We start from the raw sequence: 72089 nt of genomic DNA on the forward strand, positions 1-72089 counted from the left end.
AGTTATTTTATTCAGTGATTTTTTTTTTTTGGTGCCTCTTTTACCATTAGGTAAATTTTGTTTTTTTAAGAGTGTTATTCAGCATTTTTTTTGTTCCTCCATTAAATTAAATTTTCATAATTTTCTTGCATCAATCTTATTTCTTTTCCCAATTTTTCCTCTACTACTCTTATCTCTTTCTTTAATTCTTCCAGAGATTTATTTTTGGCTTCTGTCCAATGAGCATTTTTTTTTTAGGCTTTGTTTGTACATCCTTTTGTATTATTGACTTCTTCTGAGTTTGTGCCTTGGTCTTCCCTGCCATTAGAGTAACTTTTTATGGTCACATTCTTTTCCTGTTGTTTGCTCATTTTTCTAACCTATTTCATGACTTAAAAGTTGGGCTCTGCTCACCTACGGGGAGGGAGGCATTGTGACAAACTTTTGGCTTTTCTATGCTGCTGTTTTCAGAGCTAGCTCTGGGTATCTGAAAGTTTTTGGTCCATTCAGGGTGGTGTGATCTGATGAAGGGTGTGGTCACTGCTCTCCTGGTCTGTGCTCTGGTTTTTACCCAGGAAGGTTCCCTTACCCACAAGTACTATCACTCCTCTTGGCTCTGGAACTGTGACCAGATCCCCTACTCCCTTGTGACTGACCACAAGCCCTCCTCTCTGCTCTGGAACTGTGATGCAGAACTGTTTATGGGCAATAGATTTGTTAATCAGTGCCAGCTGTACCCAGTGCCAGCAATGGGTCACTTTAGTCTCTTTCCAACCTCTTGTCCAACCCCCTTAATGTCTTTGGGCTGAGAGCTCCAGAAGATGCTGCTGCTGAAATGCTTTCACTGTTGAAACCACTGCATGTGTGAACTACAGATAGGCATCCACCCTGGAGTCACAAACCTCTCCTGTGGACCTCCTAAGTTTTCTTAGGCTGGAATAATGTTTTCCCCTGACTTTTTGTTGACTCTTCCACCTCAAAATTTCATTTAAGGTGTTATTTTTAAGGTTATTTCAAGGAGAATGTGGAGAGAATTCAGCTGTGTTGCTGCTCTCATCTGCCACATTGGCTCTGCCCCTCAATCTGGCCTACTGTTGATTGTTTAATTATGTGGTTGTCACTTCCTCTCCACTCTCAATATCCCTTTATTTCTCTTTCCATCTATTCATTTCATCCAGACCTGTGATTTCACTGATATAATGAACTCTCCGTGAGGAAATTCTCTCTACCACTGTAGAACAGAACTTACACTGTAATTTAGATCTTAGGGAATTGTCTTGGAGCATTGAATGGTTGGGTCACACAGCCAGTATGTGTGACAAGGGAGAATTTGGGTTGTCCCATCTGACAGGTTATTCCAATTATAAAAATGGTGTAGGTCAAAGCTCATATGCTGATCAAAATGAGATCAGTCTATGAGTACCCCTGAGGGTTCCAGTCTGGGCAAAACAGTGAGAACTTGTCCTAAGAAAACATATAAATTATGTTTTATTGGAATTATGCAATAAATTTAACTAATCTCCATGAGAAAGCATTGTCAGACCTAGGTTGTCCTGACTTCAAAACTTCTTCATGGTTTATAGTTTTAAAAATAATGAACTAATATTATTTTTTTTGATAATTTTTCAACAAACCAGAAGGTTACAGGTAATATTAGGAATTCAGAAACCTAGGATTGAGAATGATGGATTTTCTGAATTAGAAGAAACCTCAGTACCTTGTTTAAAATCTTTTCTCCCTTTCCTCAGGTCCACCTCCCTGACACTTTATAGATTATAAAAGGGAAACTCGGAGAGAAAGAGCTTTCCTGAGGTTATAAGAGATGAATTACAACAGATTTTAGATTCAGACCTAGGTCTTTACATTTCACCTCTAATTCTCTCAGCTGCTATTGACTATATATATATTTAGTATATATCACTATATATACATATATATGGATATATATAGTCTCTATATAAGAATAAATGTCAAAAGAGTTTAGAGGCAAGGGAAATCAGTGAGGTTAAGGAATAGTTCAAACTTCTTTAGAGGAGGTGGTACTTAGGTTGGATTTTGAAGGATGAATAAGATTGGAAGTAAAGTTGTGTGATACTGTGGGAAACACTCTCTACTTGGAATAAGACGGCCACCTCAAAGGGTTTATGCAAGAACCAAAGAAGACGATGTATATAAAATTCTTTGTAAACCTTAAACTAGATCAATGTGATGATAACACCCACTTATTTCAGCCTGTTTCTCTAGCTTGCACTCACAGGTTGGGTCTTCGGAAAACTTTTGCTACTCCCAGGTTCTCAAGGTACATGGTGGTTCTGCACTCCTAAAAATAAAATTCATGAACTCCCATTGGCTCTCTTCTCATTAATAGTCAGCAAGTGGACAAGTTAACTTAACAAAGGAAGTGTATTATCAACAAAACATTCCCCCAGTATTTTAGGTGCATTCCCCAATGCATCAAATATACAACATCCATGAGAAGAATGATCCCACATTTAAAGTACAAGGACGGTAAGGCACATATGTAGGGAATACATATCCCAAATGCAATTTATATGTCAGGAACTGAAAGGCCTCTATATCATTCCTTTCATCCTGGAGACTTCATGCCGCACCTCCTAGGATATAGGCTGTTGGGTGGACAGAGTTCCCTCGCTGTACCTCAAGTCTCAATTGCCAAGGCTTACTCTTTTGGGTCTACTGCTGATTCTCTTTGCCACCACAGGTTTCTCTCCTCAAAACAACATGAAATCTGCCTCTGTGTCTGTGTCTCTTTGCAGAATGCACATGTCTGTTCTCTTCTGTTCTTGAAAATCTCTTGAATTGACTCTCATTTCTATATGAGATATTTTCTACTAGTTGACTAGGTCTACTGTCAGATGCAATGATTGATGATGGGGAAGGAAAGAAAGTCCCCTTTTGTACCTTGATTCTCTACTTGCCCAAGAGTCCCTCTCAGCAAGGCATATAGGTGGTGAAGTGGATAGAGCACCCTGCCTGGAGTCCGGAAGACTCATCTTCCTGAGTCAAATATGTCCTCTGATAATTACTAGCTTTGTGACCCTTGGCAATTCACTTAACCCTGTTTGCCTTGGTTTCTTCATCTGTAAAATGATTTTAGAAGGAAATGGCAAACCAGTCCAATGTCTTTGCCAAGAATATCCCAAATGGGATCACAAAGAATCAGATGTGACTGAAAGGACTGAACAACACACTCAGAAAAGCCACTATGTGCTTGGATAGAATTAAACACTGAGTTTCATTGACAGTCTTTTAAAGGCTGCACAGGCATGCCCAGTCATTGCCTGGTCAATGGTATTGTTTCATTTCTAATTCAGTCAAGGGACTTTGTTCATGCTGGGTGAGGTCACATTTTATAATCATTTCAACACTTTATCAACTCCTTATCTTCTATCATTATTACTAATTATTATAATTATTAATTATATTATTAATAATTATTAACGGTGGTGGTGGTGTGGTAGTTATAGAATTCCTGGTTAATTGCTCATTAGTTTTATGACTTGTAATTGGTCCCTGAATCATGTTTTCTAAGCCATTCCCAGCCTGATTTTCATTTCCCCTGTGAGTATTGCTAAACAGAAATATTTACTTATTTCATAGATATTTATCCACTGGTCTTTCTATAATATAGTAGGAATTGATTGTCATGAAAGTCTTATTTAATCCTACATATTGCTTTGTGATGAACACTTAAGGAATAGGATAATAGTGGTTAGAGATAAAAGAGTCTAAGAGTCTCATTTGAGATATGAGGATCTGAAGCCTCAGTATCAGTATCTTGGGCTACTATACTGTGATTACTTTAATGTGTTGAGATAGGTGCAGCTGCCTTGTGAACTCATTAAAAGAAACATGAAAATAATTCTACATTAATATTAGACAATTTGTCTTCTCAGTGACCAACTCAGTGACCAAAGTCCCCATTGAATTCTCCTCTGACATTGATGGAAGCTCGTTTTAGTGATGGTTTCCCTTTGGATGTCTCCCACCTTGCTTTGGGGACTTTTTGCTATAGCATGTCAGAGATGACTTGGAGTCTACTATTAGCTGCTCTCACAGTCTTCAGATTTGATTCCACAGAATACTCTAGTATATTAGCTTATTTATGAATATTATATTAATAGATAAGAGTATAGTTTGGATTATAATATACCAACTGACCCAAAATAATCGTTCACAATGGATACTAAACTTACTAGATTGAGATTTCCTTTGCTGATTAACGTGAAGATTGCCAACTAGCTTAATCCTTTGATTTCCACTGATTCCAGCCAGGCTGTGATGGTTCGACTTGCTCAATATCACAAAACTAATTAATGACAGTCAGGACTAACGTCTGGGACTCTACCACAGTGAATGAGCTATCTCACTTAATTCTGGAGTGGTATCATAAGCCAAACCTGACTTTCACTGAGTATACAACATTGAGATAATAAATACTGAACAATTAAAGAGAAGCAAAAATAAGTCTGGAGACTCATGGCCAAAAGGATCCCCTTGGAAATATTTTAATTTAATAGGAAAAGAAAAATATTTATGGAAGGTAAATGTGAACAGAACAGGACTCTGACAAGAAAGGAAAAAACTGTACAGAGAGGAGATGGAAAAATTAAATTGAGCCAGATGTGACATTCCAGATAAAATAATTGGTTTCTTTGGTTGTTAAACATGAAAGTAGAATGTGTGATTTAAGCAGGAATAACAAAAAGCAAATAAAAGATTATAGACTTAGATGAGTTCTATTCTAAGGTCATCTCATCATTTTATAGAGGGAGAAACTAAGGTTCAGAGGAGTTGTTGTTGGTGATGGCCATTTTCAAAGACCAATGATGCCAGTTATGAGTGATATCTTGACTGGGGCATGAATTGAATTTAAGGGAAGTAGAGTCATCAGCCTCATTCTCTTTTCCAGAGTCATTGAAGTCCAGTGTCAGGACAAAAGTCAAGTTGCAGTAGATGACTTTGGTGTCTTCAATATCAGAGCAAGCTCTAAGTATTCCATGTGGCTTGCTTCAGTTGCCTTCATAGCCGTTGGAACAAATTATTCTCCACTGTCCTTTCTACTGCGGGAAGTCTTCACATACTATAACTTACCTACTGATGGTAATAGTCGAGGTCCTCCTACTCTTTATCTAGCATTCTTTCCATTGTTCTATGCTTCTGCACAGACAATAATCTTAGGCCATCATTCATAGTTGAATTCTCATATTAAATATTAAATAAATTCTATAAGTGGATTTCACTGATTGAATTCAGACCCTCCAAGTCAAATGTAAGTCTGTCTTGTAATTGCAAAAATTACCTAGGTAGTACAATAGAGCTCTGAACCAAGAGTCATTTCTTGGCCTCAGAAGGCTAAGAGACATAGTGTGACTCTGAACAACTATCTGACTCATTCTCCTCATCTGTAAATTGGGGATTATAATAGCACCCCCCTCCTTGTTCTGAAGATCAGATGAGATAATATTTGTAAGGTAATTTGCAAACATTAAGGCATTATATAAGTGATCATTGCTCAGGTTGATCACAGTAAAAGTAATCTTTTCCATAAAACTAGACAAGTCAATGATTAGAAGGTAGGATTCTGACATTTTATTTATTAAGCTAGCATTTATTAAATGCCCATTATATAAAACAGAATGGTGATGGGTGATTGGGGAGTTGAGAGGCTTAGAAAAAATATAGTCCTCACCCTCATTGTGTTTACAATCTAATAAGGGGATATCATAAACAAAGAGAAGTATAATTGCAAATATTACATGATTAATATATTGTATAGGTACAAACACTCTATGTGATGTCCAAGGTAATAAGAGAAGTCTTCATGAAAGAGGATGCATTTCAGTTAAATTTTAAAGGATGGGCTGGAATTCAATAGGTGGAAAGGCAAAGAATATTGATTTATTGGTTGGTTGTTCTTAAAGAGAACCAAAATGATATTGTTGTACTCAAGATATGCTGTTTCCAACTGTGGCTGATCAGGCCAATATGAGTTCAGAACACTCTACCACAGGTTGAGTATAGATAATATCTATGAAGATTTGGAGTGGAGATGTCTCTAAATTTGCAAATCTCATAATTCTTTTTGAACAACTACAATTTTGCTTTGCTTATAGAGCACAGCACTTCCTTTAATGTGGGCATGCCATGTTGGGCAGTCTTTTGCCAATGTCTCCCATGTCGCACAATTGATTCCAAAGTTCTTCAGGGAGACCCTAAGAGTATTCTTGTAACACTTCTTCTGACCACCATGTGAGTACCTGCCTTGCATGAGTTGTCATTAAAATAATCTTTTACTCAAATGTACGTTTTGTATTGAAACAATGTGGCCAGTCCAATAGATGTGTAGTTGAATTTGCCTATCTCCTTGCTTTTGACTGGTTGCCCCCATATTTGGAAAGCTCTTCTCCCTTTTATGCCCCTTAGTTTTCCCAGCATCCCTCAGGGCCCTTCTTTCCTGGTCCTGTCAGTTGCTAATTTTGTCCTCTTCCTGATTACCTTCATCTACTCTGTTTATATCTTATGTGTATAATCTTACTTATTTACATTAGATTGTTAGTTCCTTGATGGGAGGGCTTTGTTTTCCAAGCACTTATTGATTTGGTTTATCAATTTGACTATTTGGATTATCATGAGAACATCCTAACCAATCCTCCTGTCTCTAATCTTCCCTACTTTGTTACTATTGTTTTTGCTTTAATTTTCAATTTTTAAAAATTTTATACTAAGTAACCATCTATAAAATATTCATATAAGTGCAGGATAAAAAAAATCAATCCATAGATATTTAATAAATACTTACCATGGGGTAGGCACTATACTAATCACCAGGATACGGAGACAAAAATGGAACAGTCTCTGCCCTCAGGGAGCTAAAATGAAACTACAATATCGAAAATATTTAAAATTTATTATAGTATTTATATTAACTTCAACAGAATAATAACAGAAATAATATCCTATTATTTGTGGGCATTTTTTTCATGAGGTAGGCTGTTGTTCCAGCTAGTATTACTTCCCTTTACTTAGTCATCGCTTATATTGTTTCAATTCTGTCTCCCTCTGTATCACATCATATAAGTATTCCCATATTTTGCGGTGTTCTTCATGTTTGGCATTTCTTATGGAGCAATAATGTTCCGTTTCATTCACGTATCACAATTTGTTCAATTATTCCTCAAATGGATTTTGTTATTATAAGCAAAAGTGTTAGGAATATTTTTCTATAACTGCACCTGTTTTGTTCTTAAATTCTTAGGGTATAGTTCTCATCATGAGAACACTAGGTCAAAGGGTATGAACATTTTTATAGCTCTTATTTTATGCTGCTATTTGTGGATTGTACTAGTTGATAGTTCCAGCAAACATAATAGCGAGTCAATTACTTTGTAAATGAGTTAATATTGAATTCTATCACTTTCATCTACTTTTGCCATATTAGTGACACCTTTTGTATCACTGTCATATTAATATCCTTAATGAAATTGTTTGCTTAAAAGTCTTCAGTGATTATATACTGCCTACCAAATAAAATTGAATCTCAATCTGACATTCAAGGACTTCCACAGTATGGTGTCATCTTACCATTATAGCCTTGTCTTACACTATATACATGCAGTATCTGACATACCAGGCAAAGGGGTCCATCAGGGTGATTTTCTGCCTCTGGATCTTTGTTTACATTATTCAGAATGCTTTGAATGCCCTCTCCAAACTCATCCAATTGAATTCTGCCCCACTTTCAATACTCAGCTTAAATCCCACCTCCTCTATGAATCCTTCCCTGAGCCCACCTCAGAAATAATTTTTTCCTTTACTGGACTTGTTATGGAATTTCCTAAAATGAATTCTGGTGTTTATTTTGTATTAGAATTATTTGTGCACATGCCTTATTTCTTCTCCTACATTGTAAGTTCCTGGAGGCAAAGACTTTTTCTTGTTTATGCTTGAATCTTCCATAGCAACAACTATAGTCCCTGACAAGCCGTAGGTGCTTAAACAATATTTGCTGAACAAATAAATGTTGAAGGCCCCTGGTCTTGTATAGTTTTTTAAATACATGAGTTATTTCTGATAAAATAGGTGTCCAGCTAGCGCTTTTGTTGTTGTTCAAATGTATCTGACTCTTTGTGAATCCTTTTGGGGTTTTCTTTGCAAAGATACTGGAGTCGTTTGCCATTTCCTTCTCCAGTTCATTTTATAGATGAAGAAACTGAGGCAAAGAAGGCTGAATGATTTGCCAAGGGTCACCGAGTTAATGAGTGTCTGAGGTCAGATTTGAACTCAGGGAGATGAGTCTTCCTGACTCCTGGCCTAGTACTGCACCACCTAAATACCCCAACTAAGGCTGATCGGTGACAAAAGGAGTTCATCAAATCTGTCTCACTTTTGAGCAATTCTGTGTTCCACCCTTTCCAACTGGTTAAAATTCCCTGGCTCGTACATCAGTCGCTTAGTACCCCTGTTTCCTTTTTCATTGATCCTATTAAAATCTGTTCACAGAAAAAGGATCTTTTCAACTCATTTAAATGGAGGGATAAATTACTGATAATCTTTAATATCTTCAAGGTGCCAATATTTTATTTGTGTTTTGACAAAGGGATCCCTAAGTCATAGTAATATAATTCTTATTTTGGAATTCTAGTTATAAGTGATCAGAGGAGGGAGGTATTATATTTTTAGTGTCTTAAAATCCTTCTGCACATTAGTATGTCAAGGACTTACAATTTTGTCAGTGCAGAGACTTCCCAAGGCAGAACATAATTCTTTCCACCTTACATTCTCAGAGAGATTGTGCTTTGTCCATAGTCACACCAATAGCAAGTAGCATTGACAGAAGGGATCCTTGGTCTTTCTGACTCCAAGTCCAGTATGATATCGGCTCTTCTGTACTGCTTCAAAATCCTACCACCTACCCACCTAGTTATGGGCAAGTCAGACCTTTCCTCCTAGAAACTGCCATGATCACTCCCTTCCTCTTCCACTTCTAGATGCTTTTCCAGCAAAGTAGATTAAAAATAACCCTAAATGTATTTATAGAAATCATACAACTTGAATAAAACCTCCTTCAGAGGAAGTAGTGACATTCCTTAAGATAAGCATATATTTGCTCCAAGGATGTTACCTGTGAAGCCTCATGGGAGTGGGCTGTTAGCCAGCCAGCTGGTTGGGGATTAGTTGCTTCATCTCTGAGATCTGAGAGGTCATTTAGGTAAAATTAAGTGGTGGGGAGTGGAAGGAATATATTCCTCTCAACCTTGAGCAGGAGAGGGGAGAGAGATGCAACACATTCCAGAACTATTGGCCCCTTCTGAAAGCACTGACTGGATAGTAAAAGAATTTTGTGTTAATCTTGGAGAAATCTAGAGGTGAAACAGAGGTCATTCTGCAGCTGGAGAAAGAAGATAAAAAACTGATTAAAGCATTATAGCAAGCTGATCGCCATGTAGCAAAGAGCTCAGATGCAATGATCTTTGGTGGCAGTCCTGCCAATATGCACCTGAGTGCATGCCTGCCCATGCTTGTGTGGATGTGGGATGGAGGGTGCCAGATCTAGGGACCAAGCATTTAAATCTTGATCTAGTACTGTTAGTGTCTCCATAGGACATCCCTGCATTTAATCCTTCTCGTCTCAGTGCTTGAGAGCCTGGATAAGAGGAAAAAGGATATATATATTTATATAACTTAATAATTGGATCATAAACAACAGAGGAAACTATTAGACTTTGCTTGGTACTCTCTGGTAGGGTGATTCTTACACCAGATCAATGCCCATGGGGAAAATCACACAACTAATCAATCATAAGCACTTATTAAGTACATATTGCTTGCTAGGTACTGTTCTAGGAGCAGGGGAATAGAAAGGCATAAAAAAATGAAAGCAACACTCAGAGATTACAATTCAATTCAAGCTGGTATATACATATTAAACATTAACTAGGTGCCCAACTCCATTGTATGTAAGGTGGATTTTAGTGTGTGTAAAGTGAATTTTTCTTATTATTTCTTAGAGTTCCCAGGATCCATAGCCATAACAATATCCTGTTCCCAGGTATTAGATATGAGTCCCCACAGTTATGGTTCAGAGCATCTCCACCATGATTATTCAGCATTATATAATGATAAATAACATGAACATCCACTGCAGCTGTGCAGTGAGATACAGGGATGGGGTGATGGAAACTTGGGAGGCTATTGGTGGCAATATGCCTTCTTTGTCTGTTGGTCTATAAAGCAGGTGGTCACTGGTCAGTGAATTGGGAACCTTGCGGGGAACCTTAGGGTTGAATGCACAAATGCGTGTGCCTTGATTGGCCCCATCAAGGCTGGGGGGGGGAATCTGTGTTGGCCTCAACCAGTCCCCACTGAGGCTTGAGGGGATTTAGGGGATGCACAAGTTGTGTCTGTCTTGGCTGACCCCATCAACATGTAGGAGTAGTTACCCCCCCCCCCCCCTTCTCACCAGCCCCTGCCAGAAGGGTGATTAGGGAATGCTGGGGGAGTTTGTGTTCTCATTATCAGCAACCTCTCCTGAGAAAAGTAGCCTAGAATAAAGTAAGATTATTAACCCCTTCTCAGTGTCTTTCCTGTCTCATCAAATCAAGAGGGAACCTGTGCTAGCAGCCCTCCTGGGTGCTGTGTTTACCTGTCTTATACTCATATTCATAGGATCTCAGATTTGGAAGGAACATCATGGGAGGATTTCTTCAATCTGTACTCCAATAGGTATACAGTCTACGATGCGTTTAACAAGTGGTATAACTGAAGTGAGAGTGTGCTAAGTCTTTCCTGTTTTTCAGTCCTTTCAGTTGTGTCATACTTCATGACTCCATTAGGATTTTCTTGGCAAAGATACTGGAGTGGTCTGCTTTTCTAGCCTTTAAAAAGTCTTTTGTTTAATTTTCAGGGTGAGTGTCTACACTTCAGAAATTGACAACTAAGGGCTTGATGTGTGGTGTTGTTGATTGTTTAGATGTAAGAAAGTGATAGAGAAAATGGTAACAATGCAGATGAAATTTGAAAAGGTATCTAGCTTTCATATTTTTTCTGGAGATCTGGTTGTTTAACATTTATTAGCACACCCTTGCTTCGAAGACATTTGAAGATCTCTAGTGAACCAGGTCCATTCTATTTTTGTTAGGAGGGTATTTAGGTGGCATAATGGATAGAGTGCTGTGCCTGGAGTCAAGACCTGAATTCAAATTGTACCTTAGATACTAGTTGTGTGATCCTGGGAAAGTCATTTAACCTTTTTGCCTCAGTTTCCTCATCTGTAACATGAACTAGAAAAGAAAATGGCAAACTACTCCAAAAGCTCAAATGGTATCATGGAGAGTTGAACTGAAATGATTAAAAAACAACAGAAATTATTAGGAAGATCTTCCTTGAATCAAAGTGAAATCTGCTGTTTTGTAATCTCTACCCATTTCTTCTCAGGCTGAAAGAAACATTGGATTTGGAATTTAGATATGGATATTTTAAAAACTCTTTGTCAATTACATCCCACTCCCTAGAACACCAGGCCACCTCGAGTAGGCTGCAAGGCCCCAAGGTAGGCAACCACCCCACCTGCAGCTGCCTGAGTCATTATCACTCTCCTCCAGAGAGAACCTGCAGGTTCTGCTTGACTTAGATGAAATAGGTTGAAGCTGGGACTCTCTTGCCAGTCAATGCTCAGTACTATGTATCACCACCCTGCCATTGTGTCCCTGTTGCTCCCCATGCTGAGTATTGTTAACTAACACTTGCTTAACTTACTATCAGCTCCCCTATCTGTGTGTCTTTCTTCTTACCTCCACTGATATTCCAACCTAAAACATCAATCACTGTCTCAGGAATCCTTGTCTTCCTATCAGTTATACCCAGCAGCCACACTTCTCAAGTCTCAGAGAAAGTAGAGAGTAAGGATTGAGAAGGTGATACTTATGATCTAATAGCAGGGACATGTTGCCTCTCCACTCAGTATCACAGCTGGCACTAGAGGGCTTTTTCTGAACTTTGTCCATCTTGGGGTTCCTCCCCTCTGACAACATAAAGAACAAGGAAAGAACAGTTTGAATACTGTCTCTGATACTTATTAGCATAGGATTATGGGCAAATCTCTTGACTCTATGACTCCTATTCTCAATTTCCTCATTTGAAAAAAAGGGCAAAATAATTCTTGTACTTTCTACTTCATAGGATTGCTGTGGGGATTAAATGAACTTCATAATTAAAATATTTTGCAGACCAGCTGCCTCTGGAATCTACTCCTGCATATCCCATTTTCCCCCTGTGATTTAATTGGTATAGGGCATTGCCAATGAGGAATCCTTCTTTATCAATTCAGATCTGTAACTACTTTTCAACTTATGGTCTTTGAAAGTTGACTGGGAGGATTGAAAGTTCAAGGAACCTGAGGAAGACTACATAGCCAGAAGAGATGAAATTTGAAATAAGGTCATCCTGACTCTGAGGCTGACCCTTGAGCATCATACTGCTTTTAGGATGTCCCATTTGTTGTTCAGTTATTTTTGCTATGTCTAACTCATCATGAACCCAATTGGAATTTTCTTTGCAAAGATAATGGAATAGCTTGTCATGTCCTTCTCCAACTCATTTTACAGATGGGGAATTTGGGCAAACAAGATTAAGTGGCTTGCCCAGGATCACACAACTAGTAACTGTGTCTGAGGTTGGATTTGGAATCAGGAAGATGAGTCTTTCCTGACTCTAACTCCAGTGCTCTACCCCCTACATCGCTACTCAGGATGTTCCATAGACATTTCAAAAATCACATGTCAAAAACAGAACTCATCTCCCTCCTAATCTGCCCTTTGTCTTAACTTTATTATTTCTATAATGGCCACCACATTTCTCACACTCATCTCACTTTTCCCCAGCCCTCTTATCCAAACTGGGAAGCCTGTTATAACAAGGACAGTGCATGAAAGACTTACATTTTAGTTCTGCCTTAGACACTTATTAGCTGTGCGCTCTGGGCAAGTCACGTAACTTCTTTTGCCACAGTTTTCTCAACTGTAAACAGGGGAAAATAATATCAACTACCCCACTGGATTTTTTTGAGGACCAAATGAATTAAGATATGTAAAACACCTTGTCAACCTTATTATAGCTATATGACATTTTTTGAAATCATGCAAACCATTCCAAAAAAAGGCAAGAAAAATAAAGTAAGAAAATTATATTTCAATTTTACACCCAGAGTCCATCAGTTCTCTCTCTGGAGGTGGGTAGAACTTTTTCATCACGAGTGTTTTGGAATTGTCTTGGATCATTTTACTGATCTGAAAAGCCATGTCATTCATAGTTGATGATCATTGCAACATTGCTGTTACTGTGTAAAGTGATCTCCCAGTTCTTCTCACTTCACTTTGCATCAGTTCATATGATTCTTGTCATGTGTTTTTGAAACCACCACCCTCATCATTTCTTGTTACATATAGTATTCCATCATAATCATATGCCATGACTTGTTCAGTCATTCCTTAATTGATGAGCATCCTTTTGATTTTCAATTCTTTGCCACTACAAAAAAAGCTCATACAAATATTTTTATACATATAGGTCCTTTTCTTTTAATCTCTGTGACAGTGGTATTGCTGGGTCAAAGGATATGCATAGTTTTATAACCCTTTGGACATTGTTCCAAATTATTCTCCAGAATGGTTGGACCAGTTCACTATCTACCAGCAGTTCATTAGTGTACATATTTTCTCTCAATGTCTTCATCATTTGTCACTTATAATAGGTATGAGGTGGTATATAGCTATGCAATCAATAAATATAATAATGATAAAGATATTTGGTGAAATATTACAGAAAGAAGAATGTTGTGAATATATTATAATTTCCCTTAATTTCATTAACTGTGGATTAGGGAAGATTCCAGAATCACAGGTTAGTAGATTTAAAGCTTGAAGGAACCTTAGAAGTCCTCAAAGATCAGGAAGGAACTCATTTAATTCAAAAAGCACAGCATATAAAACAGACTAATAGGAAGGTAATGGGCCACAGTGAGAAAAAGAAAGGAGGTGTGTGAAGGAGGAAAAACATCAAGCACTTTGTGGACAAGGCAGTGAAGATATCAGAGAGGAAAAGTGGAGGTAAGTAGGAGTCATTCAGTGTTCCTTGGATCTTGTAGCAATCTCACAAAATGTCAAAGAGCTGGCAGAATCATCGAGACAATGGAGAAATGAAAGCTCAGAAATGTGATGTGGCTGCGATGCTATAGAGTACATCATAATTGGGTGGAAGTGGGCTAGAGAGAAATAGGTGGAGATGATAGAGGAAAGGTAGTCCAGGGAAGGATTAGTGACTTTTTCATGCGTCTGGGAAAAATGCTTAGGCTAAGACAAAGGATAGTTAGAAATGAGGAGCCTAGTAGAAAGAATACTGTATGAGGAAGTAGGTCCTACTTCTTGAATTAGCAACTATCTGTGGCCTTGAGTAAGTCCCTTAGTCTATTCCCTGGACTTCCAATGGTTCTTCTGTAAGATGGAAATAGCAGTAGCTTATTTGCCTGATGGCTGGTTGCTAGTCCAGAATGGGCAACGTGGGGTAGTGGGACAGGTGCTGGATTTTTTCTACCTGTGTGACTTTGGGCAGATTGCTTCACCTCTGAGTGTTACTTTTCTAGTCAATAAAATGAAGTTGTAGAATAATTAACAGCTTTAGCAAAGTTGTAGGATAGAAAATTAAACCCACATAAATCATAGGCATTTTTATATATTACTAAAAAAGCCCAACAGCAAGAGCTAGAAAGGGAAATTTCACTTAAAGTAACTATAGACAATATAAAATGTTTGGGAATCTCCCTGCCAAGAGAAACCCAGGAAATATATCAGTGCAATTACAAAATACTTTTCACAAAAGTAAAGTCAGATCTAAATAATTGGAAAAACATCAGTTGCTCATGGATAAGCTGAGCTAATATAATACAAATGACTCTTCTTCCTAAATTAATTTATTTAGTGCCATGCCAATCAAACTACCAAAAATCATTTTATAGAATTAAAAAAAGTAATACCAAAATTCATCTGGAAGAACAAAAGGTTTACAATATCAAGGGAATTAATGAAAAGAAAAGCCAGGGAAGGTGGTCTAGCTGCCAGTTCTAAAACTGATATTATAAAGCAGCTACTTTATATAGCTACTTGATACTGGTTAAGAAATAGAGTGTTACCCAAGACACAGTAGTCAATGACTATGGGAATCTAGTTTTTGATAAACCCAAAGACCCCAGCTTCCGGAATAAGAACTCACCATTTGACAAAAATTGCTGAAAAACTGGAAAGTAGTATGTCAGAAATTAGTCATAGACCGACATCTTACATCATATACCAAGATAAAGTAAAAAAGGATACATGATTTAGACATAAAGGGTGATATTTATAAACAAGTGAGGAGAACAAGGAATAGTTTACCTGTCAGATCTATGTAGAATGGAAGAATTTATGACCAAACAAGAGATAGAGACCATTATGAAATGCTAAATGGATAATTTTTATTACCTTAAATTAAAAAGGTTTTGCACAACAAAGCCAATGAAACCAAGATTAGAAGGGAAGCAAAAATCTAGGAAAGAATTTTAACAATCAGTGTTACTGATAAAGGTTTCATTTCCAAAATTATAGAGAACTGAGTTAAATTTATAAGAATAAAAGTCATTCTACAATTGATAGATGGTCAAAGGATATGAACAGGTAGTCTTCAGATGAAGAAATTCAAGCCCTCTATAGTTGTATGAAAAAATGCTCTAAATCATCATTGATTAGAGAAATGCAAATTAAAACAACTCTGAAACCTATCAGATTGGCTAACGTGACAAAACAGGAAAATGATAAATGTTGATGAAGATGTTGGAAAATTAGAAGAATATTGCATTGTTGGTAGAGTTGTGAATTGATCCAACCATTCTGGGGAGCAGTTTGGACTCATGCCCAAAGGGCTATGAAACTGTGCATACCCTTTAATCCAGCAAAACCACTGCTAGGTCTATATCCCAAAGACATCCAAAAAGAAAAGAGAAAAGGACCTACCTGTTCAAAAATATTTACAGCAGCTCTTTTTGTGGTGGCAAAGAATTGGAAATTGAAGAGATGCCCATCAATTTGGGAATGGTTAAACAACCTGTGGTGTGTGATTATAATGGCATATTATTTTACTATAAGAAATGATAAGCAGGATATTTTCAGAAAAAAAAACCCTGGAAAGACTTACATGAACTGATTCACAATCAAATGAAAGAGAACCAGGAGAACATTGTACAAAGTAACAGCATTATTGTTTGATGAAGAACTGTGAATGACAGCTGTTCTCAGCAATATAATGATTTAAGGCAATCTCAAAGGACAAACAATGAAGCATACTATCCATTTTCAGAGAGATAACTAATATTGTTTAAATACAGATTGAAACATGCTATTTTTCACTTTTTCATTTGTTCTTTTATTCAAGTCTTCTTGCGCAAAATGACCACTATGGAAATGTTACCCATAATTGCACATGTGTAACCTATATCTGATTGCTTACCCTCTCAGGGAGCAGGGAAAGAATTGGGAACTCAAATCTTTAAATTAAAAATGTTAAAAAAATAAAATACTAAAATACAAAAAGTTGCACTTAGAAATATAGGAATAAAGTAATCTTATTTTTGTGCTATATGACCATCTATTAAATCACAGAATTTCAGAGGTTGAAGGGACCTCAGTGGCTGTGTAGTCCAACCTCTAGACCAATCCCCCCAAAAGATCCCAACTAGAACAAACTCTGACAAAACAGTTATACAGCCTTTGCTAGAAGAGGAGGAACCTATTATCTCCTTGACAAGTGTTCACACAGCTTCTGAATATCTCTAGTGAAGAGGAACCAATTAACTGAGGCAGCCCATTTGACTTTTGGACAGCTCTAATACTTTCTAAGTTTTTCCTCATAGGGAACTCAATTCTGTCTCTGCTATTCATATCAATTGCTCCTAGCTGATCTCTGGGCCCATGCAGAATAAGTCTAATCCCTTTTTCACATGGCCATATTTCAGATAATTGAAAAAAAACCTCATTCTGTCCATACTAAGTCTTTTTATTTTTCCTCCAGCCTAAATACCTCCACTTCTTTATAGTCCTTGGCACATAGTAGATTCTTAATGAATGCTTGTTGGTTGATTGAGTGATTTATATGACTCATATATATCATGGTCTGGAGTCCCCTCAACATCCTGGAAAATTTCTTTTGGATATACTCTATCTTGTCAATACCCATCCTAAAAAAATGACATTGAAAGCTGATCACAATATTTCATGTAAATCTGACTATAATACAGTAAAAAATGCCATCTGCAGGGAAGAGTGATATAGTGGAAAAAGCACCAAACTTGGAGATGCAGGACCTGGGTTCAAATCCTAATTCAGCCATATTCTATGCATGACCTTAAATAAGTGACTTAACTTCTCTAGGCTCATGTCTAAAATGAGGGGAATCAGGGGGCGGAGCCAAGATGGCTGAATAGAAAGACTCACATACACTAGCTCCGAACCCACAGCCCATAAAATATCTGTAAAAAAGATTCTGGAGCAACAAATTCTGCAGCAGCAGAAGCCACAGAACAACGGAGCGCACGAGATTTCTGTTCCAGAGAGACCTGACATGAAAGGTCCATTGCGCCCCGGACCGGGAGCCGAGCCCAGCCCTGCTGTGGCCACGGCACCAAGAGGAGCAGATCCAAGCAGGCTTCAGGGACAGAATCTCCAGCGGTCATGCAGATCCCTCCACCCACAGGCGCCAGGGGTGAGTGAGAGAGTCTTTTTGGGTGGCCAACAGGGGAGTGGGGTGTCCCCATCGCTCGGGCCCTGTTGGGAGGCAGCAGCAGAGGCGGGAGCAGACCAGGGCTCCCCAAGCAGGCAGGAGCCAGGATCCATTGTTGAAGGTCTCTGCATAAACCCCCTGAGGGTGAGGTGGCCCTGCCCCCACCTGAGCACCTGAACTTAATCTCACACTGAATAGCAGCCCAGCTCCTGCCCAAAGCCCTGAGGCTAGGAAGCAGCATTTGAATCTCAGACCCCAAGCGCTGGCTGGGTGGATCTGGAGGCCAAGTGGATGTGAAGAGATTATTCAGAAGTCAAGTCACTGGCTGGGAAAATGCCCAGAAAAGGGAAAAAAAAATAAGACTATAGAAGGTCACTTTCTTAGTGAACAGGTATTTCCTCCCTTCCTTTCTGATGAGGAAGAACAATGCTTACCATCAGGGAAAGACACAGAAGTCAAGGCTTCTGTATCCCAGCCCACTCAATGGGCTCAGGCCATGGAAGAGCTCAAAAAGGATTTTGAAAATCAAGTTAGAGAGGTGGAGGAAAAACTGGGAAGAGAAATGAGAGACATGCAGGTAAAGCATGAACAGCAGGTCAGCACCCTGCTAAAGGAGACCCAAAAAAATGCTGAAGAAAATAACACCTTGAAAAATAGCTAACTCAATTGGCAAAAGAGGTTCAAAAAGCCAATGAGGAGAAGAATGCTTTCAAAAGTAAAATGAGGGAGATCCCTCATTAAAGCCCCTTTAAGTTCTAAATTTATGATCCTGTTCCTCTCATGTCCTTCACTCTGAATATAGTGCCTCTTGATGATGTCTCACACCACACTTTTGGGCTACCATACCACACTATTGATGCATTTTGAACTTTTGGTCCTCTGAAAAACCTAGCTCCTTTTCACATTGCCCCAGCTGTCCACTGCCCCCTCCATCCTATACTTGTAGAGTTAATTTCTGGATCCAGGTACAAAAAATTAAATTAATTTCTATGAAATATTTTTGTATTTGGTTTAATCTCACCTTTCTATCCTGTCATGATCTGTTTGGATCTTGATTCTTGTGTTAGCTGCTTTCCTAGTTCTGTGTCACCTGAAAAGACTCTATCTTCAATCTGTAACTTTAACTGTCATTTAAAATGTTTTATATATTTTTAAAAGTGAAGGTCTGCTTTTTCTCCTTCCCATCTTTTACCATGCCTTTACTGCTGTCTCATTTGGAAACTTCCCTTAAACCTGGCTTTTTTACCCTGGAGCATCTAACCATTCCTGCAGTTTTTCAACCTGGAATTTCACTTAACAAGATCCTTCCCCCATTGATGAGTTCCTTCAGGAGCCTCCATTTTGTGATGCTCAGACCAAACTTTATTCTCCTCCCAATAGTGCTTCTCACTTTCAGGACTTCAAAACCATGCCACTGTGCCAGTTACCTTCATGTTCCTCCCACCCTTTGCTCTTTGGCTACCTTCTTGTGTGTTCTTTCTCCCAATGAGAGTGCGAGCTCTTTGAGCACAGTGCTTGACACGTAGTAAGCACTTAATATATATTCATTTCCTTCTTTCTTTCCCTCCCCTTTCTCCCCGCACTTATCACTTTAGAAAGCAAGAATCATGTTGTTACAAACATATATAGTCAAGTAAAACAATCTGCATTCTGAGTCTAACTTCTCTATTATTGGGGTGGGCACTGCATTTCATCACTAGTCCTCTGCCTTCATGGTTGGTCATTGTGATGATCAGAGTTTTAAAATCTTTCATAGTTGTCTTGTTATTGTATAAATTGTTCTTCCAGTTCTGTCCACCTTATTCTGCTTCACTTCATACAAGTGTTCCCAGGTTTTTCTGAAACCATCCCCTTCGTCATTGCCTACAATACAGTAGTATTCCATCACATTTATAAACCATAACTTGGTCAACCCTTCCCCAGTTGAAGGACATCATCTTAGTTTCCAATTCTTTGCTGCCATAAAAAAGCTGCTATAAATATTTTTGTATATATAGGTTATTTTCCTTTTTAATCTCTTTGGGGTTTAGACCTATTAGTGGTATCACTGGGTCAATGGGTATTCATAGCTTAATAGCTTTTCTGGCATAGTTCCAAAATGTTTTCCAGAATGGCTGGACCAGTTTATAAACCCGCTAACAGTGCCTTAATGTAGCCCTTTTTCCAAAGCCTCTCCAGTATATAACAACTCTCCCCCCTCCCATTTTGTCAATTTTGCAAATTGATGGGTGAGGTAGAATCTGAGTTAACTTAATTAGGATTTTTCTAATTATTAGTGATTAAGAGAATTTTTTCATAATCTTATTGACAGCTTGAATTTTGTTTTCTGAAGACAGTTTGTTCGTATTCTTTGACCATCTGCCATTTGGGGAATGGCTTTTATTTCTATAAATTTGAATCAGTTCCCTATACAGCTTAGGAATGAGACATTTATCAGAGATATATACTGTAAAGATTTTTTCTACTTACCTGCTCATTTTCTACTGTTAGCTGCATTGATTTTGTTTGTACAAAACCTTTTTAATTTTATGCAATCAAAATTGTTCATTTTATCTTTTGTGCTCCTCTTTATTTCTGGTTTGGTCATGAACTCTCTCCCTATACACATATCTGACAGGTCATTTATTTCTAAACTTTGTACCCATTTGGAGGTTATCATAGTATATGGTGTGAGGCTTTCATGTAGACCTATTTTCTGCCAGACTGCTTTCCAGTTTTCTAAATTTTTTTTTTTTTTGTCAAATAAAGACCTTGTCTCAGGAGCTGGATCTTCAGGTTTATCAAACGGTGGTTTGCTGTACTTTTTGCTTCCCTATATTAGGTAGCTTATTTGTTCTCTTTGCCCAAACAACTGCCAAACAATTTTGATGATGATTGCTTTGTAGCATAGTTTGAGAACTGGTGCAGATAGCATCCCTTCCTGATTTTTTCATTAATTTCATTGGGATTCTTGACAATTTTGCTCTTCCAGATGAATTTTCTTATTGTTTTCTTTAGTTCTATAAAATAATACTTAGGCATTTCTATTGGTATGGCAATGAAAAAATAAATTAATTTTGGCAGTATTGTAATTTTCTTTATATTGGCTCAGCCTATCCATAAGCAATTAATACTTTCAGTTATTTAGATCAGCCATTATTTTTGTAAATAACATTTGTTATTGTATTTATTTAGTTCCTGTGTATGTCTTGGCAGGTAGCCTCCCAAGTTCTTTATATTTTCTGCAGTTATTTTAATAACAATTGATGTATTAGCTACTAATAGCTAATATTTATGTAGCACCTATTATTTACCCTAAACTATGCTAAGTGTTTTAACATTTTTATCTCATTTGGTCCTCATAGGAGATGGGTGCTATTATTACCCTCATTTTATACATGAGTAAATAGAGGTAAAGTCAATAGAGGTTAAGTGAAGTCACTGTGTAGGGTCACAGTTAATAAGAGTCTGAAGTTAATTTTGAACTCAGGTCTTCTTGACTCCAGGTCCAGTATTCTATCTACCAATCTGCCTAGCTGCCTGGCATTTTTCTTTGTATTTTTTCCTGTTGGATTTTGTTGGTAACATGCCAAATTGGTGATAATTTATACAGGCTTATTTTATACCCTGATATTTTGCTAAAGTTAATATTTTCACTTACTTTTTTAGTTGACTCTCTAGGTTTCTCTAAGCAAATAATCGTATCATCTATAAAATTTATAATTTTTCTTCTTTCCTTATGTTTATCCCTTCAATTTTTTTTCCTTTTATTGTTAGAGCTAACATTTTTAGTGCTATATTGAATGATAACAGACATCATTGCATATCCATGAATATTGATGACCTTTTCAACTCCTATATGAATGTTGTCGTTATTTTGTCTAATTTTATGTCTATCCTGCAAGGCATAATAGAAAAAAGAACTTGTTCTGAAGTCAGAGAACCTGTCCTTTCAATGTCCTCCCCCTTGCCTTTTGTGTAGCTGTACTGAAGGACTCTGTCATGTTTTTTCTTCTTTCCATCTGTGCTCTCTTTCTTAGCAATCTCCTAAGCTTCCATGAGTTGTGCTGATCTCTTTGCAGATAATTACTAAATCTACATGTCCAATCCACATATTTCTGTTGGTCTTCAAGACTTTTTCACTGGCTGGTTGCCAGAATATCTACCTGAATCATTTGTAGGCATCTTAAATGTACATTTAAAATAATACTCTTGCGTGTTCCTGACTCCCACTCTTTCTCTACCTGCTCCAAGAAAACCAAAACCCAAACCAACCCTGTACCTGTTTCCTATATCTGTTCAATGAGCCATTATCTTTATAGTCATCCAGCTTCACAACCCTAAAACATCCTCACTTCTTCTCTCTCACCTCCTATATCAAATTAGTTGACAAATCTTGTCCATTCTACATACACAATATTTATTGTATTTGTCCCTTCATCTCCACTCACATAGCCACAACTCAAATACTCATGTATATCACCTTTTTTTAGCTCGGACTATTGTAAGAGCTTCCTAATTGGTATCCCTACCTTCAGTTCTCTACTTGCCAATTCATCTTCCATATAACTGCTGAATTAATATTCTTAAAGTAGAAGTTTGAATTTCTCTCATGAAATTATTGAATTTATTACCTCCAGGAAAAGAATACACACATCTTTTTGGCATTTAAAGACCTTTAAAATCTTGCTTCAAACTGTTTCTCCCTTATTTCCTTTATTTCATAAAAATTGGCTTATATCTTCTCTCTATGCAACATTCCATTTCCTGTTTCTGTGTCTTTGTAAGACTGTCTCCCCAGGTCAGGGATATATTCCCTCCTCATCTTCATCTCAGAGAATTCCTAACTTCCTTCAAATCACAGCCCAGGTGTCACCATATACAGTGTGGCAAGGTGTTTTTTTTTAACCAATTCTTTCCATTTTTAGTATGACTATCAAAAATTACTTTATGTTTATGTACATATTGTTCCCAATTCTCACTGCCAGTAATATGTAAATTCCTTCAGCACTGTTGCTTTTGTCTTTATATCGGTGGCACCAAATATAGTTCTTCGTGCATGGTAGGAAACCAGTAAACATTTGTTAAATTGGTGTCCTTATGACTTTTAGTCATGATAAAATATCCCTTTGGTAAAAATTCTCAGTATTTTGCTAGAAAATTAAATAAAACCCAATCTATTCTTTGCAGATTCAAAATATTTTTTTTCAGCAGGAAATTTGTACTTTTCTAGGCCTCTAGCTTGCCTTTCTTGTACACAATTTTTCAAGAATCATTGACTAAAATTGAATAATCACACCTGAAAGTTCTTTCAGGACTTAGATATCATTCTTTCAGAACTTGTGGCCTGATTTCAATGAATCAAGTTCAGTTTCAAGCATCATCATTTCTAAGACTTTAACTTTTCATTAAACATTTTTTGTTCACATCTCACTCTAATGAATAATCTGTTTGGTACAGAAAAGCAGTAAAATATTAATTAAATTTAGTTTGCCTTCTCTCCATCATACATCAGCTTCCACTTATGTCATGTTGCTCCTTTAATCATTCTTTTACCTCAAACAGCTAAAAATGGCCTTTTGTTGTTCTTGGCAGTCACCATCCATCTTAGGTCATTCTATGTTTTAGCATACCTGATACTTTTTTTATAGGACTACACCATTATTTTGTATCTTTGCTTACCTGAGAAGTGGCAAGACATAGTGGATGAAGCACTGGATTTGGAGTCAGAGACAACCTGAGTTCAAACACTAACTTGGACACTTGCTTTTTGGATAAACCTGAGCAATATACTTATTTCTGGGTCTCAGTTTCCTCATTTGTCAAGTGATGGGGTTGGACTAGATGGCTTCCACAGTCCCCACTATTTTTGACTGTAAGATCCTTGTTTCTATGTTCTATACATCTCTCAAAAAATTAATTTGCTCAATGAATTACCTGTGGATAGACATTAGATCCTTTATAAAGTGCTCTTCATTGTGGCCAACCTCACAAACATGGGGTTAATAATACATATAGTATCTACCTTACAGGGTTAGAGTGAATAAAATTCAAATTGAAATAATAAAAGCTACATCCCCAAAGCGTTAGTGCACTTTTAAGCTATTTTATTTTTAACCAACATGGTAAACTCAGGCTGCTCAGAATTTTAACTGAACGGGTCAAGAAGACTGCACTAGCAATCTATATTTAGACATTCATTTTGGCTCTGTACAGTTCAATGTTTTAAATCATAATTCTTCTTAAGAAAAAGACTATGAATAATAACCATGTTGCTTCTTTTTTTCCTCAAGGTAGAAGAAATAAAATTAGCTCGGAATGGCGCATTTGGCAATAAAGAATACTAAGGGATGGTTCCTGAACCTTATTAGGAAAGGATGGTTCTGGATACTATGAAAAATCTTCACCTGCTCTGATTGGACAATAAACAAATACATAAGCAAATCTCTACCCATTAGAATAAATCTTCATGGATAAATCTGCCTATCTCACATGAACACATAAATTTTGTAATAATTTTAGAATTCACTTGTTTTTCCCAGCTTCCTTCCCCCATACCCTAGAGGTGATCCTACCTCTCAGAACTCCATCCTACCTGGTGACATCACTGTACCCCTAATCTTGTCACAGCTTCTGGGACTCCTGTTTTGTCACAGCCTCTAGGGGTCCCCACCTATCCGTTGATTAGAGATCAGGAAAACGCAGGAATCATGGATATCTCCTGCCACCCTACTGCCAAGGACTTGATCCCATTCACAGCAGCTTGAAGCCCTACCTACCCCACAGAGATAGAATGCAGGACTCCTGCTCAGCAGCCTAGTGTCTAACTTGAGGGCCAACAGGGAATGCAGGAGTCTGGCCCAGTAGCCAATCCAAACATGAATTGGAAATTTCCTTCTCTGCTGTCATTGAATGAATTAACAATTTGCTTACTGGTCACTTGAAAGTAAAATGCTTATTGTTGACCAGAGATGTCTCAATCACAGCAGTTACCTGTGAGACAGTATCATGTGGCCAAGAACCTCATGCATTGTTAAAAGATATTACTTTATAGGATAAATGGGGTGGGATTGATGATGTTGTCCTCAAAGTCAGTCATGGGCTTGTAGTATGAACAACATTAATAGTAGTAACATTTAAGTTTTTTGATCTGAAGTCAGTGACAAAACAACATTGCTGAATTTAAGAATTTTCTTTTGACATCTTATCCACATTTCAGGTTTATAATACACAAATATACACATTTTGAGAATATTAATTTTAAAATATTGATATTATTAGCAGCATATTCTTTATGTTCTGAGCAATTAACTGCTTTTGATACCTTATACTTGCTTCTTAGTATTTTTAATATATCTTTCATGGATTGCTTAAAAATTCTGGTTGCTATAATTAAATTCTTAGTAATTCCCCCAATAAGTCACTATTTCTTCCAATTTATTTTTCAGATGTAAAAATGATTCAAACCTTATTTTCTCTTTAAATTTTGAGCTTTATATTCTTGTTCTTCCTCTCAGCCCTCCCCCACCCACTAAAAAAGGCAAACTATATGATATCATTATACATATAAAGTCATGTAAAACATATCTCCATATTATTCATATTGTAAAAAAAAATAAAGTGAGAAAATTATACTTCAATTTGCACTCATTATTCATCAGTTCTCTCTCTGGAGGTGGATAGAATTTTTTTCATCATGAACTCTCTGGAATTGTCTTGGATCATTGCATTGATCAGACTAGCCAAGTCTTTCACATATGATCATCATTACATCATTACTGTTACTGTGCACCATTATGTCCCTGGTTCTTCTCACTTCACTTTTGCACCAGTTTGTATGGATCTGGCCATTTTTTGTTGTGTGAAACTACCCCACTTGTCATTTCTCATAGCACAACAATATTCCGTCATAATAATATGCCACAACTTATTCAGCCATTTCCCACCTGATGAGCACATCCTCAGTGTCCAATTCTTTGCCACCACAAAAAGCTGCTATAAATATTTTTGTGCTTTTCCTTTGTCTTTGAGTTTTTTCAGTTATAGATCTAGTAGTGGTGTTTCTAGATCAGAGTATTCACAGTTTTATCAATTGGAGAATAACTCTTGTTTTTATAAATTTGAATCATTTCCTCATATAGTTGAGAAATGAGGGCTTTATCAGAGAAACTTGCTATAAAATTTTTTGCTATCACTTCATCATCTGTGGTGTCTTTTAGCAAAATGTGATTTCCCTGATTATTTCTGTTTGCTCTAATTTTGCTTTTGCTTTTTCTGAGATTATGATTGTTACCCTTGACCTCTGTACTTAAATTGAAGCATAATATACTCTGCTCTACCCCTTTGTTTTAAGTCTGTGTGTATCTTTCTGTCCCAAGGGTTTCTCTTGAATACAACATATTTTGAATTCTGATTTCTAATCCATTCTGCTTTCGACTTCCATTCTATGGGTTATCTCATCCCATTCACACTCACAGTTACGATCACTAACTGTGCCTTTCCCTCCATCCCATTTTCTTGTTTATCCTTTCTCTCTCTGTCTCTCTGTTTCTGTACCTCTTGCATCTGTCTGTCTGTCTCTCTCCTGTCTCTCTGCAAAATTCTGTCTTGTTTTTGACCACTGCTTCCTGTAATCCACTCTTCCCTATATCTTAACCCTCCAATATAGCTTATCACCTTCCCTCCTAGTTCCCTGATGGGTAAGATAGATTTCTATATGCAACTGAGCATGTTTATGTATGCATATGTATACACACATATTTGTGTACATGTATGTGTATTCCTCTTTGAACCAGTTCTGAAGAGAGTGAGGTTCAAGTATTACCTGCCACACTACCCTTTTCCCTTCCACTATAGAAGTTCTGTCTTGTACATCATTTTTATGTAAGAAAATCTGTCCCATTCTACCCCTCTCTCTCCCCCTTTCTCCCATTGCCTCCCTTTTTTCTCACCTCTACCTTGTTTTGCTGTAGATCATACCAATATAATCTACTCATACCTATACTTTCTGTCATTGCAGACTCCTTCACACTACCCTAATAACCATAAAATTCTTAGCATTTACATGTATCATCTTTTTATATAGGAATGTAAGCAGTTTAACATCATTGAGTTCCTTATGGTTAGTCTTCTGTTTATGTTTTTATGCTTCTCTTGAATTTTCTGTTTGAATGTCAATTTTTATTCTGCTCTGGTCAGGATTGCTTGAAGACCTTCTATTTCATTAAATATCCATTTCTCCCTGAAGATTCATACTCAGTTTTGCTGGGTAAGTTATTCTTGATAGTAATTCTGGCTCCTTTGCCCTCTGGAATATCATATTCCAAACCCTCTGCCCTTCTAATGTGGAAACTGCTAAATCTTGTGTGATTCTGACTGTGGCTTTACATTATTTGAATTTTTTTCTAGCTATTTGCAACATTTTCTCCTTGATGTGGGAATTCTGGAATTTGGCTATGATATTCCTAGGAATTTTCATTTGGGGATCTCTTTTCAGAGATGATTAGTTGATTCTTTCCATTTCTATTTTACTCTCTGTATCTAAACTATTGGAGCAGTTTTCTTTATAATTTCTTGAAATATGCTGTCTAGACTATTTTTTATAATGACTTTTTGGTAGTCCAATAATTCTTAAATCATCACTCCTTGTTCTATTTTCCAAGTCAGTTGTTTTTTGCCAATCAGATAGTTCATACTTTCTTCTATTTTTCCATTCTTTCGACATCATTTTATTTTTTCGTGTAGCTTTCCGTTTCCCAATTCTAATTTTTAAAATTTTTTTATTGTAATTTGTTTTTTAATTCTAATTTGTCTTTACTAATCAGATATTTCATACCTTCTTCTACTTTTTCATTCTTTTGACATTGTTTTATTTTTTTCTTGAAGTCTCATGGAATCATTAGCTTTCTCTTTCCCAAATCTAAATTTTTTTTGGGGTGGTCTGGTAATGGGGTTAAGTGGCTTACTCAAGGTCACACAACTAGGAAGTATCAAAAGTATCTGGATTTGAGCTCAGATCCTCCTGACTTCAGGGCCAGTGCTTTGTTCACTGCACGACCTAGCTGCCCCCAATTCTAATTTTTAAGGAATTATTTTCTTCAGTGAATTTTTAAAAATCTCTCTTTCCTTTTGGTCTATTCTTCTTGTAAAGGAGTTTTATCTTTTGGTGAATTTTTGTACCTCTTTTACTAGTAGGTCAATTCTGTTTTATTTTAAAAAAGCATTTTCAAGTCATTTTTTAAGTGTTATTTTCTTCATTTTTTTGTGTCTCTTTTGCCAAGTTATTAATTCTCTCTTCATGATTTTGTTTTGCACCACTTTCATTTATTTCCCCAATTTTTTTCTACCATTATTACCTCTTTAAAAAACAAAACAAACCGCTTCTGAGAATTCTTGCTGGCCTCAGATCCAATTAGCATTTTTCTTTTTTTAATCAATGAAAATTTATTTTTAAAAGCCATACAAAAAAATATTCCAAATCACTAACAAGAATTTATAATTAAATACAATTACAATAATTTGAAACAAATCACATTCAACAAATTGGCAAAGATGTCAAAAGATAGGAACAATCCATGCTGGAGGGGTTGTGGAAGGATAAACACAAGTTGTTGGTTGAATTGTTGTCCAGCTATTCTGGAAAGAAATTTTGAAATTAGACCAAGAAAGTGACTATTCAAAGATTCCTCTGTCAGAAGATCATGTTAAAGAGATCAATGATAAAAAAGCTTTATAACCATCAAAATATTATAGCACTTTTGTGTTACCAAGGTAGATCTTCAATTGGGTAATGGGTAAACAAACTTGTGGGTACACAAACCTAATGGAATATTATTGATCAGCAAGAATAAAAGAATGTGATGAATACAAAAACATGAAAAGACTTATACGAACTGATATTCATATAAAGTAAGTAGTCATACGATATGTCAACAATGGAAATAGAAGTAACTGAAAAACAGTAAAATTAAATGCAAGATTCAAATAAAAAAGTTTAACTCCAAAAAAAATGATGACACATTCCTCTCTCTTCCTTCTTCTTTGAAAAGGATACGAAATCCATGGGTATCAAATACTGCACATTACATCACTTTTTAAGTGATAAAATAGTTAATACTAAACAAAAGGTGTGGAATGCTAAAATGCTACTGGTAAAGCTGTGAAATAGCAAAATCATTTTAGAAGCAATTTGGAATTATGCAAAAAAAGTGGCTAAAATATTCATACTCTTTGATCTAGAGATCCATTGCTAGGTAAATGCCCAAAGAAAGTCAGTAATTTTGCACAAAGGCATTAAATACACCAAAATATTTATAGCAGCATCTTTTTTTTCCTGTATCATAGTAAAGAACTTGAATAAAAAGTGGATACTTAACAAATGGGAAACAGCCAAACAAGTTGTGGTATCTGAATATAAGGCATTACTGGACTGTAAAAAATGATAAATATGACAAATATAGAGAAGTATAGATTTATATTAACCAAGAAAAAGCTATGCAGAATAATTACCATAATTACAAATGTAAGAACAACTACAAATATGCAAAATGTTGCAAAATTACAAAGAACCAGAATGACCTCAAAAACACCTTCCCTTTTGCAGGAGTGTTTGCATTTCCAATCAGCATTTTTCTTTGAGGGTTTGCTTCTAGCTCTTTTCCTATGGATATCTTCTAAGTTTATGTCTTGGTCTTTCCATCAAAGTCTTATGGTCAACTTCCATTGAAGTTTTATGGTCAAGTTTTTTTATTTTTTTATTTTTTTATTGTTTGCTTATTTTCCAAGACTATTGTTTGACTTTGAAGTTTATTTTAAAGTTGGGCTCTGTACATCTGGGGTTGTGAAATCACTGTGCCAAGCGTTGGGTTTGGTTTGGTTTTTTTTTTTTTTTTAATGCTGCTGTTTTCAGAGATAGTTCTGAGAGTCTGAAAGTTTTTGGTGCTTCGAAGGCTGTGTTATTCTGGGAGAGAGGCGTGGTCACTGCTCTCCTGGTCTGTGCTCTGGTTTTTACCCAGGAAAGGCCCTTGTTCCCCTGCAGCCAGAAGAACTAGTGCTCCTTTTGGCCCTAAAACTGACTAGGGACCCTGCATCTTTGTGACTGGTCAAGCACTCCCCTTTCTATCCTGGAACTGTGACCCAGAACTGCTTATCAAAAATAGAGGTGCCAATCAGTACCAGCTGTACCTAGCACCAACAATGGGTTCCCTGTAATCTCTTTCTGACCACTTGTTCAACCCCCTTACTTTCAAATTATTTTAATTGTGTTTAATTGTAAATTCTTGTTAGCGATTTGGAATAATTTTTCATATGATTTTTAAAAAAGTCAGAGGGGTTCCTCTTTTAAAAACAGTAGCTATTGCTACTGGTGCTGCGGCAACCACCTCTAAAGCTCACTGTGGGTCCACCCTCTAGGCCTATGAGTACCTGATGTTAAAAAACCTCTCCTGCACACCTCCTAGAAAATTATCTAACTCTGATCTTTTGTTGGCTTTATTTATTGGCTTTATTTTTGAATTTGTTTGGAAGGAAATTTTGGGAGAGTTCAAATGGGTCCCTGTCTGTATTCTGCCATCTGGGCTCTCCCTCCTCAATTTGTTTTTAGATTATATCATAATCAATAATGTTATGACAATAACTGTAATAAATTTAAATTAAAAATGTCCCCATCTAAATAAGGGGCAGATGGATAGTTGCCATCAAAACAGGCACATTGAAAACCTTAAAGCAATGAATGTCAGTTCCTAAAATTATATTTGGGAAGTGTTGTTGTAATTGTTATTAGATGGATATAGAATGAGAATCAGAGTGAGAGCAGGGAGAGTTGGATGGTAAACTTGATAATGCTACTAATGAGTCTGTGAATTTAGTTTCCTCATTTGGAAGAAAGGGGGAGGAGAATCAGTATATAGCTATAGGCTTCTTACTATAACATATATAATTAATTATATGCCAGGAATTGTACTAAGTGCTTCCCAAACATCTCATTTAATTCTCACAACATCCCTGTTAGGTAGGTGTATTATTATCCATATTTTATAGTTGAGGAAACTGATGCAAACAGAAGTTAGATCACATTGGTAATGTATGATTTGAACTCAGATCTTCTGATTCTAGACCCAGCTCTCCACTATACGACCTAACTGTCTCTAATTGAATGCAAAGTCCTTGTCATTTAAAGCTTTTTGTAACCTGGCCTTCTTACCTTTCTGGTCTTCTTCCATTCTTGCTGGCTTATTTTCTATGGAGCATGATAGTCCATCTCCTGCTTCTGTGCTTTTGCAGGGACTGTCCCCTATACCTGGAATGATCTTCCTCCTCACCTTTGTGTTTATTTTCCATGACTTTCTTTAGTGCTCAGCTTAAATCCCAACTTCTATAGGAAGTCTCTTCTGTTGCCCTCCACCTTACCTTTCCAGCTAGGAGAACCTTTCCCTCCAAGCTTTCCTTCCATCTACTTTGAATTTTGCAATTACCTATTCATTTACTTGTTTTCTTTCTTTTTCCATTGGTGTATAAGCTGTTTGAGGGTAGGGACTATTTTTGGCTTTTTGTTTCAACACTAGTGCTTACTTAGTACAGTGTTTGGTGCATGTTAAATGCTTTGTTGTCTGCCTACCTGCATCTCAAAGTCTGACTCTGACATAAGGTATTCTTCATTTTAAAAGACTTTTCTGCTCTGATATTCTATATGTCAATATTCCATATTGTAAAGTCCCTTCTAACTCTGACATTCTATGATTTGCTTGTCACTCTTTTGATTTGTTCCTATACTAGACCTTGGGGAAATCCTAATGAGTAAAAAGTTGACCTCTAATGTCAGGACCTCTAGATTTCACATAATGCCTCTTTGGAGTAGCAGCCTTCCTATCTAAATTTCTGTCTTGTTCCTGTATCTTCACCTTGCCACAGGATACTTTGATTCCCCAAAACGTCTAATTCCCTGCTCCCATTTTCCATCCCAAGCTCCAGGGACCATTTCCTTAGAGCTGGAATATTCTATAGTCATTTTGATGTCACTAACATAGTCAAAGACTAATAAAGTCTTGGTTCTTACAGCTCCTGAGTTCATCTATTTACTGCAACTGATTCTGGCATCTCTCCTCCCCCCACCCAAGCTCCCCCCCTCCCAGCCCAACATATTTTCTTCAAACACTGCATCGGTGAGCTAGGTGCTTTATGTTTGGAACATCATCTTTGCTTCCACCCCCACGCCTCCCCCTTTAAAGGAAAAAACATTTGAAATGCTCTCCCATCCTTCTCCCTTCCCTCTTTTGAGTCCAAGCATCCAGTTAAGTTTAATATTGGTTAAAACCAATGTGGCAGCAGGTTTGACATAGAACCAATTAGGACTACAAATGCTTGGCTGGAACAAATGGAGCAGCCCTCAGGAAAAGGAAAGGTAACAGACACAAACGGGGGTCTGCACTCCCAGTCTTGTAAAATCATCTTTGCATTCACAACTTTGAAAGTGATGTCTCTGAGGACAGGGCTAGCAGGGGAAGGTCATTGTCTTAGGGACTAATCTAGCCACCCTTCCACTCTCCACCCTCCTCTTTCTCTTCATTATTCTTCGAATAGCAGCAGAGCCCAAATTGGGAGGAGAATGAAAGAAGATGAAGAAGAAGAAGAAGAAGAAGAAAAAGAAGAAGAAGAAGAAGAAGAAAAAAAGAAGAAGAAGAAGATAAAGAAGAAGAAGAAGAAGAAGAAAAAGAAGAAGAAAAAGAAGAAGAAGAAAGAAAAGATGAAAAAAACACCTGTAGAGCTTAGAAAAGATATGTGTAGGATAATAGCATTCTTCCTGAAGAGATGTCTCCATTGTTTGACATGCAAGGATGGCAGATTCCTTGGGCTCTCCACCTACTCCTTTCATTCGGTGGAAATCTCAAAACAAGTGTGAGCGCATGACGACCTTGGAAGCAGAGAAAAGTGGGGGTGGAGCAAATCAGACTGTCTGTCCCCAGCCTGTTAGTACTGCCCCTACTAGATGGGGAGGTCAGTGCTCCCATCACTCAGGAGCTTTTTCAAGCTAATTTCCTGTGTTGTCATTGTTGTTTTTAATGAGTTTACAAAGAAGGAGGAGAAGAAGGATGCAATTTGTTCTCTCATTACAGCAAGAGCTTCCTTTGACAAGGAGCTGGAAAGCATCTGAAGAAGAGGTTTGGAGGAAATCTGGGATGCATTCATTTAGGGGTAGGATAGCAGAAGGAGTACTCCAAAAACCAAAAAAAAAGGCAATCCAAAAAGGTAAAGGGGATGTGGGTCAAGATTGAATACTTCCTAAAGTTCAGAAAACTATTTTTTGGTGATTCTTCATCCCCCTTTTCCCACTGAATATTGGTAAATATACAATAGGAAAATGATTAAAATGAGAAAAGGTAATGACAATAATAGTAAGGGTTTTTTTGGGCTTGGTTTTGTGATTTCATTGGAGAGGGAAACTTTGTGTCCCTCCACAACTCTGTGAAGTACATAGGACAAGGATAGTTATTACCCTTTTATAGATAAAGAAGCAGGCCTAACCAGGTAAAATGATTTGATTTTAAAAAAATCAAAAACCATTTGAGCCTAGGTCCTCTTAAATCAAATTCTCTCAAGTTTTTGTAAGATACGTTTATGATACTTGGGTTATCTAAATGTATAAGTACAATTTGACAGTGGCATGAATAGATTATTGCTTCTGTCTTAAGGGGAGCAGGAAAAGGGCCATGGATAGGTGCTTTTCCTGTTGCCAATTGGGTCAGAAATATATCTACTGCCCTCTCAAAAATCTCTGACCTAGTCTAGAGGTATGAGTTTGAGATGAGAAGAAAAACTGTTTCCTTGGTCACTTGGTGGGGAGGAGGAGAAGGGGTAGGGAAAGAGGCAGGTCACATTTAGCTACTACTCATCAACTTGCCTCCTTTCCACCAAACACTGTTTAAACAGAAGATAATCGAAGATAGCAAAAATCCAAACAAAATGGAGAATAGAAATTGATCTACATGTTAGAAGGTATCAGATTCTAGAGAGTGAGGTGGGTGAGGATGTGCTGCCTCAGATCAAATCAAGACAAAAGGTCTAATCTCATCCAAGGAGGTGGGTTTTTGTAGTCTCTAGGGAGGCATGCTAGAAATCAGGGACATATTGAGGAGCCAGGTTCCCCGACATATCTGTGAATTCTTTTTCTGTTTCTCTCTCCTAAGAAGCTCTGGCACTAATCCAGAAAGCTCCTCATGGCAGTTATGCAGGCTCTCACTCAACATCCTCTCTGCCAATTAGGAGTCACCTCTCTCTCCACATATGCAGGAGCGTGCAAAATGCCCCAGGCTTGGTTGGAGGTCCAATCACACTGTCTTTCAATATTTCCCCCCTTCACACACAAACTCCTAGCAAGTTACCTATGCTCATTGTTCCCGTTGTCTCATTTCCCACTCACTTCTCAATCCCTTTTAAGTTGGTTTTGTACCCTATCACTCTAGTGAAATTGCTAATACAAAATTACAAGGAATCTCTTAATTTATAATCTCCTTTTCTCAGTCCTCATTTTCCTTGACCATTTTATAGCTTTTAGATGCTGCTGTTGAGTAGTCTTTTCACCTGGGTAGTCTCTCTTTGTCTTAGATGACAATGCTATCTCCTAGATTTGCCTCTATCTGCTCCAAGGCTCCTCTGTCCTGTCTTTTATTCTTCCTTTACAATCTCTGTCATAGTGACTTCATCTCTTCCTGTTTGTTCAGTTATTATATATATATTATAATATACATTATATTATATAATATATATTATATTATTATATATATATTATATAATCCAGTTCTAGCCTCTTCCTTGAATTCTAGTCCTGCCTTGCCACCTTTGTTGGGCATATTCTCCTGGATGGTGGCATTAATTTCAAACTCAACATATTATATAAATTTATGACATTGTCTTCTCCCTTAAATTCAACCCTCCTCCTTCAAACATTTGTTTTTAAAAAGTTTCATTTCATTAATGCCTTTTGCTTTGCATCACAACTGTTATCACCCCCCCCCACACACACACAGATTAAGCCCTTCCTTATAATAAAGAAAAACAACTAAATTAAAACTTCCAATATGGAAACAGTATCTGACAATGGATATGCAATACTTTGTCCTATTACTTCCCATCTGTCTTCCCTGAAAAAAGCCTTATTCTCTCCTCTCTGGGACTTTTCTTGGTCTTTCTATTACTTAAAGCTATAGTTTTGAAATGTAGCTGATATACATCTATCTGATTTTCTAGATATGTCACCTTTTATGTTAATGTCGCATATTCTGTTTGAACTCATGGTTCATGGTGTAAGATGTTGGTCTAAGCTCAACTTCTGCCAAACTATTTTCCAGTTTTCCTAGAAGTTCTAATAAAAAACTGAGTCCATGGCCTAGTAATTTATGTTTTTGCATTTATCAAATGCAGTATTGTTTTTGATTGCTTCTATTTTTTGTTGCTATTTTGTCTATTTCACTCTTCTACTTAAATGTTCTTCTCCAGGCACCTATCTTTCATCCTCAATTTCCTCATTTGTAAAATGGGAATAATAATTGTACCTACCTCACAGAATTTTTGTGAAGATCAAATGAGATAGGATGTATAAAGTGCTTTGCAAAGCTGAAAGCCTTATATACACGTTAACTATCATTATTAGCCTTCACTACTTTTTTACTTACTATTTTTAACCAGTTTTGATGATTAGTGCTTCATAATATAATTTAAGATCTGATAATGCTATGCCCCTTTCATCAGTACTTTTTATCATTATTCCTCTTGAGATTCTTGTCCTTTTATTTTTCCAAATGCATCTTCTTTAGTATTCCCTCTAGTTTAAGAAGTATCCCTTTGGTAATTTTATGGGTATAGCACCACATCTATGAATTAATTTAACTAACATAATTGTTGTCATATTGGTATGGCCCACACATGACAGCAACTCTCCAATTATTTGACTTCCTTTATTTTTATAAGTAGTTTTTTGTGGTTTTACTTTTGTAAATCTTGTGGGTTTTGGTTCATTAATTCCTAGGAAACTTTCCTATTTTTCTTTCAGAGGTCTAATCATCCTTCTAGTCACCCAGGTTGGTAATTTTTGAGTCATCCTTATCTTTTGGCCTCTCTTATTGCCTGTATTCAAATCTGTTGCCAAGAGAGATGTGCTGACATCTCTAGCATCCATCCCTTTCCTGCCCCCACAAACAGAGCTATTGTCCTGGTTCAGTCTTGCATTACCTCACACTTGAACTATTGCAATTAATATCTCTACTTTTAATTTTTCTTCTCGCCTATCTACCCTTCACCCAGCTATCAAAAGAATCTTCCTAAGACACAGTGCTCACCATGTTACTACTTGTTATGAGAAATTTTGATTTCTTTTTATTAATTTTTATTATTTGGAGTTCAGGATAATTTCTCTTAGTTATTTGACTGGCTGAAATCTTTCTCCAGCGAGGTTGGTTAATATTAATCTAATTTGGCTAAAACTTGATACATAGATGACAGTATTAAGAGAAGACTTTTGAATATTTTTGAGATAAGAAACCAAAAAAAGAAAAAGAGAGTACAGCATCTACAAATTTTAAATTAAACCTTCCCATGGGGATTTAACTAACTTTACTTATAGAAGGATTTTTGACATCTGTGACAGTTATCTTCTAGTGTGTAAATCTCCCCTCTCAATTAGTCCATTGTGAATTCTTTAAATATTCTTCTTCAGCTTTTAGTGATGTGCAGCTCTTGATTACCCCATTTTTGGTTTTCTTGATGAAGATACTGTAATGGTTTGCCATTTCTTTTTCCAACTCATTTTACAGATAAGGAAGCTGAGGCAAACAGGATTAAGTGACTTGCCCAAGTCACATGGGAAATTTCTGATGTCACATTTGAATGCAGGTCTTCCTGACTCCAAACATAGCACTCTATCCACTGTGCCACCTTGTTTGTGATATAGAGTTTTATAAAGTCAGTGCTCAAATCTGTAGTTTAGTTTGTTTAATTAGTTTTCTAAATTTGTGAACTGAGTTTGTTCAATCTTTTTGGCATTAATAATGAATTAGATTATGATTCTTTTTTTAAAAAAACTTTTATGACCTAAAAGAATACATGATATTGCTATATGTAAAGAAAAATATTTCTCTGTCTCTCTGACATAATTTTACTCTATGAAAGCTTTGTCAGCACCCTAATCAAGGTTCAGTCTTATTTTTCTAAGCTTTGAATCTGTGCTTGAACATAAGAAAACCTGATTTTTAACTTCTGGAATCTCTGTGTTGTGACAGTATTATTAAGTATCTCATGAACTTAGTGGGAATAATTTTCTTGTAATACTACTCTGCTCAAAATCTCTGAATCTTATTACCACTACGATAAAGTACAAACTTCCCACTCTGGTATTTCAAGACAATACGGTTCCAATCTACCTTTCAAGCATTAATCAACTCTAGGCTCTTGCCAAACTGGTTTACCAGCTGTTTCCTGAACTCAACATTCCATTTTCTGTCTCTGTCCTGCATGACTGAAATATACTCTCTCCTAACTTCTGTCTCTTAAGAGTCTCCAGGTACCTTTAAACCTCTTCTCAGATCAAATATGAGCCTTATTTCTAGGCTCTTAATATAAAATCTGTTTGACTTCAAAGTTCTTCATAATCTAAACTCATTCTACTTGCCCTGTGTTCTTGTATCTTACACCCCTCCAAATACTCTATCATCTAGTGACACTGACCTCTTTGCACTTGATATTCCATCTTCCAATCGAGAGTTTTCACTGTCTGTCCCCCAGAGTTACTGTAATTCTCTGCATTCCTGGCTCTGTCTACTAGCTTCCCTGAATCCTTTTAAGTTTCAGCTGAAGTCTCATCTTCTGTAAGAAGCCTTTCCCAGTCCACCTTAAGCTTAGTGCCTTTCCCCTGAGATTATCTCCAGTTTATCCTGTATAAATCTTAATTGCTTGCATGTTGTTTCCTTTATTAGACTGTGAGGTGTAGGAACTATCTTTTGCTTGTCTTTGTAGCCCTAGCACAACGTATACCTGACATATTATAGTCACTTAATGAGAGTTGGCAAACCTTTCCTAATGCCAGAAGAGTCTTGGTGTAAAACTCAAATAGAAATGAATCCTTTTGGGTCTCCTGTTGACTGAGAAAAACCACAAATGAATGTTATCTATGTTGCATTGTATTTTTATTTGTCAAGCATTTCTCAATGACTTTTTAATATGGTAGGGCCACACCCCAGAGACTTATGGCCGCAGAAAATGACTTTGACATCTCTGAAAAAAACGTTAGTGCCCCTTCCTCCTTGAAATTACCTAATACTCATGTGTGTGTACACATATCCTTCTGTGTGGTTCTTGAAGACTGGGACTTTTATTTCCCCCCAGTATCTGGCATAGTACCTTGCATATATGAGTCAATTAATAAATGTGTGATTAATTGAATTGAATTTTCAAAACAGCCTTCATGCTTCAGAGGTGTCCAGGGTGTAATTAACTAGGACCATTTCTAGGGTGGAGAGGACTGGTGATATGCTTGTCATGTTGAATTCATAGTCTGCCTATGGTCACTATACTCAGAATATTTTGCTCTTAGCACTTTTGGCTCTTTTCTTTAGAGAGCCTTCCCTCTTTTACCCTCACCTCATCACTACCCCCAACTCAGTCATTAAGTCTTTATTGTTTCCTACTAAAACTGATGTTTCTTCTTCCCAACAATCACTATGGATGCTTTGAAGTTCCAAATCGAAGGTCAGCATGGTGTATTAGAAAGACTTCGAACTGGAGAACCATGCTTAAGTTCCCACTATCCTATGTACTAGGTATATGACCCTGGACAAACCATTTAACCTATATGAGTATCAATTAGAATAAGTTCTGGGCAGCTAGGTAGCTCAGTGGATAGAGTGTTGGGCCTGGAGTCAGGAAGACCTGAGTTCAAATGTGGCCTTAGATACTAGTTGTGGGACCCTAGACATGTCACAACCTCTGCCTCAGTTTCTTCATCTGTAAAATGGGGGTGATAATAGCACCCACTTTGCAGTATTGTTATGAGGATCAAACAAGATAACTGTAAAGCACTTACTATACTACTTGGCACATAGAAAACTATATAAATGTTCACTATTATTATTATTAATGGAAAGATTTTGTGTCCAAAGAGATCTACAATCAAATCTTTGCTGTATCATTTATTAAGTGACTTGGGAGAGTCACTTAACGTCTCTTTCTTTAGTTTCCTTACCTGTAAAGAAGGGGATAATTATTCTTATATTATCTGCCCTGTTATGAGGAAGGTACTTTATTACCCCTAAAGTCCTTAGTAATATTGAGATTCTTCTATCTGTCAAGCGATAGGACTGGTTTCTTGTGGCCATTTTTTCTCAAAGAGGACCAAAATGATATCACTAAGTTGGGGTCAAGATAAAGTGAGTCTAAGTGTGGCTGATCAGACCAATATGAGCTTAGAAGGCTCTACCATAGACTGGGCACAGTTAGTCCTTATGAATACTTGGAGTGGAGATGCATCTAAATGTATACATCTTACATTTCTTTTGAGCTATTATAATTCTGCTTTGCTTAGTGTCTTCTTTGATGCAGGCATACCATGTTGGGCAATCCTGTGCCAGTGTCTCCCATGTCTCACATTGATTCCAAATTCTTCAGAGACACTTTGAGAGTTTCCCTTGTATCACTTCTTCTGACCTTGATGAAAGCACTTACCTTGTGTGAGTCCTCCATAAAATAGTCTTTTAGACAAATGTATGTTTGACATTTGAATATGTGCAGCCTATTGTGCTCTCTACAGTAGAGTTTGAATGCTTGGTAGTTCAACCTGAGGAAGGTCCCCAGTGTCTGGTACCTTATCCTGTCAGATGATCTTCAGAATCTTCCAAAGACAATTCAAATGAAAGGAATTCAGTTTCCTGACATAGTGCTAGTACGCTATCCAGGTTTCATAGGCATACAACAATGAGGTCAGCGCAATGGCTCTGCAGACCTTCAGTTTGGTAGTCAGTCTAATACCTCCTCTCTCCCACACTTTCCTGCAGAGCCTCCCAAACACTGAACTATCTCTGGCAATGTATGTGTCAACCTTATCATCTGTGTGTAACTCCCTGGAAAGAATAGGGCCAAGATAAGTGGACTTCTCCGCAACATTGAAAATTACTCTATTTGCTCTAACAGATGGTTCCGCTTATGGATGGCACCATGCTGGCTGGTGGAGAACCATTGTGTTCTTGGTGTTTTCAGGCCAAAATTAGCACAAGGGCAGACAATTAATCCATACTTTGTTGCATCTCAGCCTCAAAGGTGACAATGAGTACATAATCATCTTAGAACAAAAAGTTGTGCACCAACTCTCCCTCCACTTTAGTCTTGGCTTGTTGACTTCAAGTTAAATAATTTGCCATCAGAGTGTTAGCTGACCTTGATCTGGTTTTATCCTTATTGAAGGCATCTGACAATGTCACTGAAAATACCATACTAAAAAATATGAAAGTAAGCACCCAGACCTGCTTCACTCCATTGTTGATTGAGAAATCAAAAGAGCATCCATTAAGATAAAAAGTCCCTATAGGAAGAGACTAAGATCATTGCTAAATGAATATCCCCACTGCCTAGCATGGTCACCTACACGTAGTAGGGGCTTAATGTGTTTGTTGATTTGTTCATTTTACTAGAGACAATATGATGTGGATGAAAGAATACTGGGTTTCCCTGAAGAATTCCTAGGCTTAAATTCCAACTCTTCTGGGTGATCTTGGACAAGTTATTTTGTCTCTCTGACAGGTTTGTCAAGATGCTTATTTGCCTCAATTAGAGGCAACTATTGTGTAATGAAAGGAGTAATTAAAATTAGAAGACCTGAGTTTGAATCCTGACTCATACATACTAGCTGGGTACAATCTTGGATGAGAAACTTAATCTTTTTGAGCCTCAACTTTCTTGTCTATAAATAATACAAATAATATTTGACTATTGACATCACTAGGCTGCCATGAAGATCGAAAGAGAATTAATACAGCTATATCAAATGCCACTGGACACATAACCCTTGTAAAAGAGAGTGCTATGCGGATGTTAATTATTAACCATGGTAACCATAAACCACAATGTAAGACCAAGGCATTAACATTGTCATCATGATTGCTATCATGTTGATTATGATAATGAATATCCTTTCCCACCCCCATTCATGTGAAGTATTGGGTCAATACCAAAGAAATCCTATGCTTTAGTAACTGGGGACCCTCATCGAATAGTAAGTAATTATTAAGGATTTATACTATGTTCCAGGCGTTGGGATAAGTGCTAACACTACAAAGAAAAGAAAAATATGATCCTTGACCTTAAGAAAATAACATTCTAAATTGGGGAGGTAACATGCAAACAACTATGTACACTCAAGATATATACAGAGTAAAAGAAACATAATCTCAGAGGGAAGGCACCAGTGTTGAGGGGAACAGGGAAATGTCTTTCACAGAAGGTGGGATCTCAGCTGAGTCTTGGTGGAGATTATGAAGAAGAGGACTCTAGGCCAGACAATGAAAAGATAGAGCTTTGAAACAGAGTGGTGTGTTTGAGGAGCAGCGAGTTGACCAGAGGAACTGGAATCTGGGTCATACATCATTGGAAGGGAGGGAAGGATAAGAAGACTGGAAAGGTAGGAATGCACTAGGTTGTGAAGGGCTTTTAAATGTTGAACAGAGGCTTTTATATTTGGAGGTAATAGGGAATCACTGGGGCTGACTGAGTAGATTTGTGACATGATCAGACCTTGTCTTTGGGAAAGTCTCTTTGGCATCTTATTGGAGGAGAGATATAAGACAGAGAGACCAAGCCAGGAGGCTATTGAACTACCATTTGCTATACTATATTAGTTTCCTTTCCCTCTTTGACATCATGTACTTCATTGACTCATACAATGAATCTTAGACCCAGAAATGACCTTGGATATCATTTCTTTCACCCCTGACATTTTACAAATGAGGACATTGAGGCCTAAAGAGCATAAGTAAAAAAATAAAAAAACCCATAAAGGTTAAGGTTGCTATTCTAACAGGATTTGTCAAGATTCTTATTGTTACCCTACTAGAGAAAGCACACACTGGGTACTAAGCACCTACATACCAGGTGGTATGGAAAAATTTGGAGGGAACTTTACATCTTAGTTCTTTAAGTCAAAATGAAATGAATATGAAGCTCTGTAGCACAATTCAATTCAATAAACCTGCTTTTATTCATTTGTTTCATTTGTGTCTGACTATCTGTGACCCCATTTGGGATTTTCTTGGTAAAAATATTGGAGACTTTCACAAATGAGGCAACTGAGGCAAACAGGGTTAAGTGACTTGCCCAGGGTCACACAATTAGGAATTGTCTGAGTCTGGATTTGAACTCAGGTCCTTCTCACTCCAGGGTCAGCACTCTATCCACTGTGTCACCTAGCTCCCAGTAAACTTGTCATAAGCATCTATTACATATAGAACCCTGGGTTCCTTTTTAGGGAGTATGAAAAACTTAGATAAGACATACTCCTTGCCTCCATGGAATGGACAGTTTAGGGATATGATACCTACTTAAATAATCCTAGTATAAAATAATATGTAGTAAGAGAGAAAAAGTAATGTAGTCTAGTAAATACCATGGTTTTGTACTCAGAAGACCCGACTTTAAGATCTACTTCTGGCACCAACTACCTGTGTGATATTGGACAGGTTACTTAAATTCTCTGATCCTCAATGTCCTCGTTGGTAAAATATCAGATTTAGAATAGATGATCTCCAACTTGCTTCTGGATTTAATTGTATTTAAATCAATGAGGTACAAGTAAAGTAGTCTGTGAGGTCCAAGGGGAGAAAAGATCTGAGAAATCCCTGGGATAAAGTTCATCAATTTAGTGAAATGCACCCCTAAAAATACAGAGGAGTCCAAGTTGGGTTGAAAGCAGAAAAGTTTTATTAGGAGGAAAGTCATATACTAGTGCCAACGTGCCTCAGCCCTTCCCTGGAACGCACAAAGGAGCCCACGGCTTAGGGGAGGCAGGCAAGATTTAGGCTTGAAAATCGCAAAGGTGAGGTTCAGGGAGGAGTCAGGAAAAAGAATGCACAGTCTTTACCAGGAACAGATGGACATAGAAACAGGACGTTTTCCAGGAACAGTTGACCACAAGGCTGTTTTGGACCAGTTTGACAGCGCACAGCTCAGCAAGGTCAGCCAGCAAACACCAACAAAGATGTCTGAGCAAGACATTGGTTTAAAGCAGGCTCCTGATTAGCTCCTTTCAGCCAACAGGCTTACTCTTGTCCATTGCACCTGCCTGGTATGGTAACTTGTAGAAAACAGAAATATTAATCTCAGGGACACTTCCACAGGCTAGCATTATATCTAGGCAATTGTACTGTGTGTTCGTCCTTCGTTGCCCAAGAAGACCATGCCATTAGAGAAATGATGACATGACTTGCACTTGACTTTGTTTTGAGTGAGGGAGGGCTGTGCAGGTCACCAGCCTCACTTCTCCAGAGCCATCTGAATCCACTGACCAGACATTCATCAGGACGACTGGATATGACCCAGGATGAGGCAACTGGGGTTAAATGACTTGCCCAAGGTCACACAGTTAGTGAGTGTCAAGTGTCTTAGGTGAGATTTGAACTCAGGTCCTCCTGACTCCTGCACTGGTGCTCTATCCACTGCACCACCTAGCTGCCCAATCTAGGCAATTATAGTTAATATCAAAACCAAAAGCTAAGGTAGAGAGCAGCAGCAGCAGCTCTGCTAAGTGGCACTGCAGATAGTGACCTGGACTTGCAATTAGGAAATCCTGATTTCAAATCTAGCCTCAGACACTTATAAGCTGTATGACCTGGGTTAAGTGACTTAACCTCTATCTCAGTTTCCTCCTCTATAAACTGGCGATAGTAACACCTACCTTTCAGATGTGTTGTAAGAATAAAATGAGATAAAAGCATTGGTAAACTTCAAAGCTCTATATACATGCTAGCTCTTATTATGTTTGCTATTATTATCAACCCATTCCCCCTCATTTTATTGACTAGGAGAAGGACCATTTTCACATATTACAGAACTTCTACTTTGAAGGGTTTTGAGATACCATAAATCATCTTTTATCAAAAGTATTGCCACTCAGGAATTGACCGTAGAAATTAGCAACTTGATATAAAAAAATATAGTCACTTAAAGCAATAAGTGTGTCCCTGAAAATGCCATCTGTAAATCAATTAAATTTTGGTAAATTGAATCATATTTTATATGTAGCGGGAAAGTTTACTACTTAGAGGGACCATGTGATGGATCCTTCTATAAAATGAAAAATACTTTTGTCATGTGAATAATTACATCTGATTGATCTGTTTTTAAGGCTAGGTTTTTTCCCCCCATATTGTACCATCCTCATATACATTTTGTTCCCTTTACTTTTTCACTTTCTTCAATTAGAGCTCATTAAAATCTAAAGCCTCTGAGTGTGTGTATAAGAAGGAAGGGTTTCTACCTTAGTAATGACAGTCTGTCTGCTGCATTTAGCACAGTGCCTGGCACAGAATAGGTGCTTAATAATTTCCGGTTGACTGAGTTGATTATTATGGACTGGAGGATATGGGTAGCCTCAGGGCTTCTAAAAATTATTTTATTTTACTTTTTTTCCTTCAGCTAAACTTCAGCTAATCTTCCTCCAATGATCATAGATTTAGAGCTGGGACTTTAGAAGTCACTGAGTTTGACCCTCTGAGTTTATAGATAAGAAAACTGAGGCTAAGACAGGCTAAGTATCTTGCCCAGAGTCACTTAACTAGTAAGTGTCATAGGCAGAATTTGAACTCAAGTCTTTTTGACTCCAAGCCCAGCTCTCTAAAGACTGCCTCCTGGATTTACTCCCCTGAGCCAGAAATGAGGAGCATTTTAAAGCATGTGGTCTAGGACAGCTGTCCTAATTTGCTACGTTCTTGCTACAGCTCCAAAAGCATACATCTTGACAACATGCTGGGACTGAATAAATAAAGGCTTTGTTAATTAAGAGAAGTGTTTGGGCATAGTATGATCTTCTCTCCCTGGAAGAAGGAAGTTCTTGAAGAAGCCTGCAGCCTGTTGTGGGAATGGCTATTTAGGGTCAAAGTTGTTCAGCAATAAAAAAGCAGGAAAATCCATGTTAGCTAGTTCAGGAGCCTAATCAGGCATGCTCATATAGGAAATACTCTGAGGGTGAGCAGACAGAGAAGAAAGGCACCCAAGAATGGTTTCTAGAGGTCAGAGTTGTTCAAAAAGGGTGGGGAGGTCAGATTAAGGCTGTCCGCCTAGGAGCGTGTGACCCATAGAAAGTTGTGTAATCTGCCTCAATCCCTTAATGTTTTTATCCAGGTAAAATCAAGATGAAAAATGCATATTTTTCCAGTTAATATGTTGAGCTGAATGACCAGTCAGCTGAGTTAGTTTGTTAGTATCCATATCTGGGTAAAGGCCTGCAGATGGACAATGAAGTGGTTCGGTGTCAAAAAAGGAGACACATATGAGGCTGGATTATATTTGAGAAACTGGACTTTCACTGATCCCCAGTTACCCTATCCTCAAAACTTCTTTTTAAATAAATGCCAGTATTTTTCTGTTATTGCTATATAGCTGCAAATGATGGACTATTATAATGAAGAGAAGAATCTAGACTGTAGATAACCCAATGAATAATGAGAAGATTCATGGTGGGTCCAAATAGGCTCTACCATATTGAACATGAACATACAATGGCAGTACAGTGGGAAGAGCCTTGAACTTGAAGTTACCGGGTTGGAGTTAAAATATCTGTTCTTCACTTATTATTTGTGTGACCCATTTAACTCTGGGACTCAGTTTCCTCATTTATAAAAAGAAAAGATTGAACTAAAAAATCTCTAAGATCTCTTCCTGTTTTTGATCTGTGATCTTATGATTTTTGGTATGAAAGATATGATCAAGGACATTTGTGACTGGAAAATAATATGGGCCAATTGTGTGTAAAGAAGAATAACAGTCAGTCTGGGTGCTACCTGGGAGCCAAATTAATTAAATATTAAAAATGCAGAGAAAGTCTCTAAGGGTGTTGGATCAATGCTTATTGGAGGATTATAGAGAGGAACAGAATTATAGGAAGTGAAGGTACGGAGGAGTTACAATCTGAGCCAGTGGAGGGAATATACACATGCATGAGATCATGGATCTCTGAGAAGACCAAATTAAGAGCTTGGTCAAAATAAATATGGAAAGTAATCTTAAAGAAGAAAAAAGTCATAAAAAAGCAATCTGTAATATGTGTGTACAAGTGTGTAGAAAGGATGGACTATGATGTTATAGATGGGTACATATAGATAGCATCAATTTTTTTTAGTACAAGCTCAGTGATCGAACTATTCCTCCAATGACTGCCTCCCTATTCTTTTCCAAATCTAGAAATAAAAAGCATCCCAAAGTAGGAGGCCCAACATAATCACCATGCTTTGAAATATAGCTACAATTCTATAGGAATGAACTTAGAACAACTAATTAGTGGCTTGCTTTTAGAATAGAATGGAATTTCAGTCACGTCTTTGACTGGGGGCTTGTTGCAATGTCTTGAGAATCAATCAACAGTTTTTAAAGACTGAATAATTCCTTTAGATAAGGCTCTGTCCTTGGTACTATGGATAGAGATGCAAAGAAGTAAATGATATAAGTGCCTATATTAGTTTGGATCCTATAGTGTGTGTAAATATATATATGCATATATACACATATATGTACATATGTAGATATATATGTGTGTAAGAACACGTAAAAGATAATGAATGAGCCAAGGCAATATGGAATAATGACAAGGTGAGTCGTTATAATGAGAGACAGGAGTTCAGGATTTACCTCTAATTGGGATGGGCAGGAAGCCTTCATGGAGAAGGCAGTGTATAGACTGGACCTTAAAGAATAAGCAGGATTTTGAAAGGTGGGGGAAAAAGGGGAAAGTCACTCAAGATGGAGAGAACAGCACGGGTATTTATATTGTGCTTTAAAGGTGGCAAAGTACATTATATACATGATCTTATTTGAGTTTCATAACAACCCTACGTGTACTGTAATTCTTGGGAGTCACTGAGAGATGAAGTGATTTTTCTGTTGTGGCATAGCAGTGAATATCTGAGACAGAATTTGATGCCAGGTCTTCTTGATTCCAAGTCCAGAGCTCCATAACTGCACTGCCTTCCCTGATCCTTTTGTTGCAGTGGGAGAGGAATCAATCTAACTTAATCCAATAACTATGTAGGTGTCTTTGGTCCATGAAGTATTTGGCCTAATAAAGTTCTATTTACTTTTATAAAAGGCCCAGTATATGGACACATGGCACTATTGTTTGGTGACCTGGGGATGAAGAGATCTGGATAGCAGGATGAAATGATCTGCTGGCAAACTTCAAATTTATCTTAGAATACTTCACTACATGCACCTCGTATTAATAGCTTCCCACTATGTATCACAAACTTTTATCAGTTTGAAACTGGATCGGGCATTAGGACAGAAATGATGTTGTTATTAAGCTATTGCCTGGAGACAGTGTAGCAAGATTAAATATCAATTAAGTAACCTTGTTAGGGCATAGATGGATAGATCATAATCTTGTTCATGGCATTTTTCAGGTCAGTATCTTACCCTGCGAGCCCAATATTCTATAAGAAAGCTAGGAGAGAACAGGAAGATTCTCCCCATATTGTAATTTTCATATTTGATCAGGCTAACATTCTCTCATATGGTTATTTATTTTCACTGAGAGAGCAGACCCAAATGATTTAAACCTTGCCTACAGCATTTTTCCCCCTGCAAAAGTCAATTATGGTTTGCTAAATATCCCTGAGGTAAACATGTGTGAGGCTGATAATGCTGGAACAATAGAAAGAGACAGAAGGGGTGACACTGGTGCACACAGAGTTAAAATTTATTTCACATTGGAATAATGCAAAAAAAAATATGCATGCAGGACCCAGGAGCATCCATCATTGATTCATTTTTTTTAAATGTGAGGTTTTTTTCCCCTGATAGAGTAGATATAACAATGTAGAATTACATAAAATGGTACCTTCTGGTAGTGTTAATTCTTTCCTTTGTGTGAATAAAATCTACTCTTGGAGAGGGAAAAATAGTGCTATTTTACTTGGTCTTCCTGAGGTAATATCACATTTTTATCACAAAGTTGATATATTTGAGGACAGGGACTGTCTTGCTTTTTTCTTTATTTGTTTGCTCAGTGTCTAGTACAATGCCTGACACCACATAAGAGCTTAATAAACTCTCTCTTTCTCTTTCCGTCTCACATACAGACACATTCATTCTTCCTTCCTCCCTTCCTTCCTCCCTTCCTTCCTTCCTTCCTTCCTTCCTTCCTTCCTTCCTTCCTCCCTCCCTCCCTCCCTCCCTTCCTTCCTTCCTTCCTTCCTTCCTTCCTTCCTTCCTTCCTTCCTTCCTTCCTTCCTTCCTTCCTTCCTTCCTTCTTCTCTTTCTCCTTTGTTCTGTCTTTCCTGTTCATAGATATGGAGGTAGAAAGTATGGGAGATTGGAGTGATGTGTATCTCAGGCAGAGATGTGCTGGAGCCATCTTGTACCAACTCGGGAGAGCTAATTGTTAAATATTCAGTGCATTTACACTTTAGAAATCAGCAAACTATACAAATTACAGCTTGATTTATTTTTTGTTGATTGTCCAGACTTAAGAAAATGATTGGAACTGCTAATGCAGAATAAATTGAAAAGTGTGCGGTATATATGTATTTCTCTCTGCCCTGGACTATTTGTTAAACTTTTACCATCTTGAGGCTGGTGACCTGTACAGCCCTCCCTCCCTCAAAACAAAGTCAAGTGCAAGTCATGTCATCATTTCTCTGATGGCATGGTTTTCTTCGGCAACGAAGGATGAACACGACCATCTAATCAGGGCTTTGTTAGTATTAGCTTCTTTATGTGTCATTTGTCACTTTGGACTTAAAGTGCAGGGTTAAGAAGACATTTCAGTTAATTGAGGATGATGGTTAGTTGGATACCAATTATTTGAAATTTTCAAAGTATTTTCCATTATATTTTAAATTATATCTTGAGATATCCCAGTGTAAATTAATAATTTTTGCTGTCAATGTACAACAAAAGAAACTTGAAGATGACCTGATAATAACACTTGGACATAAGGGCTGGTTTTATACCTCTTACTCTGGGGAATTATACAAGAAACTTAGATTAGAGAGAGATGGACTGTAGAAGCAGCTCAAGAGTGTGGTTGAACTGTGTGAGGATCTGTAACACCAATGCAATACTGTGCCTACAGTGGTCATGAATATGTTGGCATAATTGCGAAATACAACAGACTCTCCATATGGAAGACAGAACCAAAACATTTATTCAGACACCAGAAAGACAAATTCAACATAGTAACCAAGAAGTCCATACACATTATCCTGCAAACAGGCTCCCCTAAGCAAAATTTCCTTCTCGCACTCACAGCCAGCTGCCTGCTTCCTCTGTCCTTCCCACTCTGACTAGTCTGACCAATTTCCTCTCAGCTGTGCTCTGGCTCCACCTCTTCCTGTTCCACTATTCCTGCTCAACCCTTTCCTGTTCCATGTGACTTGACTCATGTGACTCAGGTTTCCATATGACTTAAGCAGGTCACATGGGCCTATTAATGGATGAGAAAGATCTTCCCATTGAGAAATAGAATTACATTAACAAAAAGCAAAAATGCATTATCCATACAGGATCTAGTACTGGAAAGACAGGCAGATTGTGCCAAAGACAACACTGGAAGAGCATCTGAAGACAGTTTCAAAATATGAGTGGTTGAAGATTTATTTGAGGATTGAATAATAGAATGTTAGAGCAAGATGGGACCTTAGAAGTCATCTAGTCAAATGGCCTCACTTTCTAGAGATAGCAACTTGGAAGCAAAGAGAGGGGAAGAGACTTGTCCAGTGTCATATAGGTAACAGAGAGAGATGCCAGAATTGAAATTCAGGTCTTCTTTCCCTTATGATATGTATAATAGTCTTTGATTTAATTTATTTAAAGGATCTATGTTTTTTTATAAGGTACTCACTTCCTCATTGTGTATTATAAAGATGTTTCTTTAAGATTTAACTTAATAGAGAGCTTTTGTGAGCTGTTGTGTCCTCTTCTACTTCTCCACACTGTTAGTACCTCCCCTTTGATATTACTTTTCATCTATTCTGTATATATCTTTTATGTACATAATTTTTGTATTGGCTTCCTGTTTTAGAATATGAGTTTGAGGACAGGGACTGTGTTTTTGCCTTTAAAAAAAAATCTCTAGCACTTAACACAGTGCCTGCCACATGGTAATCAACTGATAACTGCTTATGGACTTACTGATTGATATCCTGTGGCTAATTTGCTAATCACTCTTTGAATTTCCCTATGCTAATCTTTGGATAACAAGCAAAAAGTTCCTCATCACATCCAATTCCCCTAGCACAACTTCTAAGAATTCAAGTTCCTCTCCGCACTATAAGGAGACATATTAGATCAAGTTTGGGATAGGGTTTGACTCCTTATACAATGTAGTTCTATTGTGATGCAATGGTTGACTTCTAAATCACAAATTTAAATGAAAGGAGGAACTGTAATTTCTTTTGGAATTTGCCTTTTAATTTAAAATATTATCAAGTAAAGTAGTCCATAAATTATAGTAGTTCATCTCATTTAAAATTTTCCCCTTTTTGTAATTGAAGAATATATATTTATTTTTTTATGTAACCTAATTATTTGGTATAGTTACTTTCAAGTTTATGTGACAACAACAATTTTATCATTAGGGGAAAAATCTTTCTAAATTATTTTAGGCAATTTCCTTGGCACTCAATCCTCTGGTGATTAAAATATGATTAAATTGTTTAGGTACTTGTTTCATAAGTAATGCTTATCAATAAGAAATTCTTGTCAGTTTGCCAAAGACTGAATTTAGTTGATTTAGAGCATTTAGCAAATTATTTTATATAATTCACTACATAATGACATGTTCCTGTGTTATTCTTATACTATGAGAAGTGAGTTCATGTTCTTACTTCTGCAGTTATATGTTAAATGTTAGAGTTTATATAAATTGTACGAGGATTTTAAGATCATCTATTTGCCCATTAGTGTTGAACATGTATGAGCAGCTCAAATCCATTTAATTCAATTCAGTTTAATAAGCATTTATTAATTGCTTGCTATATGCTAGGTACTGGGGATACAAAGTAAATAAGAAAGCAACATCTTCCTCCTTCCTTAAGTTTCTTCCTTGTCTAATCCATTTTCAACAGTTGCCAAATTAGACTTTTTAAAAAAATTAATATTTTATTTTTTCCCAATTACATGAAAAATATTTTTTTTAACATTTTCAACTTTTTAGTTCTAAATTCTTTCACTCACTCCTTCTCTGCTCACCTCCCATGAGAAGGCAAGCAATTTGACAAAAGTTTTACATGTGTAGTCATACAAAAGAAATTTTCATGTGAGTCATGCTGCAAAAGAAAACAGATAAAAAAACTTAATAAAAATAAAGAAAGTAAGGAAAACTATCTTCAATCTGCATTCAGGCTTTACCAGTTCTTTCTCTGGAAATGGACAACACCTTTAATCATAATTCCTTCAGAACTGTCTTGGATCATTGAATTGCTGAGAATAGCTAATTTATTCCAAGTTCATCATCATACAATATTGCTTTTATTGTATACAATATTCTTCTGGTCCTGATCATTTTGCTTTGAATCAGTTCATGTAAGTCTTTCCATGTTTTTCTGAGATTATCCTGCTTATCCAAATCAGACTTCTTAAAAGCACAGGTCTAACCATGTCACTTCCCTGCTCAAGAAGCTTTAGTGACTCCCTAGTGCCTCTATGACAAAATAAAATCTCCTCCATCTTCCATTTAAAGCCCTTCACAAACTGGCCATTTCTGATTCTAAACTAATTTCCCATTACTTCCCTAAGTAATCCAAGTTCCAACCAAACTGACCTGCCTCTGTTTCCCGAACATGACATCCATATCCCATTTTGTTTGCATGCACTCCTATCTCACCCTCTTGGAATCCCTGAGGTCTTTTTTAATCCACTTAAAATTTTAGTACCCTACACTCAAATTACCTTGTATTTACATCATATGTATTGATTTTTTTCTATGAACTTGTCTTCCTATTCATCTCCCTCCACAGTAGAATATAAGGTCCTTGAGGGCAGGGAATTAATTTCAGGTTTAACTTTCTGCCTTTGTGTCTTCAGTACCTAAAAGAGTACCTGGCAGATAGATTATCAGTTCTCAAATGCATGTTGGTTGAATAAATGATGACTTGGATTAATTGGTGGAGAGTAAAGAAGCAAAGAAGGAGAACAATGTGTATAATAACTCAATAGTGTAAATAATAATGACAGTAAAAGCTGAATTAAGCATTAATGAAATGACTAATTTTGGTCCTGGAGAATGAATGATGAAACACACCTTAATCCTTTTCACTAGAGAGGTGGTGAGCTATAGATGTTGAATGTTACATACACTGTCAAATGGGATTCTTTCTTTTTCTTAACCATTTTGCAGTCCAGAAACAATTAAAGTATAAAGTGCAATGGCTTTTGTATTGCAAAAAATGTGAGAGCAAAGTACTTTGGGCATATTCTATTTTTGAATAATTCTCATTGTTAAGTTTTTCCTGAGATGGAGGTGAAATTGCCTCTCTGCAACTCCCACTCTTTTCCGCTTTGAAATCAAGGTGAATAAGCATAATTTATTTTCCATGTGACAACCCATCAAATACTTGAAGGTATCTCTCATATAGCTTTTTTCCCCTCCTCTTCAGGCATAACTTCTTTAGTCTCCTTGTACGGCATGATCTAAAGGACCCTTACATCCTGGTCACTTGCCTTCATAGATACTCCACCCATACTTCATACATACATATTATCAATGTCCCTTATAAAATCGGCAAGCACAAATTGAACACAATATTCTGATTTGGTCTGACCAGGGTACAGTAGAGTGGGATCATTATCCCCTTCATTTTGGAAGATATACTTTAAAACATACAGCCTAGGCTATTGTGACTATCATGTCACTTTTTAAACTCATATTGAATTTACAGTCTACTAAACCCCATACAACCTTTCATACCAAACCCTATGTTATAATAGCTGACTCAGACTGAAAAATATGTTTTCAAGACATTCTTTGATTTTAGTTAATGCCACATACAATGAATCATTGAACTTTTACTGGAGGGATAGGTTATGCTTACTTACTAATGATACCCATGTCCTGTTTTATGTAGAAGCCTAATTTCTCTACAATGGAATGTGTTCATTTCATCTTATTTTCTTATGTATTTTTATCAAGTTAAAAAATTGAAATTTGTCTTCCATTTGGTCAAACAAGAATATATTTTTCAGCCCTTTGAGTTTGTGCTTGGGATCTCTTCTCTCTCTTCCCTTTCTCTTCCATTGTTCTCTGTCTACTCTCCTAGACATCTAGATGGTAAAGTTAATAGAGTTCTGGGACTTGAGTCAGGAAGACCTGAGTTCAAATGTGACCTCAGATCTTCCTGACTTGAGTCAGGAAGACCTGAGTTCAAATGTGACCTCAGATGCTTAGTGGCTGTGTGACCTTGGCAAGTCATTTAGCCTGTTTCCTTTAGCTTCCTCAACTGTAAAAATGAGAATAATATAAAAGAAACTACCTCCTAGGGTTGTTATGAGGATAAAATATTAGATAATATTTCTAAAATGCTTAACTCAGTGCCTGGCATATGATAGACTTTTAATAAATGCTTATTTCTTTCCTTCCCTTCTATTTCTCCTCTCCTTTTATTGTTGCATTATAAACCAAAGAGAGAGGTAACCTTTGCAGCAACCTGATAGAAGAAATATGTGATAGTGGATCAAGTACTGGACTTAAAATCAAGAAGACCTGGCTTTGAATCATATCTTAGGGATTTGCTAGCTAGGTGATCCCAGGCAATTGACTTAATCTTACTGAACTGATGATTAGTTTATGAAATTTTTGAAATGGGGCAGGTAAACCTGGTTCTTTGCTTATTTGGAAGAGACCTTTAAGATCATGTAGCCCAACCTCTTCCTTTTTAAGAAACAGATGCATATGGAAGAAGCTAAGATTCGAACTTAAGTCCTTTGATTCTAAACCCAGTGCCATTTACTATTATGCCACATTGGTTAATGTGATATCAAAGAGTTGGAAAATTTCTATAATTCCCCTGGTAGAATTTTTGGGGATGTCTTGATAATTGCCCATTTCTCTGGAAAGTTGACAAAAAGTATTTCAAATCTACAACTCGGTAGATAATAAGTAGGTTGCCTTTGGATTTAATCCAAGTTGCAGAATCTCAGAGATGGACAGATCTTTAAAGGCCATTCAGGTCAGCTTATGCTGAAAAAAAAAACAAAGACTCCTTTCTACAACATAACTTCCAAACAGTTATCGAGGCTTTGCTTAAAGGTATCTCAGTGAGGCGGAACCTATTACTTATCAAGGCAGATCATTATATTTCTAGACAGTTTATGTTTAACAAGCTTTTCCTGACACCAAAACCAAATTTGCCTCTTTGGAACTTCTGCCCAGCATCCATTTCTTGAAGTATGATGTTGCATTAAAAGGATACTTGTAATATTAGAAAATATAAATAGGACTGGTATGGTTATGATTCCTATATTCCTATCATTACCTGTTATAGTGCTGTAAGACTATTTTGGCCTTACCTGAAACCCACACAGAGCTACACTTTATTCTGAACCAATACTCTAATATTTCAGGGACCCATGCTCTTCCCCATATAGATTCTCTCTTGACCAATAAAACATGTAATTCTGATATACATTATTTGAAAATCTGATGAATTGCTGTTGCAAAAAAAAATGTGTCTACCTTCTGGTCTACCTTCTGGTGATGAACATCACTTAGGTTGGTCCTGTGACAAAAGTTTACACTATTCACTAGTTGGTTTATAATCAAAGTCTTTAAGCTTGCTAGGCCTTGACAGAACTCTATATTTTTTATCACTGTCTTCAAAAACCCAGAGGCACTAAAATGACATATTGAGTCACTAGAATCAGCGGGAATACCAGAATCTCTTTCTCCTTCCAATCCCTACCTTTAAAAACCATAGTCCCTTTTTCTTCCAGATTGTGTTTCACTTCTATGTGTTTGCATTCCCAATCATTGTTCTCTATTTTTTATTTAACGAGATTTACTACTGTGGATTCAAGTTTGTTTGTCTGTTATTCTGCCAATTATTTCTGCCAGGCAGGACATAAATTCTCTTTTCACAGTTTTTATTTCTCTCTTGAACCATTTAGAGACATCATGCTGTGGATCTGTGTTCTCTTGGGAATACATAGGGCTCTCTGTTTTATCAGGTGTTGATTAATTTTTGAAAAATTTATTCAGAAATGATTGTTCTCAAAATATTTGGGAGGACATATTCCCTTCAGTTTAGTTTATCTTTTGGTTCTGGTGTTTTCTAGGAGAGACAAAGTGAGATAGGAACAGTTGTCTTCTTTCTGAGATCTTTAGTAATATAATTATTTTTCCCTCTATCCTCATATTGCTCACTTTCTGACTCCTTCCCTTTTGATTGATTGCAGTTTTTCTGAGGGTTGTTTCTCAAAACTGTATTGGCCTCCTCCTATCTACTGGAGAATTAATTTTATACTGGTATCAGTCTCTGACCCAGGTGACTTCTAGGGGGAGAGAATTGACTTCATCCAGATGTTGGTCTACTTTTCTTCAAGCCTGCTAGACCTCTACACATGCTGGTGCCCTGCCTATGTTCCTCAGTTCTCTAGCTGAGCACTGTTGCAGCACAGTATGCTGTAAGGCTATTATCCCAGGCACAGCAAGCTTCCTGCTGCCTATTCCTCTACCTCTCTGGTGCAGTGTAAGATTGAGGGGTAGGAGGGAAGATGAGTCATATTGTAAGCTAGTGGGCTGGGTTGTAGATTTCTGCCAGAGTATGGTGGCTGGTAGGGGAAAGGGTGCTAAATGAACATGTAGGGATGAGTCTTCTCTGTTGCTGATTCATTGGATCATTACTCTCTTAATGTTTTGGGTTTTGTAGATCACAAGGACAGCTACCTCTTGCACATAATTCCTATTTTGGAGAGATTTGAGAGGTCATGAAGACTAGAGGAAATATATAATCCTCCATCTCATTGCTCTTGGGCCCAGGAACACAACCCTGTTCTTAAAAATATTAGAAATTATATTTAAAAACTTATTTTTATTCTTTTACCTTTCTAGGAATTTTTGAAAAAGATTTTGATTTCATAAAGCAAAATGATGCCTTGGAGGCTCTCTTCAGACAATGTGTCTTCCATGTATGCATTCAAATTATACAAGAGTATAACATCTGTGACTACAAAGAGGATTATATATGATCATCTGCTGAAGTCAGGTGTCAAACAAGGATACACAGATCTAGCTAAGGGGTTTACCAATACCGCTGGGACTTCCCCATATGGAGTCAAAATAAAAGAAAAATTTGCTATTGATGGTTAGGTTCTCCAAATGTTTCCATTCATAGACATCTATGATCTAAATTACATTGAATTCCAGAACATTATTAAATCTCCTCAGCAAAATCAATGGTATTATAAAGAAATAGTTCTAACCATCTACTCTGGAAAAAAACAATGTAGAATGTGATATCCTTTTCATACAGAAAATGGTATGCCTCTTGACTCCACAGCTCATTGAGCTAGAGCATCAGTATGTTTATGTGTCTTGGACAGCCATTGCAGAAGAAGAATGAACTATGTTCCAAATCAAGTATGAGAAAGAGATGAGGCTGGGTCATATATGTGAAATCACAGGATCTCAGAATTTGAAAGATGAAAGGGACACTAGCAGTCATTTAGTCCAGCCTATACCTGAAAGGAATGCCTATCAAAATATGCCCAACAAGTGGTCACCTGTCCTCTGTTAGAAGATGTCTGAAGAACTTATTCTCTCTCTTTTTTGAATGCAAGACTGGTATTCAGAAGAGAATAAGGTAGGATATATAGATCTTGTGGTCGTCAACAGAGAAATGATCATTAAAGCCATTGGAGCTAGTGAGATCACTGAGAGAGAGTACAGAGAGAAAAGGGAAGAGAGTATCGTCGAACCTTGGGACACATACCCACAGAAGCTAGGAAACAGGATATGGATGATAACTCATCAGATGAGGTTAAGGAATTCTCAGACAGGTAGCAATATTATGAAGCTAATGAGTGTCTGAGACTGGATTTGAATTTAAATCTCCCTGCCCCAATTCTAGTAACCTCTCTACTGAGCCACAGAAAGAATCATCAAAACTGAGTTGGGCTCAGTCCATATCTACCCTTCCTTTGATGAACTATATACACTAAGAAGTAAAATAATGCAATATCAAATAATTATACAATTAAACATTCAAATTACCCTGCTCCTCCCAGTCTGTGGAGAGAGAACATAACAGACTAAGTTTATTACAAAAATACCAAGTCCTTTTATTTAGAGTAGAATAGTAATGTTTTTTTTAAAGATTCATTCATTCAACAAATATCTATTAAGTGTTTCTTGTATGCAGAACACTGTGCCTGGCATTGGGAAATCTAAAATTTAGATAAGGTGCGTTCATAATATCTTGCATTTTGTAGATTAGGAGGGGGATGAGACACAAACATAGGCAAAATATACAAAGTTACCTGACAAATGCATTAGGCACAAAAATAAAATGTTGCATAAGAGAAGCACGATGCCTGTGGGTCTGATTTTGGAGAAAGCTAGAAATGTTGACTGAGTAAAGAGGGGGTGGATGAAAGTGTTCTGTGGGGAGGGAAGGGTCAAGTAGGTTGTGTTTGTCCTGAGATTTCAAAAGCTGTACCTTTTGTCAGGACAGAATTATTCATATCAAACTATCTTTTGTCTAGAATTCCAGAATGACAGAAGGATGCAGCTAGAAGGTACCCTTAGACAGAATCTAGTTTAAAATTCTCATTTTACAGATACAGAAACAGGCTGAAAAGAGGGAAATGAGTTGTTCAAAGTTAGTGAGTGCAGATCCAGGCTTAGTACCCAGGTCACTTGTTCTCTCCACATTTTTAACTATATCTGTTCCCTTTCTCTCAGACTCCATTCAATTTGTCACCTGAGAATATTTTTAAACCCAATTTATCTGTATGTACCTTAATAATTGACTATAACAAAGCACAGGGTTTATGGACATTTCTATACCTTCTTTCTAACCTCTTATTTGTAAATCAAATATTTGCCCAGTGCAGTGTTCTCTGGTCCAGTCAGTATTTGATCATGTGTGAAGGAATTGTGGAGGTTTGGGAATGAGATAGAAAGGAAAAACCCAGGGATTGAAGTGAATTTATCTCCAAATGTCCTGACAGGAAATCTAATCTGTACTCGTGAATGCTTTCCCCAAGAGGTCCCCAACGCATTAATATTTTAAGGATTTGAGTCTACTATTGATTTGCAGTATGTCAGTATTCAACTAGTTAATTTAATTTGATACAAAAGCATAAGAAATTGGGAGCAAAAGATACCTGGGAGGGGCCAAGACTAAATCCATGATTATTTTCCCCTGATAGAAAGGGAAAACAAGAGAATTAAGGAAATAACTTCATGTAGATAGTTTTTGTTAAATGATATATTGGTTAAATATGTTATGATGCAGTAAAAAATTGTTTATTTTGGAGAGGCAGAATGGCGTAGTGAATGGAGTGCTGGAAGGACCTGGGTTCAGATCCTACCTCTAACATTTACTATGAACAATTAACCTCTCAGTCTTAGTTTTCTCATCTTTAAGCTAAAGGAAACAATACCTATAGTTATGTCATGGTGCTGATTAAGGAAGGTTCTGGATGAGAAGGCCCAGTACAAGGAAAAATGGAGCACACAACATGATAGTACAACAAGCCAGCTTTATTGAGGGTACACTCACAATAGAGAAAAGTCAAGGAGAATAGAAATGGATCGTGTCTTCTGGGGCCCTGTGTGGGAATTATGTACTACCTGGACCCTGGATGGAAAGGGAGTATCCAAACCACTTATATCTGGTGAGTTTTTAGGGTTCCTATCTGAGTCTAGTAGGACTAGACTTTGGAACAAGGGACCTGGACTGGGGACTGGTGCTGCTTCATGTTAGTGGGAGGGAATGTGATGGGGGAAGAAGACTCTTAGGGAATTGGCTGTTCGTTGATATTCAAACTCCTGTCAGTCAGAAACAGGGTGTGGTGGCATATGCTTGTAATTCCTGCTACCACAGAAACTGAAAATGGCAGATCTCTTTAGTTCAGGAGTTCTAAGTTGAAGTGGTCTAATCACAGGTGTCTGAATTAAAGTTGGCATTAATCTGATGAACCCTTGGGAGAAGGGAGAACACTAGATTGCCTAAGGAAGATCAGATATAGATATGTCAAAATTCCCATGCTGATTGGAGTGGGACATTGTCCATGAGTAACTCCTGTATTTCCAGTCAGGGTAAGATATAGGTACCTGTTCTTTTTTTATCATTCTTGTTAAAGGAAATACTTGTAGGGAGTATATATATCCATATTGACATCTATCTTCATCTCATCTATCTGTCTATATTTATAAATACATGCACATGTACACACATGTATATATTTTTTTATAAAATTGTAAATGGTTTTTTGTCTAAGCAGGTTATGTGTGCCCATAGATGTTTTCAGATGGGGTTTGAAGGGAGTCATGAATATATTTCTAGAGTCTCCCCCACCTACCCTTCTCTGAAGGAGACTGATTCTTGCTAAGAGGCTAGTAGGAGGTTGGGGTTAAAGGGGAAAGACACTCTATTCTCCTTAGAAAAAAAGGTACTGAGTTAGAATTATATCTGTCCATCGCCCTAAATATTGTTTGTCTAGGGAAATAACTTTTAGGTTCAAGCTGAGTTCTTGACTGCTATCCCTTCAAGGGGGAGGATTTCCCCAAACTATTTCTAAAGCTTGACCCTTTCTTGTCAAATACTAGTCGCAAAATGAGCACATATGGCAAATGGAAAAGAATACCATTCAAATAAACCAATAGCAAACAGAAAAAAAGAGTGTCCAAATGAAAATATATACCAGATAATACACTGAATGAATTAGTTTTCCTACTGGGAGCAAAATACCTTAGCTCAACCAAGAGAAAATTTCCAGATCTCACCCAAGTGGAAATTCCTTGAAGTCTCTAGGGTAACAAGTTAAGGATAGGAATGGGATCTTAGGGCTAATTCCTGTACATGTTGGGTTCTTCCCAGTTTTTCTCTCTCTTCAAGGACCTGAAGAGAATCTGGAGTCACATATCTTCTTTCCTGAAGCTGGAAGCTAGAAGACCAGGATCTCTCTTCTTCCAAGTTCTTACCAACTTTTTCCTCAGGCAGGCAGGGGTATTAAATAAATGATCTCTCCCAAGGAGGAACCTCCCATGCAAATGGGCTCTGAGACATAATATATTATTAATATACAGTATAATAGTATATGATATGTTTGAGGTATTGCAACTCAAAACTTCATCAAGACTTTTGGGATATCACATATACATACACTCATATGTCTATGTGGTATATGTATATGTGTATGCATATATATATTCATATATATGTCTAGATCAATTAGGACTAAACATTATTCATACATATGAAAACCTAGAAAATCTGGAGATACCTATCCCATATATATTTCTATTTTCTTTTCAGTGTGTAATTTGAAACAGCAAGGCTACTTCATTCCATCTCCCATATAAATAAAAGCTGTAATGTACATAAAGATATACAAGAGGTTCTGGAGGTCTCACTTGAAGCTATATTAACTGACCAGAAAGGTCTCAATAAACTAGAGGTCCAGATAATGAGGAAAAATATTATACAAGGTTGTTCCTCATATTAAATTTGAAGATGACAGTATTGACAGATTAATATGAATGTTGGCTCTTTTCATATATTTGCACTGTGTCTTCTGATTCATCATGTTTACTGGACCTATCTTGCCAGGGGGTGTTGAATGAGGTGTAGAAATTAAATATTTATAGAATATTTGAGGTGGAGGGGACAATAGCAATCATCTAGTTCATTTTATAGTTGTGGGAAATGAGCCTCAAAGAGGTTAAGTGGCTTGCACATGGTCACATAAACTAGATGGCTTATTCAGAGTGATTTTTGGGAATAACATCAGGTTTCATATCACCTCAATCAGATTCAGAAAGAATGATTCAGCTCCAGAGCTATAACTAACAATTTTGGTACACATGGCAAGCCTCACAAACCATTCCTTAGAAGAAGCTATTTAACTCAAATTAGTCATGAAAGTAGTAGGCAGTAGGTGGTAGAGATTGTGACATAAACCCTATTGAAAGAGAGACTCCAGACATTGTCCTAGGAATGGAGAAAGATATCCTGGGACTCAGGCCTCCAATGAGTGAAGACCCCATGGCACTGTAAGGCCACTGCCTGGGAAGTCCCTGTCTGGGAAACCCAGGACAGAGGTGAACTCACTTGGTGTGTAACTGTTGAGGGAGGAAGCTTGATCCCTAGTGGTTTCCCAGTTTAGCTCTCCTTGTTCACTTACATCTACTCTGCTGAAGGAATGAAAATGTTGTCAAAATATAACGGCTTTTTTTTTTAATTCTCCATCTTTTAGAATCATTATTGTAAATTTCCATGCCCTATGTTTGTTCCAAGGTTTACCCAAGTCACCTCCTCCTTAGCTGTAGTTCTGTTCTACTCTAACTATTCTACAGAACAAATCTCCCTTCAGTTTAGTTTTGTGGGGAGGAAGAAATACTTTGAGAGAAGGGGATTTTTTTTTATTCTTTTGTGTGGGGCCTACCAGTAAGCCAACCCAGTTTAAAAGTACTTGGACTATAAGTAGTCATGGGGAACATAGATAAGCTATGGTTATATGCATAACTTGTTCCACTATTTTGACTGATTGCAACTATTCACTTCATCAAATAATGAACCAATTGAGTCCAAATGGTTGATTTTAGGTGTGTTTAGATGGAACAATGGTGAACTTCAGCACCCAGTTATTATGAAAACAACTAGGTGAATTCATTGCCCTGCAAAGAAATGTTATTGACTGGCTATTTTCAAAATAGCTAGTTCTTACAGAATTCACTTATGTTTTATTCCCAAAATGCTTTGTTTGTGTAGCTGCTGGCTAAAGTAGTCTGGATATTCCAGCAGCTTGAAGGAGTTTATGTATCTTCCCAAGGTAAGCAATTTATTGAGCAACGACATCAGGATTGCTGTGTTTACATGCATTCCTCTCCTATTTGATCAATGTCCAATTTGTCCTTTGGTGAATTTGAATTATTTTCAAATAAACCCCCTTCCCCCTCTTTCCCAACCAAAATAACAATAGAACCTCCCAGCTGGGTGTCATGCCCTCAGCAGGCACTCCTGCTATTGTCTCTCCTTCAGTAAGCACTATAATGATATCAATCCCCAGAGCCAATGAGAGTTAGAAGAAGTTGTGTTCTTTTGGTGGAAAAACTCTCCCCTGACAAAATGGCATCACGTTCTTTGTTCCACGAAGGCAAACACATTGGATTTGTATAACAATTTTTATGTGAATATATTGAAGTTGTTTACAAACATAAAACATTAGTCCTCCCAAATACCCCTGTGAGATAGGTAATGGTAAATATTTTTATTCACATGTACAGATGGAGAAATGCTGGCTCAGGGAGACTGCCATCAAATGAGGAATAAAACTCAGAAAGCAAATGATCGCACCCTAACAGCCTGGGACTAAAGAGAGATGACAACTGAAATTTCTTTATTTTTAATGTGTTTTGTAGTAGAATCTTACTATCATATAGTCCTAATAATTCATATTTGTATAAAGTTTAGTGATTTACAAAGCAACTTTATATTCATGATCAGATTTGAGCCTTAAGATCACCCTGACTGGACTAGGTACTGTTTTCCATCCTTCTCCACCCCATTGTTATACAGATGAGGAAACTGAAGCTTAAAGTGATTCACCCAAAGTTCATAGTAAGTGGTCAAGCATAGGTTTGATTTCAGGTTTCCTTAGAGTCTAATAGTTTTTTCTATTTTGTGCTTTACCTGTTATGAACAAATCACATAGATTCCATTATAGCATGGCTCACATTATATGTCAGAGGATCAAAGATCTTAGAGATCATTATCCCAGCTCTAAATATTGCAGATAAGGAAACTGAGGTCCCGAGCAGTAAAGTGACTTGCCCAAGGTCACACAATTAATGAGTTAGAGCCTAGATTCAAAGTCAAGTCCTATCTTGATTTATCAAACCTAATTACCACATGTAGTAAGAATCTGGAATAATATTTTTTAATAGTATTAGTCTTCTGGGAATCCTGTTGCCTCTCATTTCAGGTTTATGATGGAATCTTACTTCACTTTTTGCACAAAAAGCTGGTTTTGTGTTGATACAGTATTATGTATTTATTACCTAGAGCACTTTAGAATGTTGTAGGGATGCTCTGCAAAAGGATTTCAAGATATAGAAATGAAGAGAAAGCTTATTGTAGACAGTAGGGATAGCCAGGGAATTGACATGAAAATGAGAGGTGGAGAGTGGTATACACAGAACATCAAGTAGGTCAGTATAGTAGGACCATAAAACCCATGTATGGAGGAGTGATGTATCAGAAAACTAGAAAGGAAAAGAAGAAGCCAAGTCATGAAGAGATTCCTGAGCTTATTCAGTTATAGGAACTTCTGCACTCAAAGGTAAGTGGTAAGATCCATTGTAGGCAAGCTGCAATACATTACCAATGAAGAATCATTCAGGTGAATCTGTATACCATTAGAGAGCTACACTAAAAAAAAAAAAGGATCTATTGGTTATAAAGTGAAAGTAATAGATAACCACTGGAAACTCTGTGTCCATCATCAGTATTCACACAATGTCAAGAGACCTAGAGAAATGAATGTTGGGTAAAACTTTTGTAGAGAAATTACTGCGGGGGTGTAGACAAGAATTACAGAGGTTGGGTAGTAATGAATGAGTTACAATCTGCATCACTGTTACTATTGATTACCCTCTCCTGGATATTCTCTGCTCTCTAGAGTTTCAGGACATTGCTTCTACCTGGTTCTCTTCCTATCTAAGTTACTTCTTAGTCTCCTTTGCTATATATTTATCCCAGACATACTCTATAACTGTGAGTGTCCCTCCTCTTTCTTTTCTATTTGGAGGCAATGGGCATTAAGCGACTTGCCCAGGGTTACACAGTCTGAGGCAGGATTTGAACCAGTGCTCTATCCACTGTGCCACCTACTTGCCTCCATCCCTCTTCTCTTCTTGAAATTTGAAATTTTACCTGGTGATCCCATCATCTCTCATGGATTCAATTATCATTTTAACTCTATCTAGCTAGACCTAACCTCTCAAACTGGATGTCCTGTTGACATCTTAAACTCAATATGTCCAAAACTGAACTCATTTTTCCCCTAAACCATTCATTTTTCTTTCCTGTTATTGTCAAGGATACCATCATCCTCTCAAATACCTAAGTTTGCAACTAAGGTATCATCCTTGACTTTTTATTCTCTTTCACTGCCTCCCCCTCAACCAATCTATTGCCAAGGTCCATCAAGTGTATCTTCCTAACATCTCTTAATATGCCTCTATCTCTCATCTGGCACTGCCACCACCCTCTTGCAGTCCCTTATCACCTTATACCTGGACTATTGCAACAGCCTATTTGCTGGTCTCCATGCCATGAATCTCTCCCCACCCCAATCCATCTTATACTCAGTTTTCAATATGGTTATCCAGGTCTGATCACATCAACTCCCTCTCCCCATTTAATAAACTATATCAATAAATTATAGTGACATCCAGGATCAAATAGAAAATTCTCAGCTTGGTGTTCAAAGCATTTTGTGAAGTGCACTGCTCCCCATACCCCTTTCCAGTCTACTGAGACCTGCTTATCCTCCATGTGTAATCTGTGACCCAGTAACACTGGTTTCTTTGCTGTTCCTTGAACAAGACATCCACTTTCCCAACTCTGGCCGTTGTCACAGGCTGTACCCCATACCTAGAATTATCTCCATCATTTCTACTGCCAGACTATCCTGGCTTCCTTTTAGTCCCAGCTGCAATCTTACCTTTTACAAAAAAATCTTTCCCAATCCCCCCTAATACTATTATCTTCCTTTGATTATCTCCAATTTATAATGTATATATCTTGTTTGTACATAATTGTTTTCATGCTGTTTCCCCAAGGACTTCCTTTTGCCTCTCTTTGTATCCTCAGCTTTTATCACAGTGCCTGGCACATAGTAGGTACTTAATAAATGTTTATTAACTAAGTGACTGATTGAAGGGAATACTCATTTCGGTGAGATCAGAGAACTATTGAAGTCTTTCCTAGAAGGTGTGTATTTACTTTTCCTAATGTTTGAAAGGGAGAGATCTATCTCTTTTCCAAAGACATTTTCAAAGAATATAAAGAAATGTTTTCATAATAGTTAACACTGAGGGATATTCTTCCATTGACATCTAAATACAACCTAACTATAATTATCATGCTATGGCAATGCAATATTAGTTATTAGTAATAGTACATGTGAAGTGGTTTTTCGCCATGAATATATGTTCTGGACAAGGGAGAGGGAGAAGGAGATTTTTTTTTTGACAAGATTGAGGAATGACTTTTAAAGTGATATTGTAGATATTTGAAAGGCATTTTATTGATCTCTTTTCTGTACACTAAAATTTAAAATTCCAAAGCCGTTTCTAATAGAATTTTCAAATAGGCCACTACAACTGAAACACATAGAAATTTTATTAGGTCTAGTTCATTTACATGAATATCAGAGTCTTTTGGAATTGCAATTAGCCAAAGGAACACTAGTGTTAATAGCTATGTAACCATGGGAGTAAGGGTAGGGGGGAAGGGGTGGCTGTTGTGGGGCTGTTTTTATACTATTCTGTCAACAGGAAGAGAGATCAAGACTGTACCTGTGATTTCATGGAATAGGATCTCCAGAATGAGTAAACTCCCTCTACCAATAGAGATGAGCACCTCCTCTGCAATTTGTGCTTTTAGAGAGTCGCTGCAGAGAACTGAGTGGTTAAGTGACTTTCTTGGGGTAACACAATCGTTATATTTCAGAGATGGATTTGAACACAGGTCTTGGATCTGAGAGCAGCTCTGTCTCCTTTATGCAATACTGCCTGTCCAGGGTGCTGATATATACTGACAGTAGAAGATCATTATTAGATAGTTTCCCCTACCTTTGTCTCAACAACAACAACAAAAACTACTTCTGGGAAAAATCTGGGAAATGTTATAAGCAAATTTAGAAAATGTGCTTTGTTTGTGAAGAATTTGGTTTGAAACCAATCAATAAACATTTGTTAAGTATCTCTTATGTGTCAGTTACGGTTAGGTATTGAGGAGACAAAGACCAAAAGGAAATAGTCCCTACCCTCATGGAGCTTACATTTTATCAGGAGTGACAAATACATGCAAACATAAGTATATATAAAATAGATGCAAGGTAATTATGGGTGAGGAAAGGTGATAACAACTGGAAACATCGAGAAAGTTCTGGCATAGAAAAACTAGCATTTGAGGTGATTTTTTAAAAAAAAATTATTTGACAAACTTTAAAAAAAAATTTTTGAACTATAAATTCTGTCCCTCTTATTCTCCTCTAACCACTAAGAAGGCAAGCAAAATGGTACACTTGTACATGAGAAATCATGAAAAATATATTTCATATTATTCACATTTTAAGAAAAAAACCAAAAAGAATTTTTTTATCCTAAGTCCTTTGGAATTGTTTTAGATCATCGTATGGCTCAGAGTAGCCAAGTCTTTCAGAGTTGATCATTACAGCATTGCTGTTGCTATCATAACTATCTGCTGATTCTTCTCACTTCACTTTGCACCAGTTCATAAAGTTTTTGCCATTTTTTTCTGAAACTAACCCCCTCATCATTTGTTATAGCACACTAGTACTTTATCACAATCATATGCCACAACTTTTTCAGCCATTCCCTGATTCATGAACATCCTCTCATTTTCCAATTTTTTGCCACCACAAAGAACTGCTACAAAAATTTTCATGCATATAGGTCTTTTTCCTTTCTCTTTGATCTCTTTGGAGTACAGACCAAATAGTGGTGTTGCTAGGTGGACAAGCACAGTTTATAGCCCTTTGGGTATAGTTCCTTCTTGCTTTCTTGAATGGCTAGACCAATTCATAATTCAGTGTACTCCTTATTTCCTCCAACATTTGTAATTTCTAATAAGTGTGAGATGGTACCTCAGAGTTTTAATTTGCCTTTTTCTAATCAATAGTTATTTAGAGCATTTTTCCATATGTTGCTTTGATTCCTTTTTCTGAAAATTGCCCATTCATATCCTTTGAACATTTTTCAATTGTGGAGTGGCTCTTATTTTATAAATTTGACTCAAATCCTTATGTCTTTGAGAAATGAGGTCTTCATCAGAGAAACTTGCTGTAAAATTTTTGATATTACTTCAATATCTATGGTACTTTTTAGCAAAATTTATTTTTCCTCATTATTTCTTTTTAATGAGGTCTATTTTTACTTTTTTCTTTGTCTAAGATCACAATTGCTACTCCTGCCTTTTTTTTTTTTTTTTACTTTACTTAGATTCTACTGTAGCCCTTTATTTTAACTCTGTGTGTATGCCTTTCTGTTTCAAGTGTGTCTTTTAAAAAAAAATGTATTGTTGGATTCTGGGTTCTAATCTATTCTGCTATCTGCTCTGTTTTATGGGTGAATTCATCACATTCACAACTTTGATTATGGTGTATTTTCCTCCATCTTATTTTCTTCTCTCTGTCTCTCTGTCTCTCTCTGTCTCTTTGTCTCTCTCTGTCTCTCTGTCTCTCTCTGTCTCTCTCTTTCTCTCTCTCCTGTCCTTCCTCTGTTTTATTTCTTATCACTCTCTCCCTTAATCTAGCCTGACATATGTGTATATGCACACACACAATCTAGTCTAATATATGTATATATGCACACTCACATATGTATATGCATACCTACATATATATTCTTTTCTCTTTGAAATAGTTCAGATGAGAGTGAGGTTCAAGCATTGGCTGCTACTCCCATCCCATTTCCCCCTCTAATATAGATCTTCCTTGCATGCCTGCTCAATGTGAGAAAAATTTCCCATTCTTTTTTCCCCTTCCTCCTTCTCCAAGTCCATCCCTCTTTCTCACTTCTTCATTTCTGAGGTGGAGACCATGCCAACATAATCAACTCACACTCATGCCCTCTCTCTATATAGACTCTCTCTAACTGTCCTAATAATGATAAAGTTCTTAAGAATTACATGTATCATCTTTCCATATAGAAATGTAACCAGTTTAACTTTCTTGAGTCTCTTATGATTACACCACTTCTTGAGTCTTGTTTTTAATGTCAAATTTTTTTCAGCTCTGGTCTTTTTTATCAAGAATGATTGAAAGTTCTCTACTTCATTAAATATCAATTTTCTCCCTGAAGGATTATGCTCTGGAAGTAGAGCTCTAGAGTTTGCCCAAAACATTCCTAGGAATTTTCATTTTGTGATCTCTTTCATGCAATGATTGGTAGATTCTTTCAATGTCTATTTTACCCTCTTGATCTAAGCCATCAGGAGTATTTTTGTTCATAATTTCTTGAAACATAATATTTAGGCTCTTTTTTTGATCATAGCTTTCAGACTGTCCAATACTTCTTAGATTATCTCTCCTGGATCTGTTTTCCAGGTTGGTTTTTTTAATGTTAACATTTTCTCCTTTTCCCACTTCTTTTGCCTTTGCTCTGTTGTTTTTTGATGTCTCAGGGAGGCTTTACTTTGCAGTTGCCCAATTCTAATTTTTAAGGAATTTTTCTTCAGTGAGCATTTGTGCTTCTTTTTCCATTTGGCTAATTCTGCTTCTTAAGAGGTCCTTATCATCAGTGAATTTTTGTGCTCTTTTACCATTCATCAAATTCTGTTTTTTAAGGTATTATTTCCTCCAATATTTTTTTTTTACCAAGCTGCTAATTCTAATTTACCAAGATGCATGCTTTTCTTATATGGGGGAAGCTAACAATAGGAAAGTTGAAGAGAGAGTGTCTTGTGTGAGAAATAAAGTCAGTTTAACTGGAACATAGATTAAGTGTAGGGGAGAAATGTGTAATAAGACGGGAAAGGTTAAATTATGTTAAGCTTTTGAAGAGCTTTGAGTAAAAACAGAGGAGCTTATGTTTGATTCTGGAAGTGATAGGATAGTCTCTTCAATTTATTGAGTAAGGGAGGGAAAGTGACATTATTAGACCTGCATTGAAGGAAATTCACTTTGTCATCTATGTATGGACAGTGAATTGGATTTGATGCAGTAAACATAGTTATCAAGCTGGCCATGGTCCTGGTCTGAAGTAGTGAGGGCATGCATTAGGAAGGTGACCTTGTGGATAGAGAGAAAGGGATGGATGCTAGACATATTGTGGAGGTAGAAACAACAGGATTTGGCAACTGACTGACTATGTGGGATGAGCTAGATTAAGGTTTCAAGAATAAAATAGAATTAGTGAACCTTAGCGCTTTCCAGGCTGGTGGTATGGTTGGTAATAAGGATGTTTAGAAGAGGGGTAGATTGGGGAAAAGATACCTTAAAATGAAAAATCCTGTCCACAGATTCTCTCTCTCTCTCTCTCTCTCTCTCTCTCTCTCTCTCTCTCTCTCTCTCTCTCTCTCTCTCTCTCATTTATTCTTCCTCCCTTCCCCTCTCATATGTGTGTATCACATAGCAATTAACAAACACATTTATAAAGTGTTCACCTATAAATTAATGCCTAATAAATTCAGGAACATAGGTTGAAGCCAGATTATGAAGGATTTTATTGAAGGGTTTATAGTGAAGTGTCTTATTATTCTTTTATGAAGAAAAGAACTTTGGTGATCATCTAATTCAACATTAGATTTTACAGATCAGGGAATTGAAGCACGGGGAGTTTAAGGAGGGAGGAGGAGGAAAAGGTAAAGAGTAAGAAGTTGTCAAAGAAGAGAGAAAGATGGAAGAGAGATATCTGGTTGGAATCATCATCAGATACTATTAAATTGCTTTAGTGCTTTATTAAAATTCACATAATTCCATGAAAAAAGTTTTGTCTAAAAAGTGTCACAGTGATATGAAGGATTCATGATTAGTGTTTGGTAACAAGTTTACCCATGCCTCTGTGCCTCTGTTTCTGTTATTTCTTATTTTTTTTCTTTTTGCTGATTTATATATTTCATATAAATAGGTTAGTTCAATTTGAATACTTCAGGAATTAGATTTTTTCATAAATGCCCTCTCTAAAAATATAGTAATGAACTGTCTTCTATGTATTTGTAATTGGTGTTTCTCAAGTTTAATTTGAAAGTATTATTATTCAAATGGATTTTAACTTTTGAGCCAGAAACCCTAGTACTATTTTAGTAGGCATGTGGAGCAGAGAGACTTAGCTTAATTCAAGATCCATGGGAGTAATAGGCATGGCAGGCTCATAGTCTTAAAGATTTAGAGATGGAAAGGACTTCAGCATGTATGTGGTCCAACATTCCTACTTTTCAGATGAGAAAATTGAGACCCAGGAAAGAGGTTGCTTGCCAAAAGTTATACAAGTAATCAGAATCAGTATCAGCTATATTACTTTTTGATATCTCTTCTCTACCTTGCATTTTCTGATTTACATATGTTTTCTCTCCCTTTAGCATGTAAGCTCCATGAGGGCAAGGACTGTTTTTTTTCTTTTTATTCTCTATATTTAGCTAAATCCCTGATTGAGTGATACCAGCAGTCTTTGTGACCTTGGGTCATTCATTCCCTTTCCTAATTTCAGCTTCATTGTCATCCTTTTAAAAATATAGCCTCTAAGGCAGCTTACAGCTTTAAAAAGACCCTGTAATTTTGTGACTGTTTTTTTTTTTTTTTTTTTAGTGATCTGAAGTGATCTCAGTTTAACAAGGAAATATAATGACAATACTTCTCATCTCTACCTCACAATGATTTTGGGAAATTTGATAAGATGATATGCCAGCTAAATCATGCTTGTAAAAAAACATATATAAAGCAAAGAATCAACTTTGAAGTAGAGAATTGCTATACCTCCATATCAATTAAGCAATCAGCCAGCATTTATTAAGCACCTACTATGTGTTAGGCACAAAGACAAAAATTAAATAGTACTATCTTCAAGGCACTTATATTCTAGAAGGGGATATTACGTCTTTACATAAAAGTATATTTAAAGTTCTGGAGTTCTTTATATTAATGTGTTGAAATTTCATTTTCATCCTCACTAATCTCATTTGAGTTTTGGATCAGGCTCTTACATGTAATTAAAATAAATGATTGATTTTGGTTAATCATGTTTTATTTCTTGGTAAGGGAAGGAAGTAATAGGAGGAGGAAGAATAGTATTTTTAAATGTCAATGGAACACAAAGATTTCTTTACTGTGAATATCACATATAACAAAAACTTCCTTTTGGTTTCTGACTATGACATATTTTTCAGGGCCATAATTACATTTCTCTAATCTGACAAGTCTCTTCAGAATCTTTATGCTTTTTAAGGGAATACCTGCTTAGAGATACTTAAGCAAGAATAGTGAAATGATTCACATTAATCAGTTGTGACTGATTTAAACGAAGCCTAATTGCCTACATTGCTGGAGCTTACTTGTCTAACAAACCTAAATGAAAGCAATCGCAAAAATCCCCTCATGCAATGTTTTACACCTTGTAGGCCAACCTGCTGTAATTGGTCATTTTGGATTCTCTATATCTAGCCTACAATATTGTGTCTTCTCTTGGACTTTTAAAGTTTAAAGGGAAAATAAATGAGAGAAAACTCCTTGGCAGATGGTGATCTCCAAGTTTCCTCCAAAATATGTAGAGCAAAATGACTTATTAAATGAAATCCACTGGGAACTCTGCTCCTTTTGTCACTTTTCTACAAGAGTGCACCCTGCACTCTGACAGAAAATTGCCCATTAATCCCCAAGGATGTCCCATTTTCCAATGCAGTCACTCAACTGCACTACAGCTGTAAAAATAAATAAATAAATGAATGAATGAATAAACACCCTGGGTGCCATTAATTGCTTGCTGTGTTTTTTATTAGGCAATATCCCCTCATAAGGGGACAAAGACTCCTACTGATCATTTACTTCTAGTCTGTTTGTTTGCTTTTTCCTGACCAATGAATTACTAACCCTTAGAACTAAGAGGCTGAGGTTGAAGCAGCAGGGAAGGGAATGGTCAAGACCTATGGGATTAGTTAGCCATG

This window comes from Notamacropus eugenii, chromosome 1, assembly GCF_028372415.1.
Source record: "Notamacropus eugenii isolate mMacEug1 chromosome 1, mMacEug1.pri_v2, whole genome shotgun sequence".
In the NCBI taxonomy this organism is placed as follows: Eukaryota; Metazoa; Chordata; class Mammalia; order Diprotodontia; family Macropodidae; genus Notamacropus; species Notamacropus eugenii.